Consider the following 60,948-nt stretch of genomic DNA (forward strand, 5'->3'; position numbering starts at 1 on the left):
AGTCTGTATCATGCGTTCCTCCACTGATCCGGAAGGAATGACTGTACCTGCTGACTCCATTTGAGGTGCGTGTTTCTGTCAGGCGTCAGTGTGTTGCGGTAGGACGGAGTCAGGCGCAGGACACAGAGCTAGTAGACAACGTACTTTACTCGTGAAAATAAATGAACATAATCTCCACGCAGGGAGGACAAATACCGCTCACCAGTCGATGACACCAAACATAGAACAAACACGCACACAACACAGTGGGAGCCAGAGGGTTAAATAGGAAAAGAAATCATGAACATAATGGGAACCAGGTGTGTACAATAAAGACAAAACAAGTAGGACACAGAAACATAGATCGGTGGCAGCTAGTACTCCGGTAACGACGAACGCCGAAGCCTGCCCGAGCAAGGAGGGGCAGCCTTGGCTGAATCCGTGACAGGCGGTTTTGGAGCAGTGGCTTCTTCCTTGCTGAGCGGCCTTTCAGGTTATGTCGATGTAGGACTAGTTTTACTGTGGATATAGATACTTTGTACCTTTCTTCCAGCATCTTCACAAGGTCCTTTGCTGTTGTTCTGGGATTGATTTGCACTTTTCGCACCAAAGTATGTTCATCTCTAGGAGACAGAACGCGTCTCCTTCCTGAGCGGTATGACGGCTGCGTGGTCCCATGGTGTTTATACTTGCGTACTATTGTTTGTACAGATGAACGTGGTACCTTCAGGCGTTTGGAAATTGCTCCCAAGGATGAACCAGACTTGTGGAGGTCTACAATTTTTTTTCTGAGGTCTTGGCTGATTTCTTTTGATTTTCCCATGATGTCAAGCAAAGAGGCACTGAGTTTGATGGTATGCCTTGAAATACATCCACAGGTACACCTCCAATTGACTCAAATTATGTCAATTATCCTATCAGAAGCTTCTAAAGCCATGACATAATTTTCTGGAATTTTCCAAGCTGTTTAAAGGCACAGTCAACTTAGTGTATGTAAACTTCTGACCCACTGGAATTGTGATACAGTGAATCATAAGTGAAATAATCTGTCTGTAAATAATTGTTGGAAAAAGTAGATGTCCTAACCGACTTGCCAAAACTATAGTTTGTTAACAAGGCATTTGTGGAGTAGTTGAAAAACAAGTTTTAATGACTCCAACCTAAGTGTATGTAAACTTCCGACTTCAACTGTATTGTAGCAAGGTGTATGTGAGTGTTACATTTTTACATTTTAGTCAAACTCTTATCCAGAGCGACTTACAGTTAGTGAGTGCATACATTATTTTATTTTTATTTTTTCATACTGGCCCCCTGTGGGAATCAAACCCACAACCCTGGCATAGCAAACACTATGCTCTACCAACTGAGCTACATCCCTGCCGGCCATTCCCTCCCCTACCCTGGGCCAATTCTGCACCGCCCCATGGGTCTCCCGGTCGTGGCCGGCTACGACAGAGCCTGGATTCGAACCAGGATCTCTAGTGGCACAGCTAGCACTGCAATGCAGTGCCTTAGACCACTGCAGGGAGTAGGGCAGGATCCATGGATCGTGCCCAATGATCATGCCCCATCACTTTCTCCACATCGACCTGTTTCATTGGTGGCAGCACTGGGATGGCCTTTGGAGGAGCTTACCTGTTGGCATTTAGGGCTTGGTTCAAATGGGAGGAAACTTTGAGAGAGAGGGGTAATTCTGTAGCATGGTGTATGTGAGAATACTACTGCCTCTGCCCGAGGCGCAGGGTAGTGCTCTCACCTTTGCATCGCAGGATCCATAGATCCCCCTTACAGCTCACTCTCTCTCCATTTTGACCTGTTAAAAATTTGTATTTTGTCATTTAGCAGACACTCTTATCCATTATTTTTTCATACTGGGAATCGAACCCACAACCCTGGCGTTGCAAACGCCATGCTCTACCAACTGAGCTACATACATTATACCATAGACATTGGTCAGTATAGGGGCATCTTCCAGTACTGGGCGATGGAGACCACCCCACCTAATTAATCTACAATGTAGCGGAAACACTGGAAATGGTAGCTCAATAAAATAATGAAAAACCATTTGTATACAAGTTCAAAAAGTACATAAGCTGTCAGATATACAAAACTGCCCAAACATATGTAACTTCATATAGTTTATTAATTGTTTTGTCCTGCAGTCCTTACCAAATCAATGTTAATGGTAACCATTTTAAGACAACATTGAATGATTTAATGTTTCCTTGAGCATATAAAAGGAATATCAAGTTAACGTCTTGGGGCCTTAAGAGTCCTCTAATACTTCACTGTTTAACACAGATTACATCTGTCATGTGATGTCAGTCAACTATAGTGAATCTTTACAGACAACCGCAGCAGTTCAATTCAACATTCCTACATGCATATATTATCCACATCATTCCTTTATACTGAAGGCAAAAGCATGCTAAAATTCAATACACAGCCAACCTTTTTCTTTGTAGATTTAAAAAAGAATTCCATAACAAGGCATGTCAGCTAATGGGTTAATTAAGCAATAAGGTACGGGGGGTGTGGTATATGGCCAATATACCACGGCTAAGGGCTGTTCTTAGGCACGACGCAATGCCATATACCACAAAACCCTGAGGTGCCTTATTGCTATTATAACGTTATTAGAGCAGTAACAATAAATGTTTTGTCAGCCAATCAGCATTCAGGGCTCGAACCACCCAGTTTATAATGAGAAATAAATATTTGCACGAAGAGAACACCCTCTTCAATTGTATATGACAGAGGTGGGATATTATCAAATAAAGCAGCAGCCTCAACCAATTTTGGCACTGAATATCTAAATAAAATAAAATTGTATCTACTCATCCATCATTTCCCTGCAAATTGTGTATTTGGCAATAAAAAACTGGGGTGCCTTTTCAGTTGTACACAACATATTTTGCTATACAAAAGTGAAAAGTTCTTAATGCTAAAACAACTCTGCACTACGAAATAACCTAATGTTCCTTGAAAGTCCGTTTGAATACAATCATTGTGCTATTGATTGTTTTTAACATGTTTCTAATCTAATTCTTAACAAGATATGAAATATTTCTTACAAAGGGAGTGTAAAATCCAGTTAATAAGATACAATAATAAGGCATTCTCCTTAGAAGTTGTAATAAAGGTTAAGTTTATGACCATCTGGAAAATGTGTCAAACCCGTTCTTCAAACAGATACTGTAGGCTTACTCAACCAGTATTGAAAATCAACCTAGATCGATTCTATATTCTGCCACCAAAGCATCATGATGATTACCAGAACACATAATGACCTACTATCCTTATTCTGCCAATTGTTATGAATTCATTTACAAACTGGCAAATTAATACTGGGAACACTTGGAGACCATTTTGCAGTTATAACATTGTATTATGGAAGAGCTAAACCATCCAGTGAAGCTACTTGTTGTGTGAGTTATGAAATGGGAATGCGCAGTCGTAAACTCTGATTTCACATGTACTTTAAATACTTGTAGGCATGTTGTTCCAATGTGCCGAGTCAATATGGTTGTACACCGTTTCATAAATCAGTCACATGCAATAAAGCCAAGCAGAGTATCGCCAGTACAGATGGTAATACCACATAGCTCCTCTCAGCAACTTCAGTCTAGCAGGAGGGTTGAATGCCTTCACAGGGTGACAACGACAGAGGAGATCCACAGTTAGGATCCCTCCTGGATCTGTGACTGGTCGTTCCGTGGCTGCTCCTCTTGTGCCTCTTTTTGATTGGCGGAGTTGTTGCAGTTGCTGTTCTTGCTGTTGTCAGCGTTGCCGTGACTGCTAGCGCTGCCCAATCGTGATGAAGCCACCACGGCCTTTACGGCAGCCTGTCAACAAACACACAGTACACAGTATATCATTAATTGACACAGTTTAGGATTCATGTGTAGGCCCAATGTGACTATGCTGATAAATCAAGGTATTATAGCAATCATATATGTTTGTCTATGCTTGCCTTCCAAATACATTCAAAGGATCTTGACACAACTACACAATCATGAGTTTAAAATGTCCTGACATCAATAAATTAGACATGGTACTACTTGCCCTCAACTACGGTACAAAATCCTATTGAGAAACGTTGTTTTGTACCTACCTTGAGTTTTCGGCGTGCATTGAACTCCTGCAGTTTCTTCTGAGCAGTGTCCATATGGGCTGAGTTAACTGCCTTCCCAGTCACCCAGGGGTGCTGCAGCGCTTGCAAGGTCGTCAGCCGCTTCTTTGGATCCTGGACAATCAGCTTTCTCACCTACAGGACAGCAGCACGTATATATGGTTAGTAACTGGGTCACTGAGACTGAATTCATCATTTTCTTGGATGCTGTTTCTGCAGGTTTCTGTCCACATAACAAGTCAGCCCAGTTCATAATTTGGAGATAAAATTCAGAATGAACAGTAAGAGATGGATGTAGCCTGTTTGCCCTGGATTTCTAGTTACCCTCCTTTTTTATATTATTTGATAATCAGACACACCTATATGGACACACTCACACTGACCATTCACCTGGGAAACATTTCACCTGACCCAATGCTACAATCACAGATGATCCAATATATTGACCGCTCTAACAATTAAAATAAATGTCTTAAAAAATGGAAGGCAATCAGGAGGAGGCAAGATCAGGTGGGACCATTCTAGTCAATGGCACAACTCTGATATAACGTTTTTTTTTTCCAAAGTTGCTGGGATGTCACGTGCAATATTTATATCAGTACACTCATAACAACCTAAGCATTACGAAACTTCTATTCGATCAAATAAGCCACACATAGCAAATAACCCTTTTTTCTGGGGGGGTGACCAAATTCGACACTATCATTGACCACCATACAAAACTCCTTGCCTGGTGAGCCAAAAAATTGAGAAAGCACCACTTGCTGGAGAAGACAGATTTTGGGCCCAGTTCTCCCTCTCACTTTGCCTCTTCCTCTCTTCTACAATGCAGCCAGCAACCATATGTCTAACCAATTGTCTAACCAATCGGATGCTAAAGCGCAGGCCTAGAAGTTTGCAGGGCATTACAGAAGTACAGTACAGTATGTTCTTTCAGAAGCCAAGCCAGTAGTGTACAGGACGAGAAGGGAACCCTCATGCTGGTTAGGGGAAGTAGGTTTTCATTCTCCACCAATTACTGATTTATTAATTACGCGTAAGTACCAGGGGGAAATGTCAGCCAGCGTGACTGTGGTAACCTCGGGACCCCAGGGGTGTCTTAACTAGGAACCAAACAGAACCAAACGGAAGCAAACAGAACAAAACGGGATGGGACCTACCTGAATTTGTCCAATAGAAACTCTAGTTTTCAATGAAAAACATTTTGCAACAGACAAAATGTTTTGCGACAGAATTGGCGTAATGAATACACCCATGGTAACAGTAAATATCGTGTAGTCCCGTGTAGCTCAGTTGGTAGAGCATGGCGTTTGCAACGCCAGGGTTGTGGGTTCGTTTCCCACGGGGGACCAGTATGAAAAAAATAAATAAAAAATATATGCACTCACTAAGTCGCTCTGGATAAGATCGTCTGCTAAAATGTAAATAAAACTCACCAGGTCCTTGGCATTGAGGGACACATTGTCCCACCAGGGGGAGACAAACTCATATTCACAGTTGAGGATCCTCTTGAACATGTACTGGTCCCCTCTGTCATCGAAGAACGGTTCAAAGCCACATAGCCTTTGAGAGAGGATGAAATACGAGGCATACATCAACCACAGACAGTTCCGGTCTATTGATTCAATAGCTGGCTACAGTCTGACAGGATCTGATAGCCACAGGGGCCTAACCTACAACTCTATTAGAGGTGCAATCCTCCTCGCACTAAGGTTTGCTAGTCACACACTCTCTTATTCTCCCAGATTGATGTGCCTTCAAAATATGTTATTTGTACAGTTTAATATTCATTAACTGGTAGTGAGTCTGTATACCAGCGATTCTTCTGAATGCTGTTGCTAGCAGTTGCACTACCATTACCTGGCTTGCTGTATAATGGGGAACTCACACCCACATACTATGTATACCAATCAGTATGTGAAAGAAACAAAATCACTCAGAAGCTATACAACAGGAATGCACCAACACCCTTGATTCAGAAACCAACTTTTGAGTGTCTGGTGTCACTTACAAGATATACGTGATAACTCCCACCGACCACACGTCAACCTCAGGTCCATAAGCACTTCCTCGCAGAATCTCTGGGGCTGGAGAGAGGGGAGGAAGGATAGATAGGGGAGAGATGAAAAAGAGAAGAGCAAGATGGAGGGAGGGAGGGAGGGAGAGTGGGGAGGGCGGGGAGGGAGGGCGGGAGGGAGGGTGGGGAGGGAGGGAGGGAGGGAGGTCGAGGAGGGCGGGGAGGGAGGGCGGGTGGGGAGGGAGGGAGTGAGGGAGGGAGGGAGGGCAGGCGGGGAGGGAGGGAGGGAGGGAGGGAGGGAGGGAGGGAGGGAGGGAGGGAGGGAGGGAGGGAGGGAGGGGCAGCATAACGGGGAAGGAGAGAGACAGAGGTTAAAACACAGTAGGGAATTCTTACTCAGTAACGATTTATCCAAGGATGTACTATGTAGAATGTGGATAAATATTACAACATACACCCTGTCCTCATGGTAACTGTCTCTGCTCAAGTCTTTGCAAGTTAAGCATGCAACCAAAACAACAAAAATCTGCTAGGTCTGAAATGGCAATCTCTAGTCTAGCAGCTAGCAAATATTATGTTCCAAGTGAATGAAAAATCATCACAGTAATGGGTTATAGCTCACCACAGTATCCTGGTGTACCACAAACAGTCTTCATTGTGACCTGATCATCGATGATCTTCGACAGACCAAAATCAGCTGCAAAATGAAAGACAGAGACAGAGATATATTAAAGATTATGCCTCTTTCTGGAAGTCCTCATATCTGGTATTAGAATAAAATAGTAGAATAAAATACCGGTAGAATAGAATACAATAGAAAATAGATCATTCCAATAATAGAATATAATCGTTGGCATTGATTCCCCAATTATGTCTGATCAAGTCAGCTCTGTCTCTGATAGCACAACAGAGTCAATGGATGTTGTTTGGGATAATGGTAGTGAATCCCACAGGGTATTGAGTAACCCCACCAACCTATTTTGAGGGGAGCGTCTGGTGCTGCGGTGGCGTACAGGAGGTTCTCAGGTTTCAGGTCTCGATGCACCACGCCGTTCTCATGCAGGTACTGGACAAATACAAAGACACAAGACAACACCATAGCACCCAGGTGGCTGTCTGACTCCTACACACGTTGTGTGCTATTGATCTGTCTGCTGGGGTATGGGGCTGGACTGTTTGGGGATTTTGGGATTCAGCACCGCCGAATGAATCGGCGCCCGCTCCCACAATTCATTTTCTACACAGAACCATAACATTCCTGCTTTATAGTGCACTGTTGAAAATGCTCTATGGGTAAACAAAATACAAAGTTGAACTATCTTTCACAACCTCTATCTTATCGTTGTCTATTCTGAACTGTGTATTACACTGTGTGTGTGTGTGTGTGTGTGTGTGTGTATGTGTGTGTATGTGTGTATCAGTCACCAGATGTCAACCCAATTGAACACTTTTGGAGCGACACCTGAGTAAGCGTTTTCCACCACCATCAACAATTTGTTTTGCCGGAAGAATGGAGTCGCATCCCTCCAATAGAGTTCCAGAGACTTGTAGAACATATGCCAAGGTGCATTGAAGCTGTTCTGGCTGCTCAACACCCTATTAAGACACCTTATGTTAGTGTTTCCTTTATTTTGGCAGCTACCTGTACACTGTGCTATGATACTGTGTACTGGACGTAAACATGATTTAAAGTATGTTTTAAACTATTCTTGGGTTCAGTGAGTACTTTCACCCGTGTTAACACGGTAACTCATCAAACAAGGCAATGTGAGCCATACAAGTCTGCCCAGTTACAGAAAACAGCAGCACAAGGCAGCTACCTTGATAAGCTGGCCATTGAAAAGACGAGGTGGGATTCAAGTGAGGGAAAGCAATACGTTCAAAGACTTTGTGGTGTCATGGATAAGGTATAGAGTATAGACCTACTCTATGGCTCACTGTCTTGATAATGATATTTGTTTGTAAAGCAACCTTCTTGTATAACTTATCTTCTGCACACTGTGGGTGGGTTGGTGGTTATGCAAATCCCTAGTTTCTTATGTAACATTAAGCTGTTAAAGAACCACATTATATTCCACTGGCATGAAAATTCTAAGCATCAAGGTTAGTACCGAATGAGCTACCCTTATTATGCAACAAAAACAGTCATCTTTTCTAATTGGGAATGGCTAGGTTGAATAGATCTCGTTCACAGTGAATGAAGGCATAATTTTCTCCCCACACTATGTATTGTGACAACCCCTCGGTGTAATGGCTCTGATGTCAGAGGGGAATTCTCCTCTCCTGCACAAAGCTCGATGGAGCTGACACAGATAAGGTGTCCTCTCGACAAGTAGAGTGTGGGATGGTGGGATGAAGGGATGAAGAGAAGGTGGGACGCACACGCACACACCACCACAGATATCTCAGGTCTCCCACGGCTGCCATAGCACCACTCAAAATAAGCTATTCTGGCCAATAGGCCAACGACACAGCTCTGTGTTCTCATTGACAGTGGATCTCTTCTGATAGAGAAAGTAAAGTACCTGAGAGGTGGGCTAGCCAATGTATTTGGCCAATGAGGAAAATATTAGCTCTCAATGGTAAGTCTCAACATCAAGAACATTAGCTAGCCTAATACCGTCTTTTGACAGTAAAGAACTTAACAACGGATCTAAAACGTGGTTCCAGATTCTCCATGTCCAAAATAATCAACACATTGTGATGATAAGATAACACCAAATGAGGTGCCTATAATAAAGGACTCAAATCTGTCACAAACAGAGTGGGGACTTAAGTGTAGACGTGCCAGTGAGATTGGCGGGACATGAGGCTACCAAGATGCTCCACTGGGACGTTAGCTAGATATCCAGATGGCTTTGATCATGTAACAGACAGACCGCAGAACCTCTCTGCCGTTTCCGAAGTGGCCGTGTATACTGTAAATAAATCACTCCCAATCAACACGGAACAAAGTCTTCCTCGACGCTTGCTCAACAACATAAGGAAACTTCAAAAAGACCTGGAGGCTTCAGAAATCCCGTTTTTCTCTCCTCAGTAAACCCGTTGGGAAAACAGCAGCTGTTTCAGACTGACTACACCACCAAGCCCTGAGCTGATTTAAATAGACCCCTCTGTGTTTGCAAACACTGCCGCACGAGGGCGATGTGCACAAGATGGTGGCAGAACAAGGGGGAGTTCTTATAGAACGCCAGCAAAAACAATCCTCTATTTACATGTTGCTTATGAGTGCATTTCACACTACTTTTGGATTATAATAGGATGTTAAGGCTCGTCTGAATGTCCTACTTAATATAATGTTCATGTCATCATCGCAAATCAACTGCATTATACTTTAAAAAAACACTTCAACTTCAACCAGTAAAATGGCTCTTTGGCTAGCTTTTGCTACATCAATGAGCTTCAGCATTCTAGCTAACAACTGCTGAATCCAAAATATTTATTTTGCAAAGACCACAACCAAATATAATCTTAGCGACTGTTCAAGCAAGAATCAAAACCTAACTGTAAGCCTATGAGAACCCCCAAAAAGTATTTTGTTTAGAAGTAATAAAAACATAAATCTAGGCTATGTTGCAGTTGGCGATGGTTTTCTTACCATGGGCGCATGTGTGTGTGACGTCAGTATGTCGTGTACTGGAAAAGGATCTATGTGTTAAAAAAATCCCGGTTTTACTATTTCATCTCCTTAGCAACAGCAATCTAACAGAGGATCATGGAAGACACTAACAGGACTCCTAACATGAGGAAGAAGACATATGCCTTGGTCCATGTTGATGACATTTCAAAGATAGCTCAGTGAGAGACAGACACATTTTGTTCTTTACAATGTATAGATAAGGGGCAGGCGGTGTGAATGTGTGATGGTGCCTCCCAGCTATGCAGGTCAAAAGCATTACAGTATGTCAGAGTTTGCTAGACATTTTTTAGCCTACTTTCTGACAGGTGTCAGAGAAAGGAAGTCAGCTTACTGCAACAGCTTCTAATACTTGTATGACAGCATCAGCAGCATCCCGCTCAGTGTAGAAGCCCTTCTCCACAACCCTGAGAGAAAAACATGTTGTGATTGTTGTAACAGAGGAATGGCACAGAGTGTGTGAGTGTGCGTGTGCGTGTGACCATTAGGGCAGTTAACTAACCTATCAAATAGCTCTCCTCCAGTCACAAGCTCCAAGACCAGACTGATCTCTGATGGGGTCTCAAAGATCTCTTTTAGTTTGATCTGAAATAAATAAAACAAAACAACATAAATTCAGTATCAATAAAAAACATAATAACAATCGTTAATTCTAGGCAAAGACAGCACAAAAGTGTGTAGAACCCTCACAATGTTAGGGTGAGAGAGTCGAAGTAGAACACCTATCTCTGTCCTAACTATCTTCTTATCCACCTGCAGGAACAAAATAGAACTGGGTTAAGGAAGAAAAATTAGCCTGTTGTACTCTCTGGGTAAAAAATTACACTAAGACCATGATGAACATCCAGTGAGAACTTACTGTTTTCTTCAGTGTTTTCACTGCGTACGGCTTCTGTGTTCCCTTCTGTCGACATCTGCACACCACCGACGTCGCTCCCCTAAATGCAGAGGGAAAACACAGTTAAGCTACAAGAACAACTGTCAAGTGGGTAGGGAGTAGCAACACATTGTGCACAGCGCCCAAGACACTGACTCCCGGGAAATGGTGAATAGGCTTTGATGTGGTTATTTTGTACTTCCATTATGGCTGGGCAGCCTACAGTGCCTACACTCTTAGAAAAAAGGGTTCCAAAAGGGTACTTCGGCTGTCCCCATAGGAGAACCCTTTTTGGTTCCAGGTAGAACCCTTTTTGGTTACAGGTAGAACGCTTTTGGGTTCCATGTAGAACCCTCTGTGGAAAGGGTTCCACATGGAACCGAAAAGGGTTCTACATGGAACCAAAAAGAGTTGTTCAAAGGGTTCTCCTATGGGGACAGCCGAATAACCATTTTAGGTTGTCTGAATTGTACTTCCATTATGGCTGGTTAGCCTACAGTACTTAGAGTGTTTGTCTGAATTGTAAGTGGGGCAATTCTCCAAAATAAAGTAGACAAATTCCACCACAATCCCATAGACTTATACAGTACAACAGTAGTAGGCAGATACGGAGATTAGGCCTATATTCCTTCAGGTTTAAACATCAGTTGAAATGGGTTAGCAGTTTGTTCACCTCTTTAATTAAAATCCCTGGGCCTCTCAGAGTAGGAGTGCTGATCTAGGATCTGTTTGGCCTTTTAGATCATAATGAATATGATTATATGGACAGGGGGGACCTGATCCTAGATCAGCACTCCTACCCTAAGACAAAACTAACTAAGATCTACTTTAAATGTATTCAAACATAAAAAGTAGTACTGTTAGATCTGAATATAATTCCACTTTGCATTTAGCATCTTTCACATGTACAACCTGACCCTGCTAGTGTCAGAGGAGTTGAGATGAGAGTTTAAAGAGAAGATTGCTATAATGGGTCCAAGAAAGCAAGAGGAATCCACACTGTGTTGCAGTACAGCAGTACATAAAAAGGTAGGCTAAATTCCAATGCGCAAATACATCTAATTTGTTTGCACAGCTTACAATTAGCAGGGAGAGGGAAGAGGGAGAAAGGGAGAGAGAGAGAGATAGGCAGCTTTTGTGTTCAGAGGAAAGCATATGGGCTCCCATTAGGTGTCCAGACCCCAATACTCACCATTACTACAGAACACTCTCTCTCCCCCTCTCTTTGTCTCTTGCCCCCTCTCTTTCTCTCTCTTACTCCCACACACCTCCTCTCTATCTCTCTCCCTCTCTCTTTCTCTCCCACACATTCTCTCTCTCTCCTTGTCCTGCCTCTCTCCCACACATTCTCTCTCTCTTTCAATATATACCATTCAGCAGACGCTTTGTTCCAAAGCGACTTAACAGTCATGCGTGCACAAATTTTACGTATGTGTGGTCCCGGGAATGAAACCCATTATACTGGCTTTGCAAGCGCCATGCTCTACCAACTGAACACTCTCTCTCTCTCCCTCTCTCTCTCTCTCTGTCTTCCCCTCTCTCTCTCTCTCTCTCTCTCTCTCTCTCTGTCTCTCTCTCTCTCTCTCTCTCTCTCTCTCTCTCTCTCTCTCTGTCTCTCTCTGTCTCTCTGTCTGTCTCTCTCTCTCTCTCTCTCTCTCTCTCTCTCTCTCTCTCTCTCTCTCTCTCTCTCTCTCTCTCTCGTGGGGAAGACCATCACGGCTGGTCCATGTGAACAGACATAAGGCAGGCATGACAGCCAGATCACAGCTTCAATCTAAGCACAACAACATCCAAGAGTCTGAGGAGAGAGAGTTCAGATGAAAAGCTACACTTGGATTGTACTCTATTATTGTGCAATGGATCTCAGGGGCAAAGGCGTAGGCCTATCTGAGCAAATGACGCAAATCAAATAAACACTAATAGCTAAATATCATCAAATTGTTATCAGGCTGATTAGATTACCTCATCCTAGCGTACCCTCCTCCCTCCTTGGATCTCTCCCTGTAATGTCTACAATGCCTAATTTCATTAAATCATTAAATGTTAATGTTGTACAGAACAATTCAACTTCTTCCTGCATTGTTTCTGTCATACTTATTCCATGATTTTCATGAATTATTTAGCATTGTGTTGAACCTCTCAACCCAAGCAGAGATAAACATTATTTCATCCTGAAGTCATTGTACAGACAGCAGATGAGTGAAGATGCTGGTTCATTTAGCTTGGAAGGATGACACCCTGAGAATGAAGGTTATTGTTGCTGTCAGTTCTAGTGCTAAACTGTGCAGAGACTGGCAAAAGAGATCTACATCTACAGATCTAGCCACTAAACTGAACAGAGGTCTACACACACACACACACACACACACACACACACACACACACACACACACACACACACACACACACACACACACACACACAGAGAGAGAGAAAATTAGCTATTAATATAATCAGATTCAGAAAGGCTTTTCTCTGATAAGGGATTCAATTGTGGGATCATTTAACTAACAAATTGGTCTTCTACATCAAGGCCAGAGAGCTCCATCCAAGATCATCAGTGATGAGTTCCAGTAATTGACTAATGGATCATATTCATAATTCTGGAATGGCCATATCCATCCACAGCACTAAGATAATATCAGAATGGGCTTATTGGGCGGAAATCTGCAAAAGTAAGTCACACTGAAAGTAGGACATTTAGTACCAATGAACAAGACAAGCTCATATAGCTAATCCCATCAACAAACTCCTATAGCTAATCCCATAAACAAGTTCATATAGCTAATCCCATAAACAAGCTCATATAGCTAATCCCATAAACAAGTTCATATAGCTAATCCCATAAACAAGCTCATATACCTAATCCCATAAACAAGCTCATATAGCTAATCCCATAAACAAGCTCATATAGCTAATCCCATAAACAAGCTCATATAGCTAATCCCATAAACAAGCTCATATAGCTAATCCCATAAACAAGCTCATATACCTAATCCCATAAACAAGCTCATATACCTAATCCCATAAACAAACTCCTATAGCTAATCCCATAAACAAGTTGATATAGCTAATCCCATAAACAAGCTCATATACCTAATCCCATAAACAAGCTCATATAGCTAATCCCATAAACAAGCTCATATAGCTAATCCCATAAACAAACTCATATAGCTAATCCCATAAACAAGCTCATATAGCTAATCCCATAAACAAGTTGATATACCTAATCCCATAAGCAAACTCATATTTGTGTTTGTGTGTATTATGGATCCCCATTAAAAACATTATAATACATTCACAACAGATTTCACAAAATATTAAGTGTGTGCCCTCAGGCCCCTACTCTACTACCACATATCTACAACACAAAATCTATGTGTACGTGTGTGTATAGTGTGTATGTTATCGTGTGTTTGTATGCATGTGTCTGTGCCTATGTTTGTGTTGCATCACAGTCCCCACTGTTTCATAAGGTGTGTCAAATCGGAGGGCCTGTTGTCTGGACTGGCAGTCTCTATGGGGGTGCCACAGGGTTCAATTCTCGGGCCGACTCTATTCTCTGTGTATATCAATGATGTCGCTCTTGCTGCTGGTGACTCTCAGATCCACCTCTACGCAGATGACACCATTTTGTATACATCTGGCCCTTCATTGGACACTGTGTTAACAAACCTCCAAACGAGCTTCAATGCCATACAACACTCCTTCCGTAGCCTCCAATTGCTCTTAAACGCTAGTAAAACTAAATGCATGCTCTTCAATCGAACGCTGCTTGCACCCGCCCGCCCGACTAGAATCACTACTCTCGGCGGGTCTGACATAGAATATGTGGACAACTACAAATACCTAGGTGTCTGGTTAGACCGTAAACTCTCATTCCAGACTCACATTAAGCATCTCCAATCAAAAGTTATATCTAGAATCGGCTTCTTATTTCGCAACAAAGCCTCCTTCACTCATGCTGCCAAACATGCCATCGTTAAACTGACTATCCTACCGATCCTTGACTTCGGCGATGTCATTTACAAAATAGCCTCCAACACTCTACTCAGCAAATTGGATGTAGTCTATCACAGTGCCATCCGTTTTGTCACCAAAGCCCCATATACTACCCACCATTGTGACCTGTACGCTCTCGTTGGCTGGCCCTCACTACATATTCGTCGCCAAACCCACTGGCTCCAGGTCATCTATAAATCACTGCTAGGCAAATCCCTGCCTTATCTTAGCTCATTGGTCACCATAGCAACACCCACCTGTAGTATGCGCTCCAGCAGGTATATCTCACTGGTCATCCCCAAAGCCAACACCTCCTTTGGCCGCCATTCCTTCCAGTTCTCTGCTGCCAATGACTGGAACGAACTGCAAAAATCTCTGAAGCTGGAGACTCTTATCTCCCTCAATAACTTTAAGCATCAGTTGTCAGAGCAGCTTACCGATCACTGCACCTGTACACAGCCCATCTGTAATTAGCCCACCCAACTACCTCATCCCCATATTGTTATTTATTTTGCTCATTTGCACCCCAGCATCTCTATTTGCACATCATCTTCTGCACATATATCACTCCAGTGTTAATACTAAATCGTAATTATTTTGCACTATGGCCTATTTATTGCCTTACCTCCATAACTTACTACATTTGCACACACTGTATATAGATTTCCTATTGTGTTATTGACTGTACATTTATTCCATATGTAACTCTGTGTTGTTGTTGTTTTTATCGCACTGCTTTGCTTTATCTTGGCCAGGTCGCAGTTATAAATGAGAACTTGTTCTCAACTGGCCTAACTGGTTAAATAAAGGGGAAATAAAAAATAAAAAATAAAATAAAAGGTGTATTTGTATCTGTTTTTTAAATGTAATTTTACTGCTTGCATGAGTTACTTGATGTGGAATACAGTTCCATGTAGTCATGACTCTATGTAGTACTGTGTGCCTCCCATAGTCTTTTCTGGACTTGGGGACTGTGAAGAGACCTCTGGGGGCATGTCTTGTGGGTTATGCATGGGTGTCCGAGCTGTGTGCCAGTAGTTCAAACAGACAGCTCGGTGCATTCAACATGTCAATGCCTCTCCCAAATACAAGCAGTGATGAAGTCAATCTCTCCTCCACTTTGAGCCAGGAGAGATTGACATGCATATTATTAATGCTAGCCCTCTGTGTACATCCAAGGGCCAGCCGGGCTGCCCTGTTCTAAGCCAATTGCAATTTTCCTAAGTCCCTCTTTGTGGCACCTGACCACACGACTGAACAGTAGTCCAGGTGCGACAAAACTAGGGCCTGTATGTAGGACCTGCCTTGTTGATAGTGCTGTTAAGAATGCAGAGCAGAGTTTTATTATGGACAGACTTCTCCCCATCCTAGCTACTGTTGTATCAATATGTTTTGACCATGACAGTTTACAATCCTGGGTTACTCCAAGCAGTTCAGTCTCCTCAACTTGCTCAATTTCCACATTATTCATTACAAGATTTAGTTGAGGTTTAGGGTTTAGTGAATGATTTGTCTCAAATACAATGCTTTTAGTTTTTGAAATATTTAGGACTAACTTATTCCTTGCCACCTATTCTGAAACTAACTGGAGCTCTTTCTTAAGTGTTGCAGTCATTTCAGTCGCTGTGGTAGCTGACGTGTATAGTGTTGAGTCATCTGCATACATAGACACACTGGCTTTACTCAAAGCCAGTGGCATGTCGTTAGTAAAGATTGAAAAAAGTAAGGGGCCTAGACAGCTGCCCTGGGAAATTCCTGATTCTACCTGGATTTTGTTGGAGAGGCTTCCATTAAATAACACCCTCTGTGTTCTGTTAGACAGGTAACTCTTTATCCACAATATAGCAGGGGGTGTAAAGCCACAACACATACATTTTTCCAGCAACAGACTATGATCAATAATGTCAAAAGTATAACAAAACAGCCCCCACAATATTTTTGTGTAAGTGCTGTGCTTGTTGAATGTCCTTCCCTATAAGCATGCTGAAAGTCTGTGGTCAATTTGTTTACTGAAAAATTGCATTGTATCTGGTCAAACACAATTTTTTCCAAAAGTTTACTAAGGGTTGGTAACAGGCTGATTGGTCGGCTATTTGAGTCGGGCTTTACTATTCTTAGGTAGGGGAATAACTTTTTATTCCCTCCAGGCCTGAGGGCACACACTTTCTAATTGGCTTAAATTGAAGATATGGCAAATAGGAGCTGCAATATCGTCCACTATTATCCTCAATTGTCAGACCCCGTGGCTTGTCATTGTTGATAGACAACACTACTTTTTTCACCTCTTCCACACTTACTTTACGGATTTCAAAATTACAACACTTGTCTTTCATAATTTGGTCAGATATACTTGGATGTGTAGTGTCAGCGTTTAGCTAATCCCATAAACTCTAAATGCAACACTAGTTTAGGTGAGACAATATTGCATTTAGGAGGGAATAAAAGAAAACCCGACCCTGGGCAAAAACAGTGACATTGATACATTGTGGGAGGCAACAAGTATGCCTATGCAAATTAGATTCATTAAGATAAGAACTGTCTATGAAGAGGATGACACAGACAACAGGATAATAATAATAATAATAATAATAATAATAATAATAATAATAATAATAATCTGCAATCTGAATGGCATAATACGATTCCCCCCTGGAAACCACACTGACCTCACCCTCTTTTAGTTAATAAGTGTCACATTTATATCACCAGCATGAAGTGGGACAAATGTAGGACAAGTGGAATATGATGACTGCAAATGTCACTCACAATTTAGGATGCCCATTGTTTAAAATAAATGTCTCATTAATCTTTTACACAACTGATGGTTGTCGTCCTCAACAGGACTGTACAGGATTAGTGCCTGTCATGTGGCTTTACACAGCATGAATGAAAATAACAAATGAACTTCAATTTAAAAACGTCTGGTTCTTTTCAATCATAGTCATTTGAATTTAACTCATGTAGAGCTTTCACAAAATGAATTTGTCGTATTACAGTGCATTACAGTAAACTGGGCCTAAACCCCCAAAATAGATGTATATTATTTATACTACTCAACAATATGACTATGTAACTACAACTGTAGAAGTTCTACCGATTGAATGAAACTCAAATAAACCCTCAAGCTTTTCTAAACCAACAAAACAAGTAATCTGAATGAAGGCATATCTTTGCTGTTGCAGCTCATTGCTGCCTGCCTTTATATTACACAAGCTGCTCCTGTTTCAGTGTTGTACTCACACAGCATTATGTAATCCCAGCAGAGATGCTGCTGCTCCTGTTTCAGTGTTGTACTCACACAGCATTATGTAATCCCAGCAGAGATGCTGCTGCTCCTGTTTCAGTGTTGTACTCACACAGCATTATGTAATCCCAGCAGAGATGCTGCTGCTCCTGTTTCAGTGTTGTACTCACACAGCATTATGTAATCCCAGCAGAGATGCTGCTGCTCCTGTTTCAGTGTTGTACTCACACAGCATTATGTAATCCCAGCAGAGATGCTGCTGCTCCTGTTTCAGTGTTGTACTCACACAGCATTATGTAATCCCAGCAGAGATGCTGCTGCTCCTGTTTCAGTGTTGTACTCACACAGCATTATGTAATCCCAGCAGAGATGCTGCTGCTCCTGTTTCAGTGTTGTACTCACACAGCATTATGTAATCCCAGCAGAGATGCTGCTGCTCCTGTTTCAGTGTTGTACTCACACAGCATTATGTAATCCCAGCAGAGATGCTGCTGCTCCTGTTTCAGTGTTGTACTCACACAGCATTATGTAATCCCAGCAGAGATGCTGCTGCTCCTGTTTCAGTGTTGTACTCACACAGCATTATGTAATCCCAGCAGAGATGCTGCTGCTCCTGTTTCAGTGTTGTACTCACACAGCATTATGTAATCCCAGCAGAGATGCTGCTGCTCCTGTTTCAGTGTTGTACTCACACAGCATTATGTAATCCCAGCAGAGATGCTGCTGCTCCTCTCAGGAGAAAGATGAGCTACATTCATGCATTCAGCTGGGGCCACTGCCTGTCTGCTTGGACGCAGAGACGCATAGCTTCCCTCTGGACTCCGATTGAGAATGCTCAAAGTCCAAAGCTTTAACTGTGTGTGATGGTATAACTGGGGCTAGGAGTTATTCCAGACCATGTGAATTGAGCATGAAAAGCACGAGCCCTAGGTAGGTAGCCCATAATTATTCCTGATCAGGGTAAACGCCTGGCCCTAGTGATGGTATAAGTGCTATACCCAAAGCCATGTAAAGCTATATGTTCAACATTCAACTTGCCAACGCTAAGAGATATTTTGTCACTTGTCAACCTTGCAGACGTATGATCATATCGGCCTCACCTTACAAGGTGTAAGACCCCCTATAGTAACAATCAGGTGTTTGGTACTGTAAACTCCTGTGGACTAAGCCCACCTGAGCCAACAAAGATAGCCTATATTCAACCCTAAGTATAATGCAATGGGCTCTATTCTCGGCTGGCGTTAAGGCGGCGCTAGTGTCACATGCACTTTACTTTGCAATTTCGTCATGTAAAAACTGGCGCACTAGCATTTTCCAGCCCTAACGCCAGTTCGGCAATTTACTGAGGCATGGACATTTCTGAGGCGTGTCCTTAAAAACATGATCCAAAGTGCTAATTTCAGGCAGCGCTGGTAGGGATATTTAAGACCAACCAAAAGCTGGTTTTAGCGGTAACACAGTTAGTTATGGCATGAATTTTGACAGCGGAAACACAGCCTATCCAGCCGTGATGCACACTGCCCATATGCGCATGGAACAATATGTGATTTGGTGCCTGTATACTTCGTATTTAGAAACATAAAACACTCATGTTTCTTCCCCATTTCATTGTATTTGATTAAAAACAAAGCATAGCCTCCCCTACTCTCAGTTGTTTATTAATTTTTTATTTAACCTTTATTTAAGTAGGCAAGTCAGTTAACCTCTACAGGATCGGTGTCCCGTATAGGGGACGGTTGAGCTAACGTGCGCTAATGTGATTAGCATGACTGTTGTAAGTAACAGCAAAATGTCCAGGACATAGACATGTCTTATATGGGCAGAAAGCTTAAATTCTTGTTAATCTAACTTCACTGTCCAATTTACAGTAGCTATTACAGTGAAAAGGACCAAGCTATTGTTTGAGGAGAGTGCACAAAAACAAAATACTTATCACGGCAACTGGTTTGATACATTCACCTCTGAAGGTAAATAATGTACGTACATTCAGTATTCTTGCTCTGATTTGTCATCCTAAGGGTCCCAGAGATAAAATGTAGCATAGTTTTGTTTGATAAAATCTATTTTTATATTCAAATGTAGGAACTGGATTCTACAGTTTGAACCCCTGCTGTCTCTGGCTCCACACCCACCCCGCCCGGCCATCTTGATGTGTGAAAGTTAGTATTTAAGCTAATGAACCATCATGTATGACATTCCTGGGAGTGTTCAACCTTACATTTTGTATTACCATATGATTTTTGTATGTTCTCTATAGTTATGTACTTGAAAAAAAATGTATCAATTGACCAATTTGGCACATTTGGGCAGACTTAGTCCAGTATTGCAATACGTCACTGGATCAATCTGAAACTTTGCACACACACTGCTGCCATCTAGTGGCCAAAATCTAAACTGCGCCAAAAACTGCAATATTATATTGTGGCCTTTCTCTTGCATTTCAAAGATGATGGAACAAAAAAATATATATATAGAAAACACATGTTTTTTTGTTTGTATTATCTTTTACCAGATCTAATGTGTTATATTCTCCTACATTAATTTCACATTTCCACAAACTTCAAAGTGTTTCCTTTCAAATGGTATCAAGAATATGCATATCCTTGCTTCAGGTCCTGAGCTACAGGCAGTTAGATTTGGGTATGTCATTTTAGGCGAAAATTGAAAAAAAGGGTCCGATCCTTAAGAACAAATTCTTATTTACAATGATGTCCCTACCCCAGACGCCGCTGGGCCAATTGTGCGCAGCTCTATGGGACTGCCAATCACGGCCCGATTGGGATACAGCCTGGAATTAAACCAGGGACTGTACTGATGCCTCTAGCACTGAAATGAACTGATATGCAGTGCCTTAGACCGCTGCGCCACTCGGGAGCCCAAATACACAACTTGAAGCAACCACATATTTAGTCAATGAAGTCTATTTTCTTTTTGTCCTGCCCAATGTAATCAAGTAGGCTAGTCAAGACCGTCAATAAAGTGTATGCTTGTGAGACCACTTGGAAATAAATCTTAATCACCAAAGCTTTATTAAAATATCAAGTTTGAGAAACAAAACAATGAGCTGACATTCCCTTTTTATCTACTGTATGTATTGTAGGCAGGCCTACATTATTTTAGCAACGCTTTGGAGCTGCTTAAAACCCCCTATATGTGTCCATGCCATCATGAAAGGAGAGATGAGAACCTCGGTGAATACCAGTGAACCTGGTATTTAGAAGTGATTTTCCTGTAACAATTGTTTGTTTTCGTTTCATATTTTGTAAACCCAAGCCCTCTGTAGGCTACCCTTCCCCTATAGGCCTACTATAACGAAGGCTGGTTCAACAGCAATGCATGTCTTTTTTTATGCTTTTTTTATGATATCATTACATTTTACATGTATTTATTGTTGTTGAAAAAACGAACAGATTTCTTGTTTTTCGTTAAATTTGATTAAAACCAAACTTATTAGAATTATTCACTGTCCCTGTGGTATTAGGTATGCCTTGGTTAGCACTCCACAACCCCACATTCTCATGGCCGCAGAGGGTTCTCACGGGGTGGTCGCGAGAGTGTCAGGGTAGGTGTCTAGGTGTTTCCGTTGGTGCAACCACAGTGGAAACTCCAGACAGTACCTCCAACGTGCGCATTCCCCCCAACTACCTCGATTTGGCGCACGCGTTTTCCAAAATGCAGGCGACTAAGTTACCACCTCATCGGGCGAAGGATTGCACGATAAACCTCCGGGTAGACGCTGTGCCTCCCAGTAGTCATGTGTATAACCTCCCGAGTGGCGCAGTGGTCTAAGGCGCCGCATCGCAGCGCTAACTGTGCCACTAGAGATCCTGGTTCGAATCCAGGCTCTGTCGCAGCCGGCCGCGACCGGGAGACCCATGAGGCGTCGCACAATTGGCCCAGCGTCGTCCAGGGTAGGGGAGGGAATGGCCGGCAGGGGATGTAGCTCAGTTGATAGAGCATGGCGTTTGCAACGCCAGGGTTGTGGGTTCGATTCCCACGGGGGGGCCAGTATAAAAAAAATATAATAATAAAAAAAAAAAATATTCACTAACTGTAAGTCGCTCTGGATAAGAGTGTCTGCTAAATGACTAAAAATGTAAAAATGTAAATGTGTATCCCCTGTCACAGGCTGAAACGGAGGCTATGGAAACATACGTCACCGAGTCCCTGGGCCCGGGGTTTATACGTCCCTCCACTTTGCCCGCCTCCTCAAGTTTATTTTTTTAAAAGGAGAAAGACGGCGGTCTGCACCCTTGCATTGATTATCGATCACTGAACAAGGAGACGATACGATTAAGTTATCCTCTCCCCCTCATTCCTTCAGTGATCGAGTCAATGCATGGGGCGCGCTTCTTCACCAAATTAGATCTCCAGAGTGCGTACAACCTGGTGCGTATCCGAGAGGGAGATGAGTGGAAGACAGCATTCAGCACAACCACGGGGCATTATGAATACCTGGTGATGCCCTACGGTTTGATGAATGCTCCATCCGTCTTTCAGTCCTTTGTGAACGAGGTGTTTTGGGACATGCTTGGTCGCGGTGTAGTGGTCTACATCGATGACATTCTGGTGTATTCCACTACGCGCGCCGAGCATGTGTCCCTGGTTCGCAAAGTGCTGGCCCGACTGTTGGAAAATGACCTTTATGCCAAGGCAGAGAAGTGTCTGTTTTTCCAGCAGTCCGTCTCCTTCCTCGGATACCGCATTACCACCTCAGGTGTGGAGATGGAGGGAGATCGCATTTCAGCCGTGCGTAATTGGCCGACTCCAACCACGGTTAAGGAGGTGCAGCGCTGTCTTGGCTTCGCCAACTACTATCGGAGGTTTATCCGGGGCTTTGGCAAGGTCGCAGCTCCCATTACATCTCTGTTGAAGGGTGGGCCGTCCCGGCTCCGCTGGTCTGCTGAGGCTGACAGGGCCTTCAGTAACCTGAGGGGTCTGTTCACCTCAGCTCCGGTACTGGCCCACCCCGATCCATCACTACCGTTCGTAGTGGAGGTGGATGTGTCCGAGGTAGGGATAGGCGCTGTCCTATCTCAACGCTCGGGCACGCCACCCAAGCTCCGCCCCTGTGCCTTCTTCTCTAAGAAGCTCAGCCCGGCGGAGCAGAACTATGACGTTGGTGATCGGGAGCTGTTGGCTGTGGCCGAGCCCTGACCATGTGGAGGCATTGGCTCGAAGGGGCGAAACACCCTTTCCTCGTCTGGACGGACAACCGTAACCTGGAGTACACCCAGGCAGCGAGGAGGCTGAATCCGCGCCAGGCCAGGTAGGCCCTATTCTTCACCCGGTTTGATTTCACACTATCATACATCCCGGGTACGAAGAACGTGAAGGCAGACTCATTGTCACAGCTGTATGACACAGAGGAGAGGCCCAGAGACAACACCCCCATACTCCCGGCCTCCTGCATTGTGGCGCCGGTAATATGGGCTGCAGTACGTGCCTGCTCTTATCCGTGACCGTCTGATCTACTGGGCACACACGTCACCCTCCTCTGGTCACCCAGGTATCGGTTGTACAGTGCGCTGCCTGACCGGAAAGTACTGGTGGCCTACCTTGGCTAAGGACGTGAGGGTGTCTCCTCCTGCTCGGTGTGCACCCAGAGTAAGCCACCTAGGCACCTCCCAGCGGGTAAGTTACAACCTTTACCAGTTCCACAAAGACCATGGTCTCACCTGAGTGTTGATTTCCTGACTGATCTTCCCCTCTCCCAAGGTAACACCACCATCCTGGTCGTTGTGGACCGCTTTTCCAAGGCCTGCCGCCTCCTTCCTCTGCCCGGTCTCCCCACGGCCCTGCAAACTGCGGAGGCCCTGTTTACACACGTCTTCCGGCACTACGGGGTACCAGAGGATATAGTGTCTGACCGGGGTCCCCAGTTCACATTCAAGGTCTGGAAGGCGTTCATGGAACGTCTGGGGGTCTCAGTCAGCCTGACCTCTGGTTTCCACCCCGAGTCTAATGGGCAGGTGGAATGGGTAAATCAGGATGTGGGTAGGTTCCTGCAGTCCTACTGCCAGGACAGGCCTGGGGAGTGGTCTGTGTTCTTGCCATGGGCCGAATATGCCCAGAACTCTCTCCGTCACTCCTCCACTAACCTAACGCCATTCCAATGTCTTTTAGACCAACTGGTTCTGGCACCGTAGCACCAGAGCCAGACCGAGGCTCCTGCGGTGGATGACTGGTTTCGGCGCGCGGAGGAGACGTGGGACGCTGCCCACGTCCACCTTCAACGCGCCGTGCGTCGTCAGAAGGCCAACGCTGACCGCCACCGCAGTGAGGCCCCGGTCTTCGTACCGGGTGATCGGGTCTGGCTCTCGACCCGGAATCTGCCCCTCCGCCTGCCCTGCCGGAAGCTGAGCCCGTAGTTTGTGGGGCCATTCAAAGTCCTGAGGAGAATCAATGAGGTTACCTATAGGTTATTACTCCCCCATGATTACCGTATTAACCCCTCGTTTCATGTGTCTCTCCTCAGGCCGGTGGTGGCTGGTCCGCTCCAGGAGTCTGAGGTGCGGGAGGTCCCTCCGTCTCCTCTGGACATTGAGGGGGCCCCGGCGTACTCCGTCCGTTCCATCCTGGATTCGAGGCGTCGGGTGGGGGGCCTTCAGTACCTCGTGGAGTGGGAGGGGTACGGTCCGGTGGAACGGTGCTGGGTCCCGGTGAGGGATATCCTCGATCCCTCCCTGTTGCGGGATTTCCACCGTCGCCATCCGGCTCACCCTGCTCCGCATCCTCCTGGCTGTCTCCGAGGCTGGGGTCGGCGCGCTGCTGGATCTGCGCGTCAAGGGGGGGGTACTGTCATGACTTCCTCCGAAGCTGCCTCCTCTCCTTGTTCGGGCAGGCTTCGGCGTTCGTCGTCACCGGCCTTCTATCCACTGCCGCTCCATATCTCATCATTCCATTTGTCTTGTCTTGTCAATTACACACACCTGGTTCATATTCCCCTCATTAGTATGTGTTTACGTGTTCCTTCTGCCCCCTTGTCCTTGTGGGTGATTGTTGCATGTGAGATGAGTGTAGCTCGGTGGAGCTACCTGTACTTTTATTGCCGGGGTATATTTTCCCTGTGTGCCTGTATTTGTTCCAGTGCGCCTGTTTTGCGCACTGAACTGTTGACGCTATCTAGCGTAAACGTGTACCATGGAATAAACTCTGTATTCTGTGATTTACCCTCCTGCGCCTGACTCCTTCAAATCACACTCAGGAAGAAATGATGGTGCCTGTAAGTGTATTTAGACATAGGCTATTTAAAACAAGTTGTTGTTTTGTTTAGAATTTGATTCAAATTATTTGCTCTCTTTTTAGGCCTTAGCAATAATGTATTTAATCTTGCTTATTGACAACATTTGGCATGTCCTTTCCCCTGCCATAATGCAATTTACAGTAGGCCTAGCCCCTATATCAGTGCGAATGCTATACATCTATTTCCATGTTGAAGGCCATGCAATTACTTAGAACAATGTGGACTGCAAACATATTCAAATTAACATATTTAGCAAAGATGGGATATGTCTACATTTTGTTATTTTGTTTATGTAAGCTGTTTAACAAACTATAAAGGACTAACATTGGAAATGGAGTTGATTCCAAGGCAATACATAAAAGACTGTAAATACACAACTTGAAGCAACCACATATTTAGCCATGGAGCACGTTCTGATTGGCCAGTGAGGGGCCAAGCCTCGACACACCCATAACTTGTTTATTCATCAAAACCCAGCCATTCCGCGCTGCCAGCAACTGTGGTGATAATTCTGCTTGTGAAAATAGCAACAACAAAAAAAAGTGACACTACCACAAGTGCTTAAATTTACCATTGCATCAGGCTTGTTAAAATATTTCCTGTCACCTAAATTAATTACCAACTTGAATTAATTCAAACTCCACAGGGCACCATCTCTCTGCTCACAACAGACAGCAGACGGCTTCATCCCATTTCAACAGCATGGGAAGCAGCAGCAGCTCCATATGGGTATTCTGTAGATGGCTCTAATGATCCTATGCATTAGATTCCCTCTCTCTCCATTCCATATCCCTGATTAGGGCTCAGTGGCAGATCCTTAAGCGCAGCTGTTGTCCCGATGCTATCAGACTGCCTTGTATAATGCAATTCATTATGAATACGGAGTGGGGCTCTTATAGATCCTGCAGCAGAGACAGAGTCGTATAAAGCAGTGCAGGTGAATTTTCAATACTGCACCTTTAATACTTTAGCCTGTAGGCCAAAACCTCATGCAGTACACCTCATATTCACATGTCATTTTAATATGATTAAAATATAATTTGTGGATTTTACGATACTGTATGATAATATTGAATGTACTTAATTGAAACACAGCCTGCCCTATTGTATGTTTCTATATCTCACCCTCCCTCAGAGGTTTAGAGCTAAACAAAAACAAATAAAAATAACACATGCACCAAAATCAATCTGTTATGATCTGCTATGAAATCGTAAACATGTGTTGCTGCTGGTGTCTCACAGTGTCATTGCCTAGAGACAGTTTCGGTAGTAGGTGACATCAACATTGCTCTTATGAAATCCACAGAGTATCTCAAATGAGGACAATACATTAAATAGTACCCGCAAAACACCAGTCTCAACATCAACAGTGAAGAGGCAACTCCGGGATGCTGACCTTCTAGGCAGAGTTGCAAAGAAAAAGCCATTCTCAGACTGGCCAATAAAAAGAAAAGATTAAGATGGGCAGTCTGAGATATGGCTTTTTCTTTGCAACTCTGCTAGAAGGTCAGCATCCCGGAGTCGCCTCTTCACTGTTGACGTTGAGACTGGTGTTTTGCGGGTACTATTTAATGAAGCTGCCAGTTGAGGACCTGTTTCTCAAACTAGACACTCTAATGTATTTGTCCTCTTGCTCAGTTGTACACCGGGGCCTCCCACTCCTCTTTCTATTCTGGTTAGAGCCAGTTTGCGCTGTTCTGTGAAGGGAGTAGTACACGGCGTTGTACGAGATCTTCAGTTTCTTGGCAATTTCTCGCATGGAATAGCCTTCATTTCTCAGAACAAGAATAGACTGACGAGTTTCAGAAGAAAGTTATTTGTTTCTGGCCATTTTGAGCCTGTAATCGAACCCACAATTGCTGATGCTCCAGATACTCAACTAGTCTCAAGAAGGCCACTTTTATTGCTTCTTTAATCAGCACAACAGTTTTCAGCTGTGCTAACATAATTGCAAAAGGGTTTTCTAATGATCAATTAGCCTTTTAAAATGATAAACTTGGATTAGCAAACACAACGTGCCATTGGAACACAGGACTGATGGTTGCTGATAATGGGCCTCTGTACGCCTATGTAGATATTCCATTAGAAATCAGCCGCTTCCAGCTACAATAGCCATTTACAACATTAACAATGTCTACACTGTATTTCTGATCAATTTGATGTTATTTTAATGGACACATTTTTTTATTTTATTTTGAAAACAAGGACATTTCTAAGTGACCCCAAACCTTTGAACGGTAGTGTATCTTGATTACGTAATTATTCAACCCCCTGAGTCAATACGTGTTAGAATCACCTTTGGCAGTGATTACAGCTGTGTGTCTTTCTGGGTAAATCTCTAAGCGCTTTACACACCTGAATTGTACAATATTTGCACATTATTCTTTAAAAAAATATTCAAGCTCTGTCGGTTGTTGATCATTGCTAGACAGCCATTTGCAAGTCTTTCCATCGATTGTCAAGCCGATTTAAGTCCAAACTGACACTAGGCACAGGAACATTCAATGTCGTCTTGGTAAGCAACTCCAGTGTGTATTTGGCCTTGTGTTTTAGGTTTGATATTTGGTATTTTATTAGGATCCCTATTAGCTGTTGTGAAAGCAGGAGCTACTCTTCCTGGGGTCCACATAAAACATGAAACATGACATAATACAGAACATTAATAGACAAGAACAGAACTACATCAATTTTAAAAAGGCACACGTAGCCTACATATCAATACATACACACAAACTATCTAGGTCAAATAGGGGAGAGGCATTGTGCCGTGAGGTGTTGCTTCATCAGTTTTCTTTAAACCAGGTTTGCTGTTAATTTGAGCAATATGAGATGGAAGGGAGTTCCATGCAATAAGTCCTCTATATTGAGGAGAGACGCAGTCAGTCTCTCCTCAACTCTTAGCCAAGAGAGACTGCATGCATAATATTTATATTAGCCCTCTGATTACAATGAAGAGCAAGACGTGCCGGTCTGTTCTGGGCCCGCTGCAGCTTAACTAGGTCTTTCCTTGCAGCACTCGACCACACGACTGGACAATAATCAAGATAAGACAAAACTAGAGCCTGCAGGACTTGCTTTTTGGAGTGTGGTGTCAAAAAAGCAGAGCATCTCTTTATTACGGACATACCTCTCTCCATCTTTACAACCACTGAATCTATATGTTTTGACCATGACAGTTTACAATCTAAGGTAACACCAGGTAATTTAGTCTCCTCAACTTGTTCAACAGCCACACCATTCATTACCAGATTCAGCTGAGGTCTAGAACTTAGGGAATGATTTGTACCAAATACAATGCTCTTAGTTTTAGAGATGTTCAGGGCCAGTTTATTACTGGCCACCCATTCCAAAACAGACTGCAACTCTTTGTTAAGGGTTTCAGTGACTTCATTAGCTGTGGTTTCTGATGCCTATATGGTTGAATCATCAGCATACATCGACACACATGCTTTGTTTAATGCCAGTGGCAGGTCATTGGTAAAAATAGAAAAGAGTAGAGGGCCTAGAGAGCTGCCCTGCAGTACACCACACTTTACATGTTTGACATTAGAGAAGCTTCCATTAAATAAAACCCTCTGAGTTCTATTAGATAGATAGCTCTGAATCCACGATATGGCAGAGGTTGAAAAGTCATAACACATACGTTTTCTCAACAACAGGTTATGGTCAATAATATCAAAGGTTGCACTGAAATCTAACAGTACAGTCCCACAATCTTCTTATTATCAATTTCTTTCAACCAATCATCAGTCATTTGTGTCAGTGCAGTACATGTTGAGTGCCCTTCTCTATAAGCATGCTGAAAGTCTGTTGTTAATTGACATTTACATTTTAGTCATTTAGCAGACGCTCTTATCCAGAGCGACTTACAGTTAGTGAGTGCATACATTTTCATACTGGCCCCCCGTGGGAAACGAACCCACAACCCTGGCGTTGTAAGTGCCATGCTCTACCAACTGAGCTACAGGGGACAGCTAATTTGTTTACAGAGAAATAGCATTGTATTTGGTCAAACACAATTTTTTCCAACATTTTGCTAAGAGCTGGCAGCAAGTCTGCTGTTAGAACCAGTAAAGGCCGCTTTACCACTCTTGGGTAGCGGAATGACTTTGGCTTCCCAAAGACTTTCCTCTAGGCTCAGATTAAAGATATGACAGTTGGAGTGGCTATAGAGTCAGCTACCATCCTCAGTAACTTTCCATCTAAGTTGTCAATGCCAGGAGGTTTGTCATTAACAATCATTTTTCCACCTCTCCCACACCAACTTTACAAAATTCTAACTAGCAATGCTTTTCTTTCATTATTTGTTTTTTTATGCATGAGTACGACGACTCACTGTTTGTTTTTGCCATTTCCTGCCTAAGTTTGCCCACTTTGCCAAAGAAGTAATCATTAAAATAATTGGCAACATCAAATGGTTTTGTGATTAATAAGCCATCTGAGTAAATGAAAGATGGGTTTGAATTTGTCTTTCTGACCATAATTTAATTTAAAGTACTCCAAAGTTTTTTTTCCATCATTCTTTATATCATTGATCTTGGCTTCATAATACAGTTTATTGTTCTATTTATTGACTTTAATCACATAATTTCTCAATTTGCAGTAAGTCAGCCAGTCAGATGTGCAGCCAGACTTATTAGCCACTCCTTTTGCCCCATCTCTTTCAACCATACTGTTCTTCAATTCCTCATAAATCCATGGAGCCTTAACAGTTCTAACAGTCAGTTTCTTAACAATGTTTATCAATAATTGGAAGAAGCAATTTCATAAATTCATCAAGTGCAGCATCTGGATGCTCCTTATTAATTACATCAGATGAACAAATATTTTTAACATCCACACATCATCCACATAAGAGTCACAGCAAAATATTTTGTATTATCTCTTATTCACTATTTTAGGCCCAGCTTTTGGAACTTTGGCTTTCCTGGATATAGCCACTGCATCCAATGGGTACGGATACAGCTTTAGAACAAAGTTCTACAGTATTAGTAAAAATGTGATCAATACATGTGGATTATCTTGTTCCTGTACTGTTTGTAAACACCCTGGTAGGTTGATTAATAACCTGAACCAGATAACAAGCACTGGTTACTGTGAGAAGCTTCCTCTTGAGTGGACAGCTTGATGAAAATCAGTCAATATTCAGGTCCCCAAGAAAGTAGACCTCTCTGTTTACATCAAATACACTATCAAGCATTTCACAGATATTATTTAGATACTGACTGTTAGCGCTTAGTGGCCTATAGCAACACACCAAAAGAAAATGCTTTAGATGTGCCAAGTGAACCTGCAACCACAACACTTCAATAACACTTGACATAATATCTTCTCTAAGCATTACAGGGATATGGCTCTGAATATATACAGCAACACCTCCCCCATAAGCATTCCTGTCTCTTCTATAGATGTTATATCCCTGTATTGCTACTACTGTATAAGCAAATGAATTATCTAAGTGAGTCTCAGAAATTGATCATATATGAATGTTATCTGATGTTAGCAAGTTATTGATTTCATGAACTTTATTTCTAAGGCTACATAAACTCAGCAAAAAAAGAAACGTCCTCTCACAGTCAACTGCGTTTATATTCAGCAAACTTAACGTGTAAATATTTGTATGAACATAACAAGATTCAACAACTGAGACATAAACTGAACAAGTTCCACAGACATGTGACTAACAGAAATGGAATAATGTGTCCCTGAACAAAGGGGGGGTCAAAATCTAAAGTAACAGTCAGTATCTGGTGTGGCCACCAGCTGCATTAAGTACTGCAGTGCATCTCCTCCTCATGGACTGCACCAGATTTGCCAGTTCTTGCTGTGAGATGTTACCCCACTCTTCCACCAAGGCACCTGCAAGTTCCCGGACATTTCTGGGGGGGAATGGCCCTAGCCCTCACCCTCCGATCCAACATGTCCCAGACGTGCTCAATGGGTTGAGATCCGGGCTCTTCGCTGGCCATGGCAGAACACTGACATTCCTGTCTTGCAGGAATCACGCACAGAATGAGCGGTATGGCTGGTGGCAGTGATTTATAGATGACCTGGAGCCAGTGGGTTTGGCGACGAATATGTAGTGAGTGCCAGCCAACAAGAGCGTACAGGTCACAATGGTGGGTAGTATATGGGGCTTTGGTGACAAAACGGATGGCACTGTGATAGACTACATCCAATTTGCTGAGTAGAGTGTTGGAGGCTATTTTGTAAATGACATCGCCAAAGTCAAGGATCGGTAGGATAGTCAGTTTTACGAGGGCATGTTTGGCAGCATGAGTGAAGGATGCTTTGTTGTGAAATAGGAAGCCGATTCTAGATTTAACTTTTGATTGGAGATGCTTAATGTGAGTCTGGAAGGAGAGTTTACAGTCTAACCAGACACCTAGGTATTTGTAGTTGTCCACATACTCTAGGTCAGACCCGCCGAGAGTAGTGATTCTAGTCGGGTGGGCAGGTGCAAGCAGCGTTTGGTTGAAGAGCATGCATTTAGTTTTACTAGTGTTTAAGAGCAGTTGGAGGCTACGGAAGGATGGCGTTGAAGCTCGTTTGGAGGTTTGTTAACACAGTGTCCAATGAAGGGCCAGATGTATACAAAATGGTGTCGTCCGCATAGAGGTGGATCCGAGCGTCACCAGCAGCAAGAGCGACATCATTGATATACACAGAGAATAGAGTCTGCCCGAGAATTGAAACCTGTGGCACCCCCATAGAGACGGCCAGAGGTCCAGACAACAGGCCCTCCGATTTGACACATTGAACTCTATCTGAGAAGTAGTTGGTGAACCAGGCGAGGCAGTCATTAGAGAAACCAAGGCTATTTAGTCTGCCAATAAGAATGCGGTGGTTGACAGAGTCGAAAGCCTTGGCCAGAGCGATGAAGACGGCTGCGCAGTACTGTCTTTTATCGATCGTGTTTATAATATCGTTTAGGACCTTGAGCGTGGCTGAGGTGCACCCATGACCAGCTCGGAAACCGGATTACATAGCGGAGAAGGTACGGTGATCTGTTTGTTAACTTGGCTTTCAAATACTTTCGAAAGGCAGGGCAGGATGGATATAGGTCTATAACAGTTTGGATCTAGAGTGTCACCCCCTTTGAAGAGGGGGATGACCGCGGCAGCTTTCCAATCTCTGGGGATCTCAGACTTTACGAAAGAGAGGATGAACAGGCTAGTAATAGGGGTTGCGACAATTTCGGCGGCTAATTTTAGAAAAAAAGGGTCCAGATTGTCTAGCCCAGCTGATTTGTAGGAGTCCAGATTTTTCAGCTCTTTCAGAACATTAGCTGTCTGAATTTGTGTGAAGGAGAAGCCGGGGGGGGGGGGGGGGGGGGGGGCATGGGCAAGTAGCAGCGGAGGGTGCAGAGCTGGTGGCCGGGGTATTGGTAGCCAGGTGGAGAGCATGGCCAGCCGTAGCAAAATGCTTGTTGAAATTCTCGATTATTGTAGATTTATCGGTGGTGACAGTGTTTCCTAGCCTCAGTGCAGTGGGCAGTTGGGAGGAGGTGCTCTTATTTTCCATGGACTTTACAGTGTCCCAAAACTTTTTGGAGTTAGTGCTACAGGATGCTAATTTATGTTTGAACAAGCTAGCGTTTGCTTTCCTAACTGATTGTGTATATTGGTTCCTGACTTCCCTAAAAAGTTGCATATCGCGGGGTCTGTTCGATACTAATGCAGTACGCCACAGGATGTTTTTGTGCTGGTCAAGGGCAGTCAAGTCTGAGGAGAACCAGGGGCTATATCTGTTCTTAGTTCTGAATTTTTTGAATGGGGCATGCTTATTTAAGATTGAGAGGAAAGCACTTTTAAAGAACAACCAGGCATCCTCTACTGACGGAATGAGGTCAATATCCATCCAGGATACCCGGGCCAGGTCAATTAGAAAGGCCTGCTCGCTAAAGTGTTTTAGGGAGCGTTTGACAGTGATGAGGGGTGGTCGTTTGACCGCGGACCCATTACGGACGCAGGCAATAAGGCAGTGATCGCTGAGATCCTGGTTGAAGACAGCGGAGGTGTATTTAGAGGGTAAATTTGTCAGGATGATATCTATGAGGGTGCCCATGTTTACAGATTTAGGATTGTACCTGGTAGGTTCGTTGATAATTTGTGTGAGATTGAGGGCATCTAGTTTAGATTGTAGGTTGGACGGGGTGTTAAGCATATCCCCAGTTTAGGTCACCAAGCAGTACGAACGCTGAGGATAGATGGGGGGCAATCAGTTCACATATGGTGTCTAGGGCACAGCTCGGGGCTGAGGGGGGTCTGTAGCAAGCGGCAACAGAGAGAGACTTACTTCTGGAAAGGTGGAATTTTAGAAGTAGAAGGTCAAACTGTTTGGGCACAGATCTGGATAGTACAATAGAGCTCTGCAGGCTATCTCTACAGTAGATTGCAACCCCACCCCCTTTGGCAGTTCTATCGAGACGGAAAATGTTGTAGTTGGGGATGGAAATCTCTGAATTTTTGGTGGCCTTCCTAAGCCAGGATTCAGACACTGCTAGAACATCAGGGTTGTCGGAGTGTGCTAACGCAGTGAATAACTCAAACTTAGGGAGGAGGCTTCGGATGTTAACGTGCAAGAAACCAAGGCTTTTACGATTACAGAAGTCAACAAATGATAACGCCTGGGGAGTAGGAGTGATACTGGGGGCTACAGGGCCTGGGTTAACCTCTACATCACCAGAGGAACAGAGGAGGAGTAGAATAAGGATACGGCTAAAGGCTTTAAGTACTGGTCTTCTAGTGCGTTGGGTACAGAGAAAAAAAGGGGCAGGTTTGGTTTGGCTGGTAGGTAGTGCAGGCCACGGACAATGGTGAAGACCGCTAACGGTGGCTAATAGCAAGTAGCTAGTTAGCTGGCTAGTTTCAGCCAGAGGTTCTGGATAAAAATGTATGAAGAAACAACAGAATCCGTTCCACATTGGGTGAGGCGGGTTGCAGGAAAGTATATTTAGTTAAAGGATGGAAAGTGAGATTGAGAAATATATACGAAAAAGACAAAAAAACAAAAAACAGGCTATTTACATGAGGACACTACAGAAAACACGACCGCACTGCTATGCACTCCATCTCAATCTTCCTGTGATCCATCTTCAGTTTCTCAGAGATCATTTCCCTCACTTTGTCCACAGACTCCATCCAGGTCTCATGTGGAGATTCTGCAATTCCGTCCACAACCATGTTGTTTCACCTTGATTGTCCCTCGAGATAATCTGATTTCTCCGTCATTGTTATCATGGATTCACATACAGAACTGATGTTCTCTCTCAATGACTTGCAGATTGCTGTCATCTTGCCGTTCTCCTGTTTGAACTCGAGCTGACCCTGGGAGAATTGCAAACAGTTCTTCAGGTCCTGGACCTCTCTGGTCATGTCGTCCATTCTTTTATTAGTTGACTCCATCAGTATTTGGACAAAACACTTGGAAGCAATTTTCTTGTTTTTGTAACAATTGCTTGTAGAACTATTTTAGAGATAGAGAGACACACCACTGTCCTCAACGGTACTACCTCAACGGTACTCCCAGCCACAATGGCTAACCGCATCGCGGGCTGGTTTCAAGCCCTCAACAAAACCCTGCTAGCTTGATAGGCAGCTAGCTAGCAGCTAGGCTAGCTGCTAAGCCAAACAACTCCTCAGACCCGGCCTTGGTTGGCAGGATTCACTGGACAGATAGTAGCAGTCCCAGAAACTGATGCCAACCGCATCGCAGGATCTAAACTCAAAAGGTAGCTAGCAACTAAGAAACTTTTCAATAAAGTTTAAAAACTTTCCAAAACAACAAACCGAGCTCTCCCTCGTCCTGTATAAAAGGTGAATTTGTTTAAAGGTTATTGTCCTGCTGGAAGGTGAATTTGTCTCGCAGTGTCTGTTGGAAAGCAGACTGAACCAAGTTTTCCTCTAGGATTTTGCCTGTGCTTAGCTCTTTTCCGTTTCTTTTTATCCTAAAAAACTCCCTAGTCCTTGCAAATGACAAGCATACCCATACCATGATGCAGCCACCACTATGATTGAAAATATGAAGAGTGGTACTTACTGATGTGTTGGATTTTCCTCAAACATAACTCTTTGTAATCAGGACATAAAGTTAATTTCTTTGCCACATATTTTGCAGTTTTACTTTAGTGCCTTATTGCAAACAGGATGCATGTTTTGGAATATTGTTATTCTGTACAGGCTTCATTCTTTTCACTCTGTCACCATTGGCCTTATGGTGAAATCCCTGAGCGGTTTCCTTCCTCTCCGGCAACTGAGTTAGGAAGAACGCCTGTATCTTTGTAGTGACTGGGTGTATTGATACACCATCCAAAGTGTAATTAATAACTTCACCATGCTCAAAGGGATATTCAATGTCTGCTTTTTAAAAATAATCTACCAATAGGTGCTCTTCTTTGTGAGGCATTGGAAAACCTCCCTGATCATTGTGGTTAAATCTGTGTTTGAAATTCACTGCTCGACTGAGGGACCTTACAGATCATTGTATGTGTGGGGTACAGAGACGAGGTAGTCGTTAAAAAATCATTTTAAACACTATTATTGCACAGAGTGAGTCCATGCAACTTATGTGACTTGTTAAGCACATTTTTACTGCTGAACGTATTTAGGCTTGCCATAACAAAGGGGTTGACTACTTATTCACTCAAGACATTTTAGATTTTAATTTTTAATTAATTTGTACAAATGTCTAAAATCATAATTCCACTTTGACATTATGGGGTATGAATACTTTCTGAAGGCACTGTATAAACATTACATACCTTTTATAACCTTGTCAATCAATTATTTAGATGACAATTACATGCACTGTTAGATTGTTGCTGTAGAATAATAGTTTCATTTAGCCAAAGCATCAGGGGATAGGCAGGAAATTGTGGTAACCCATTGCACTCTCTTTCTCTGGTGTGTGTGTGTGAGAGAGAGAGAGAGAGAGAGAGAGAGAGAGAGAGAGAGAGAGAGAGAGAGAGAGAGAGAGAGAGAGAGAGAGAGAGAGAGAGAGAGAGAGAGATGAGTCAGTGTGTAGATGTTATTTCCATTGAAAACAACAAAATAGTGGTCATACAATAGATGCAATACCATTTACTGTCCTTCGATCACATGATTAATAAGTAGCCCAATACATTTTTAGAACTATAGATTAGATCAGCCCATAAGACACTACATAGATCATCATGCAACTCCTGTCCTGGCGATATCAAGGCAGTCAAAACATGAGAACCCTGAGTACAGTACCGTGTACAGAGATATGCTCACCGTCCCAATTCGGACTCCAACTCATAGTAGTCAGCCAGGGTCTCCTTCTTCGATCCATCTATCCAGTAGTCTGGAGCTGGGGATGCCCCTGCTCTGGACGAGGGTATAGTGACTTTACGCATCACCAGCTAGCCAGACGGATTCAAGTATCTTGACAGCTCCTCTCCCCTGCTGCGATTCAAGGCTTGACTCAGTTACAGTGGTGTGAAGAAAAGCGTCTTTGATACCTTCCAAGGTGTGATAGACTTGCGCAAGACCGTTATCTTCTCCAAAGCAGCACAAAACGAAGACGTTTGGAAGAACATAAATATCAGTTAGACGACCATTTGAAGGCCTGGGTAACGTACTGAATGAAATTGATCCTAAATGCATATTATTCACAGCCGCCAGCCCGCTTCGTTACCATAATGCGAGTATACTGGAAAGGCAAGTGTACAGAGAGAGGAGTCTGCGTTTGAGAATGTTTCCACCGGGTCTTACTGTCGCCGGTTTAACATCCAAAAACAATTGAGTTACCTTCACCTGAGGTCACAATCAAGCACGTCATGTTTGTTACCATAATCATTGTGGTGATTTTTATGACATTTAAATACCATTTGAACTATGTAATTATGCCGTAATTATTCCCACAAAGATTTGTATATTGTGAGAGAGGCCCACAGAATAAAAAAAAAAGAAGACATTTTCCAGCCCTACAATTACATTTTACATTTTAGTCATTTAGCAGACGCTCTTATCCAGAGCGACTTACAGGAGCAATTAGGGTTAAGTGCCTTGCTCAAGGGCACATCGACAGATTTTTCACCTAGTTGGCTCGGGGATTAGAACCAGCGACCTTTCGGTTACTGGCACAACGCTCTTAACCACTAAGCTACCTACAATAAACTGGAAATAATATAATCTGTCTTTTTTTGTCTTTTTTAAATAATGAATACCGACAAATCACAGAAATGCAATTGATGCTCAGTAAATAACATTCTTATCGTTCAATGATAACACTTTCATATTTGTCGAAGATGCAAGACATCTGAGTAAGATGTACAGTGCCTTCAGAAAGTATTCATACCCCTCGACTTATTCCACATTTTGTTGTTACAGCCGGGATTTAAGATAGTTAAAAAAAAAAAAAAATAACATCTCACCCATCTACACACAATATCCCATAATGACAATGTGAAAACATGTTTTTAGAAATGTTTGCACATTTATTGAAAATGAAATAGAGAAATATCTAATTTACATAAGTATTTACACCCCTGAGTCAATACATGTTGGAATCAACTACAAATGTGTCTTTCTGGGCAAGTCTCTAAGATCCTTGCACATCTGGATTGTGCAATATTTGCACATTATTATTTTTAAAATTCTTCAACCTCTCAAGTTGGTTGTTGATCGTTGCTAGACAAACATTTTGAGTCTTGCCATAGATTTTCAAGCCAATTTAAGTCCAAACTGTAACTAGGCCACTTTGGAACATTTAATTTAGTCTTGGTAAGCAACTATTTGGCCTTGTGTTTTAGGTTATTGTCCTGCTGAAAGGTGAATGTCTCTCATTGTCTTTTGGAAAGCAAGCAGAACCAACCTCTTCTAGGATTTTGCCTGTGCTTCCCTCTATTCCGTTTGTTTTTATCCTAAAAAAAACTCCCTAGTCCTTGCCAATGACATGCATACCCAAAACATGATGCAGCCACCAAATATGAAGAGTGGTAATCAGTGATGTGTTGGATTTGCCCCAAATATAACACTTTCTATTCAGGACATTAAGTTCATTTCTTTGCCACATTTTTTGCAGCTTTACTTCAGTGCCTTACTGCAAACAGGATGCATGTTTTGGAATATTGTTACTCTGTACAGGCTTACTTCTTTTCACTCTGTCATTTTGGTTAGTATTGTAGAGTAACTACAATGTTGTTAATCCATCCTCAGTTTTCTCCTATCACAGCAATTAAACTCTGTAACTGTTTTAAAGTCACCATTGGCCTCATGGTGAAATTGCTGAGCGGTTTCCTTTCTCTCCGGCAACTGTGTTTGGAAGGACGCCTGTATCTTTGTAGTGACTGGGTGTATGGATACCACAGGAGGTTGGTGGTACCTTAATTGGGGAGGATGGGCTTGTGGTAATGACTGGAGCGGAATCAGTGGAATGGTATCAAATACAGTTCCCAGGTGTTTGATGTCATTTCATTTGCTCTGTTCCGGCCATTATTAATGAATACTTTCTTTATTTTTACCTATCTGCCAATAGGTGCCCTTCCTTGCGAGGCATTGGAAAACCTTGCTGGTCTTGGTGGTTGAATCTGTGTTTGAAATTCACTGCTCGACTGAGGGACCTTACAGATAATTATGTGGGGGGGGGGGGGGGGGGTACAGAGATGAGGTAGTCATTCAAAAAATCATGGTAAAACACCATTCTTGCAAACAGAGTGAGTCCATGCAACTTGTGACTTTTTAATGACATTTTTACTCCTGAACTTATTTAAGCTTGCCATAACAAAGGGGTTGGATACTTATTGACTCAAGACATTACAGCTTTTCATTTTAAATTAATTTGTAAAAGATTCTAAAAACATAATTTCACATTATGGGGTATTGTGCGTAGGGCAGTGACACAAAATTCAGGCTGTAACAAAACAACATGTGAAAAATGTCATTTCTGTAATACATAAAATAATAGTTAACTGTTTAATCTTCCTTACCATCGAAACACATTCAAATGAAGGGCTTGTCTAACCCTCTGTCCCAAGCCCAAACCCACACCCTGCATAGCTGGTCATCCTCAAGGACTCCAGCAGAGCCTGGCTACAGAGGGGAACACACAGACACCATCTGCTCCACTACCTGCTCTGTCGTCGTGAGACAAAACTATCATCCCCAACAGGACTGAATACTGAAAATATATCGATGTATCCGATTTGTCTATGGAGTACAGAACATGTACACATCTATTTTGTCCTCTGTATAATCCTCATTTGTATGCTGTGTACCACCGAGACAGCAGGGAACATCTCAAAATGTGATAACTCATGCTGAACCAATGAACATCAAATTGTATTAGGGTAAGAACGTAAAGTGAAAACATAATGTGGAGTAATATAATGATGACAATCATGTCGTCTATTTTAAAAAGGTAGTTACATCAGGTTTTGGTCAATCACAGTTTCATTCAACTTCATATTTTGTTAAACCATTACAAAAGCATTAGAGCACATAATATATAATATAAATGTGGCCAACTTCTCTTGCATCAAGTGTGAAACTAGAGTCTACAATGCTGTATAGAGATGTATACAAAGATCGGTGTGAAAAACCACATGAATAAAACAAAAATAAATGGCATGGGGTTGGTTGGGAGAGGCACACCTCAAAGCAGTGCACTCTTGGTGTATGACAGCAAACACAGGCTCTGATTGAAAAGTGTCTGCATGGATGTCCACGTCTCCTCCAGTTTCTCAGATACTCTAGACGCCTCCTCCATGAGCTCTGGTTCCTGGGTGATCAGTCTGAGATGTAGCTAGAGAGAGAGAGCGCGAGAGAGAGAAACTACACTGAGTTAGTGAAGGAACCTCAGAAGTAAGACAAACCATACAGGAAATACACACGTTATGAACCTTCTGAAACAAAATGTGTCTGTGGTGCTGTGAAGTCAAAAACACATTGTTCATGTTCTGTAAAGATACAATTTGAATTCAAGTACTCAACAAAACTGAGCTTAGTTTAAGAGTGAAACAACAGAACTACATATCAAGTCAAACATGTTTTCTTAATAAATGTTTCATTTTCATTTGACTTCTACTGGAGATGTAGCATTTGGTTTTGATTGAATAGGGTGTTGTGTATCACAGTATATATATATTGTAATTTTGTTGTTTTCTTTCACAGTTCTGTACCGTTTAAAAAAAATCTTCAATCATAATGTTCTGACTCCATCTGCTGGTGTCAGATGTAAGTGGATGACAGTCAATGCAACAGAAAACAGCTTTCCCTTTTCATCTAGTGACATCTTTGATATCATTTAACATTAAGCTGCCGAATGGCGCAGTGGTCTAAGGCACTGCATCTCAGTGCTAGAGGCGTCACTACAGACCCTGGTTCGATTCCAGGCTGTATCACAACCGGCCGTGATTGGGAGTCCCATAGGGTGGCGCACAATTGGCCCAGCGTCGTCCGGGTTTGGCCGTCATTGTAAATTAGAATTTGTTCTTAACTGACTTGCCTAGTTAAATAAAGGTAAAATAAAAATAAAAATATACCCATGTAGCGATGCTATAATTACTGGGGTAATAACATTGTTGAACTCACATGCAACAATAAAAACTCAACATGTCAATTAAATCAATAATAACAGTGTTATAACACAGATATAACAGCAGCTTATTAACGCAGCTACAGTGTTGGTGACTAGAATATTGATGTGGTTACCTTTAGGAAGAGTGCCAGGTAGGCCTGTGCCAGATCAAAGTCCCTCTTGGAGTTCAGCATGCTGGCCACCATCTTCAGGAAGCCTTGTAAGACGGAGACATCTCCACCCATATCAGGGGCCAGCCCTCGGAGCTCAGCATCAATCCCAGACGGACCCATCTCTTTCAGCATCCCCACAGGGCCATCATCTAGAAGAAACAATGATGATGGATTATGACTCATTGTATTTGTATTGACCGGAGGTATCAGCAATGTAAAAGTGTGCCAAAACATCCTCTAGTTACTACACATGCTAATAACTTGACTTCAGATTTAGCAGTAGGTTCAAGTATTGTGATTCTTTATTTTATTTATTTTATTTCACCTTTATTTAACCAGGTAAGCCAGTTGAGAACAAGTTCTCATTTACAACTGCGACCTGGCCAAGATAAAGCAAAGCAGTGCGATAAAAACAACAACACAGAGTTACATATGGGGTAAAACAAAACAAAGTCAAAAATACAACAGAAAAAATATATATACAGTGTGTGCAAATGTAGCAAGTTATGGAGGTAAGGCAATAAATAGGCTATAGTGCAAAATAATTACAATTAGTATTAACACTGGAATGATAGATGTGCAAGAGATGATGTGCAAATAGAGATACTGGGGTACAAATGAGCAAAATAAATAACAATATAGGGATGAGGTAGTTGGGCGGGCTAATTTCAGTGTTACAGGTGCAGTGATCGGTAAGGTGCTCTGACAACTGATGCTTAAAGTTAGTGAGGGAGATAAGTGTCTCCAGCTTCAGAGATTTTTGCAATTTGTTCCAGTCATTGGCAGCAGAGAACTGGAAGGAATGGCGGCCAAAGGAGGTGTTGGCTTTGGGGATGACCAGTGAGATATACCTGCTGGAGCGCATACTACGGGTGGGTGTTGCTATGGTGACCAATGAGCTAAGATAAGGCAGGGATTTGCCTAGCAGTGATTTATAGATGGCCTGGAGCCAGTGGGTTTGGCGACGAATATGTAGTGAGGACCAGCCAACAAGAGCGTACAGGTCACAGTGGTGGGTAGTATATGGGGCTTTGGAGACAAAACGGATGGCACTGTGATAGACTACATCCAATTTGCTGAGTAGAGTGTTGGAGGCTATTTTGTAAATGACATCGCCGAAGTCAAGGATCGGTAGGATAGTCAGTTTTACGAGGGCATGTTTGGCAGCATGAGTGAAGGAGGCTTTGTTGCGAAATAGGAAACCGATTCTAGATTTAACTTTGGATTGGAGATTCTTAATGTGAGTCTGGAAGGAGAGTTTACAGTCTAACCAGACACCTAGGTATTTGTAGTTGTCCACATACTCTAGGTCAGACCCGTCGAGAGTAGTGATTCTAGTCAGGTGGGCGGGTGCAAGCAGCGTTCGGTTGAAGAGCATGCATTTAGTTTTACTAGTGTTTAAGAGCAGTTGGAGGCTACTGAAGGAGTGTTGTATGGCATTGAAGCTCGTTTGGAGGTTTGTTAACACAGTGTCCAATGAAGGGCCAGATGTATACAAAATGGTGTCGTCTGCGTAGAGGTGGATCCGAGCGTCACCAGCAGCAAGAGCAACATCATTGATATACACAGAGAAAAGAGTCGGCCCAAGAATTGAACCCTGTGGCACCCCCATAGAGACTGCCATAGGTCCAGACAACAGGCCCTCCGATTTGACACATTGAACTCTATCTGAGAAGTAGTTGGTGAACCAGGCGAGGTAGTCATTTGAGAAACCAAGGCTATTTAGTCTGCCAATAAGAATGCGGTGGTTGACAGAGTCGAAAGCCTTGGCCAGGTCAATGAAAACGGCTGCACAGTACTGTCTATTATCGATCGCGGTTATAATATCGTTTAGGACCTTGAGCGTGGCTGAAGTGCACCCATGACCAGCTCGGAAACCGGATTGCATAGCGGAGAAGGTACGGTGGGATTCGAAATGGTCGGTGATCTGTTTGTTAACTTGGCTTTCAAAAACTTTTGAAAGGCAGGGCAGGATGGATATGGGTCTGTAACAGTTTGGATCTAGAGTGTCACCCCCTTTGAAGAGGGGGATGACCGCGGCAGCTTTCCAATCTCTGGGGATCTCAGACTTTACGAAAGAGAGGTTGAACAGGCTAGTAATAGGGGTTGCGACAATTTCGGCGGCTAATTTTAGAAAGAAAGGGTCCAGATTGTCTAGCCCAGATTATTTGTAGGGGTCCAGATTTTGCAGCTCTTTCAGAACATCAGCTGTCTGGATTTGTGTGAAGGAGAAGCGGGGGGGGCATGGGCAAGTTGCAGCGGAGGGTGCAGAGCTGGTGGCCGGGGTAGTGGTAGCCAGGTGGAAAGCATGGCCAGCCGTAGCAAAATGCTTGTTGAAATTCTCGATTATTGTAGATTTATCGGTGGTGATAGTGTTTCCTAGCCTCAGTGCAGTGGGCAGCTGGGAGGAAGTGCTCTTATTCTCCATGGACTTTACAGTGTCCCAAAACTTTTTGGAGTTAGTGCTACAGGATGCACATTTCTGTTTGAAAAAGTTAGCCTTTGCTTTCCTAACTGCTTGTGTATATTGGTTCCTAACTTCCCTGAAAAGTTGCATATCGCGGGGGCTATTTGATGCTAATGCAGTACGCCACAGGATGTTTTTGTGCTGGTCAAGGGCAGTCAAGTCTGAGGAGAACCAGGGGCTATATCTGTTCTTAGTTCTGTATTTTTTGAATGGGGCATGTTTATTTAAGATTGAGAGGAAATTACTTTTAAAGAACAACCAGGCATCCTCTACTGACGGAATGAGATCTATATCCATCCAGGATACCTGGGCCAGGTCAATTAGGAAAGCCTGCTCGCTGAAGTGTTTTTGGGAGCGTTTGACAGTGATGAGGGGTGGTCGTTTGACCGCGGACCCGTTACGGACGCAGGCAATAAGGCAGTGATCGCTGAGATCCTGGTTGAAGACAGCGGAGGTGTATTTAGAGGGTAAGTTAGTCAGGATGATATCTATGAGGGTACCCATGTTTACGGATTTAGGGTTGTACCTGGTAGGTTCGTTGATAATTTGTGTGAGATTGAGGGCATCTAGTTTAGATTGTAGGATGGCCGGGGTGTTAAGCATATCCCAATTTAGGTCACCAAGCAGTACGAACTCTGAGGATAGATGGGGGGCAATCAATTCACAAAGAATTCTAAAGACATTCTTCCGTTTTTAGGGCCTCAGAAGTGATTTGGGGTTAGAGGAATTTCTATTTGCAAGAGGTGCTGTGAATAATTGCTCGCGAAGTGAGATTCAGACTTGCAAGAGGTTTGATTGATTGATTTTATTAGTCAGTAAAAATATATATATATATATACATATACACACAGATTTTTGTTAAACGTGTCCGGGATTGCACAAATGGACATTATGGACATATTTCCATTGTGGTCCCCATTTGTTTTACATAAATACATATACAATTACTGTCAATAATTGCTAGCTAAGTGAGACTCAGACTTACATTTGTTGCTGAGTGTGGCAGATTCTAGCTGTTGGTAGAAATGGGACTTCTGTGCCAGGACTCCAAAATTGACAATCTTTGACTGTGGAAAAAGTAAACAAAATACACATTATTTAAACCAAATAACATACAGTAATTATCAGATAATATGAAAAGCAAACAATCTTAACTTATACAATATTATAATATTTGATTTACATATACAGTATTATGATTTTAGGGTATTTTCAGAGTTCTGTTTATTATCAGCAGCCAACTTCTCTCACCTGTTCTTCCTGGTTGGAGCCTTCAGAGGGGGCAAACTGTGGTATCAGTCCTGGAATGGTGTGCATGAAGAAGGGGGCAGCCTTCGGAACCTTGGGGGGCTCCTTGGGTTTGTTCCGTTTCTATATATGAACAGGGAAAACAACAATCACATTTTAGTCAGACAAAACAAACAAAAGAGAAGAGTGGTGAGATGACAACGACGTTACAGAACAATTGCTACACGTGTTGTCTGTCATTGTGGATGTGTAAGGAGACGATGCCTTGGATTTAGCTCAGAGGGCTAAGAGAGTCAAGAGTCGCACAGACAAAAAGGGCTTAATACCCTGTCGGTGACACTTTTTTCTCCAAAGACAACCACCAGTGTCAGAGGAGCAAGACAGTCTTACATTTTGTGGACCACCAGGGTTTGAAACCGTCAGTCAGTCACACGTTTTTCTCCACAGACAACCACCAGTGACATGCTCACCTTGATGATGTCGAGGTGCAGCAGGTTCTTCCAGCGAGAGTCGGGCAGCAAAGAGAGGGTAACCAGCTGCTGGTCCAGTTGCTCTGGAGACTCATACTCTATCATCTCAGAGTTGAGATCATCATCTTCCTCTCCCTCTTCATCTGCAGAATGTAATAGTGCTCAAGTTCTTGAGAGGTAATTTCAAGAATTGTGTTTGAATGTACTTTGGCACACATTATGGCACAGTACTAACCTGTACCCCCGCATATTGACTCGGTACCAGTACCCCCTGTATATAGCCTCGTTATTGTTATTTTATTGTGTTACTTTTTAATTTTTAAACATTTTATTTTACTTTAGTTTATTTAGTAAATATTTTCTTAACTCTTTCATGAACTGCATTGTTGGTTAAGGGCTTGTAAGTAAGCATTGTATTACCTGTTGTATTCGGCGCATGTGACAAATAACATTTGATTTGACTTTGATTTGAGTATTGTTTTCCTCCATAAATATCTAGTCAATATTCAAAAGGACCGTTACAAGTATCTATAAAATCAAGGACACACTTACTTCCTCCATATCGAATATCTTTCAATATCAATGCATGAATAATTGGCTGATACCACTGTTACATATGCCAGTCCAGATGGTGTGGGGGCTTTCTGGCCCCTGTGCTGGGTACAGAGTAAGTGCTGCATGGGTTCACAGTGGCTGTTCAGTAGGTACCTTGGTTTGGACAGGTTCCTGGCAGCATGATCACAGTGGGGACGTAGTCTGAAGGCAGGGGGCGCAGTGACACCATATTGCACAGCGTGTTGTTGGACCTGGAAACACACAACACGGGATAGTCACTCAACATGGAATACTCACTCAAGAATAATAGTAAATATTACTATCCTACTTAATAACACTGAATTCTACTACTGAATTCTACCAATAACTGCTCATAATGCTACAGCACGTATTCCAACACATATCTTTTGAGATATCAAATTGACAATATTAATACTAATTTGTTGAGTCACATTAGTTCAAAAGACTTATTAGCTAATCAAGATTTTTCCTTTATCAGCTAATTCTTGTTTGCAGTTTAAATAAGTTGAGATGTGATAAGATGAATGTCTATGACATAACCTGAGAATGATTTTGACTCCTACACCCAGGCTTTCCTTGATGTGGTGGTGACTCTTACCATAAGTATATCCCCAAGCAGTCGACATGTGAGGAGGCCAGAAAGTCCCCAGTTGGTGACATGGTCAGACTGACTGCAGCAGAGTCTACCAAGAAGCAGTCCACCAGGCTAAGAACAAAAAGAGAGGAGAAATCAAGAATGACTGAAGGCTGAGAGGGGATTTCCACTGGAAAGCACTTTAAAGCGATTACATTAATTGATAGACTCAATTTATGATAAAGTGAAACAAAGATGGTCTTCGAAATCTCTGGACAAAGGTCATCTCATCGATCTCAGTTTGTGGGGAGAGGAAATGACAAGGCAGGGCTGGTGACGTCACAGGTGTGAGAATGGTCACGGACTGAGAAACATCAGTAAAGTATGAGGGCCCGGTCCAGAAACAAACCCTATCCCCTCCCCCAGTTGGCGACCTGCTAAACTACTCCATCAGTGACAGGGATGGTCTTACCAGCCGGAGGGGAGGTCCCATGTCCTGATGGTACAGTCCATGGCTGATGTTATCAACCAGCGCCCGTCTGGGCTGAAAGCCTGAGGTGAATCATCAGACAACAAAAATAATATTTGAGGGAACGAGAGAGAGCGAGTTCAAATTGAGAGAGATAAGTGCCAAACAGAGAAAGGGAAAGAGATGTGGAGATAACGACTCACCATGTCATTGACCTGTCCTCGATGGCCAGGGAACTTACGGACAATCCTCTTGGTCTCCATGTCCAGAACATTCAGCGTGAAGTCGTCCAGAGCGATGGCCAGCATACCACTTTACCAGGGCAAGAAGAGACTGCAATCAGACACTAGTCTACTGCTATGTAATAACCAAGTGAAAAAAATCAGTGTATAAAGTTAAAGGAATAGTGCAAAATTGTCAACTAAGCCCTTTATCTACTTACCCAGCAACAGATGGATACCATTTTTCTGTCTCTGCGTCCAGTATGAAGGAAGTTCGATGTAGTTTCGTGAGCCAACGCTAACTAGTCATTGCGCTAACACTAGTTAGCAAAGGCTCGCAAAACTACCGCTAACTTCCTTCATACAGGACGCACAGACAAAGTATCCATGAGTTTCATCTGACTCTGGGTAATTAGAAAATGGGCGTCATTTCCAAAATCCCGCACTATCCCTTTAAGTTGGAAAAAGTGCAGTCATGTGGTGTTATCTGACCCTTACCTGTCCCGGTGCAGGTGTGTGGTGGCGGGTGAGGTGCCCAGGTCAATGGAGTGGACCAGCTTCCTAGATTTGAACTTCCAGATCTTGACCAGTTTGTCAGCTCCGGCACTGATGGTCAGCTGGTTGAGTCCATCCACGGACACGCCGCGCACCGGCCCCTTGTGAGCTACAGAGTCAGAGATGGGACAAATTAAAGATGAATCTATAACAGAAATCATGAGCTAAATATACACAAGCAATTGTCTTTATGGGGGTACTTACCTTTGTCCTCTCCATATTGACCTCTATGCATGCCGGACTGCATGTTGTAAACGTCAATGTGTCCAGATGAGAGTCCTACCACTACAAAGTTACCACATGATGTGATATCTACTGCCTGAGGAGAGAAAACACAGGTTTAATCAACATAAATAGTATGTATATTATTTCTGTGTAATAAACTTTTTAAAAGGTAGATGTCTTATTGATCGAACTTTATCAAATGATTTGGGTTCATTTTACACTAAAACAATAAACTGTACATGACCAGTAATGTATTTAGCTACCGTAGCGTGGACGTTGAGAGCACGGTTCTTGTTGAAGCGTTCGGGTTCCAGCCTGTGTGCTCCCATGCTGCCCTTTTGATAGTTCCAGGTGGTCGTCATGAGATACCCTCGGTGACACGCCACTATACTGTCCCAATCACTCTGACGGGCACTCTCTACATCACATACAGAATCAGAGAAAACATCAACGTTTCATTTTTTAAAATCACATTCAATGATAAAAGGTTCCACATAAAAACAGAGACTTGTTTTGAGTAATTTTACCTCATGAAGGTAATTACATTTTTTGCTAAACATACCTGAGGCGAAAGTTGTGATGGCAGGAAGCTTCAGTTCGTCATACCTCAAGCTTTTCTTTTTGGATTTCTTCTTGTTGATGGAACCTAGTTACCAATTTGTTTATTTTCATGAAGAATACAGGAAAGAAGGATTTATGCAAGTAAAAAAACAGTACTAAAATCAACATCTCGTTGTCCATAACAGCCATCTTTCCACGAAAGAGAAAATAAATCGTACCATGTCCTAAACTCCTGTTGAATCTCTCATGAACAGTGGAGAACGACTGCAGAGTACCATCTTGACCTTAGAAAAAGAAAAAGTACAGCGGATTAGAGAGAAATCTAATAACAATTTTACTAGAAACTCATAGATGCCTTATACAACTGCCTGATACATTTACATTTGAGTCATTTAGCAGACGCTCTTATCCAGAGCGACTTACAGTAGTGAGTATATACATTTTCATACTTTGTTCTGTACTGGTCCCCCGTGGGAAACGAACCCACAACCCTGACGTTGCAAGTGCCATGCTCTACCAACTGAGCCACACGAGACAGCAAGTCACACATACCAGCACTGAGAATGTGATGTCCGTTCAGGCCGTGGTGCTGGACCTTAGTGGGCGGGGCGCTGTGTCCCAGACGACTCCTGAGTAGACGGCCTCCTCCGCCCGCCGTGTCAAAGATCCACACCTGAGGAATAGGACTTTGATCATTCAAAACTCAATGGTCAAATATATTAATTCTTCATGGTATTTTGGTACTGGATTGTGTTAGCAGTGCTGAATTTGCAACTAGAGATGTGCTAATAAAAGCTTTAAGATCTGTAGGTAAAAACGGTATATTGAGACATGACTGAAAGAATGACAATTATTTACAGCAATTTTACACTGATGCCCTCTAGTGAATGAGGCAATCTAAGTAACACTAACCCGAATGCCGTTATCAGCCCCATTGGTGATGAGAAGAGGCTCGCCATGGAGGAATGTTAGTCCAGCGATAGCTGTGTTATGGGCATCTCTCATCTGACACACAAGCTTTTTCTCTTCTAGATCCCACAGTCCAATATGTCCGACAGGACTACCAGCCGCCATTACTGGATGACTATCTAGAAAACAATCATATCAGTGTGAAGAGGTAAGTAAATATTTGTTTTAAGCATATCAAGGACGATTATTATAATAATTTTTTTACGCAAAGCAGTGACACCACATCATTATAACCATAATAAATACAACACTACGTTCTAATGGTGATGTCACCTGTTCTGAAGGACAATGAAGTGACTGGGCCCCAGTCTTGCTGGAACTTCATCAGTGACTCATCAAACTTGATGTTGTGGATGATGATCTGACCCGATGATAGGCCAACGCCCACAACGTCCACAGCTGGGGTCTGAGGGGAAGGTTTGGAGGAAAAGAGTGGGAGAGGGTTTCCACAAGTTACCACAGCCACAAAGTAGAAATTGGCTATATCTTCAAAATGCATAAAAACAAAAATGTGCTTTTTGGTCTTAATTTAAAGTTATGGTTAGGCATAAGGTTAGCAATGTTGTTAAGATTGAGGTTAGTTTTAAAATCAGATTTTAAGAAGAGAAATTGGCAGGGTTTATGACTTTGTGACTCTAGTAACTAGTGACGACCGCAAGAGAAAGATAAGCTGGGCAGGAAACACTTTACATTTCTGATTGAACAGAGTGTACAAAACATTAAGAACACCTTCCTAATATTGAGTTGCTCACCATTGCTCGGTCTCCATCATTCTTAAACCAAAACTCTTCATAGAGCTGAGCAATCGGGGGAGAAGGGCCTTGGTCAGGGAGGTGACCAAGAACCACATGGTCACTGACAGAGCTCCAGAGTTCCTCTGCAGCACTCCACCAATCAGGCCTTTATGGTAGTGGCCAGACGGAAGCCACTCCTCAGTAAAAGGCCCATGACAGCCCGCTTGGAGTTTGCCAAAAGGCACCTAAAGGACTCTCAGACCATGAGAAACAAGATTCTCTGGTCTGATGAAACCAAGATTGAACTCTTTGGCCTGAATGCCAAGCGTCAGGTCTGGAAAAACCAGGCACCGCTCATCACCTGGCCAATACCATCCCTACAGTGAAGCATGGTTCTGGCAGCATCATGCTGTGGGGCTGTTTTTCAGCGGCAGGGACTGGGAGACTAGTCAGGATCGAGGGAAAGATGAACAGAGCAAAGTACAGAGAGATCCTTGATGAAAACCGCTCAGGACCTCAGACTGGGACGAAGGTTCACCTTCCAATAGGACAACAACCCTAAGCACACAGCCAAGACAACGCAAGAGTGGCTTCGGGACAAGTCTCTGAATGTCCTTGATTGGCCCAGCCAGAGCCCGGACTTGAACCCGATCAAACATCTCTGGAGAGACCTGAAAATAGCTGTGCAGCGACGCTCCCCATTCATCCTGACAGAGCTTGAGAGGATCTGCAGAGAAGAATGGGAGAAACTCCCCAAATACAGGTGTGCCAAGCTTGTAGCGTCATACCCAAGAAGATTAGAGGCTGTAATCGCTGCCAAAGGTGCTTCAACAAAGTACTGAGTAAAGGGTCTGAATACTTATGTAAATGTGATATTTCCGTTTTTATTTTTTAATACATTTGCTAAAATTTCTAAAAACCTGCATTTGCTTTGTCATTATGGGGAATTGTGTGTAGATTTAATCCATTTTAGAATAAGTCTGTAACATAACATTTGGAAAAAGTGAAGGGGTCTGAATAGTTTCCAAATGCACTGTATGTCCCCCTTAGATATACAACGGAGATGTATGTCTTCCTAAGCCCTACATGCTTAGAAGAAAAGGTTCTGATTGAACCATAAACTGTTTTATTTCTTGCTTCATATATGGCACCCCTAACGGTTCTATATAGAACCCTTTTGTAGGGTTCTTTGATCAGAACCCCAGGGGTTCTTCTTCAATGAACCAACATTGGTTCCATATAGAACCTTAAGGGGTGCCATATATGAAGCAACATAGTACCTTAACCTTTCTATACAGTACGTGAAAGGAGTTGAACATATGTTTGGCTGACAATTCCTCAAAAAAACCTTTTATTAATTCACTTTCAGCTTTGAGAATAAATATACTTCAACCAACCTGCTGAAGCACTGTGATTCCCGATGCCCATCCAGGGAAGGTGTGCAGGAGTTTGCTAAAATAAAAAAGGAATGCACTTAATGAGTACAGAGAATGTCAAGTTGTCCTAAATTTAAGACCAAACTTTGATAAAGCACACTATAACAAATTCAGGTGCATTACAGATCTTTGGTTGTGCTGTCCCATCAGTTTTAGGATTTCATAACCAAATTATAATTCTACATGAATGACCTTACTTGGATTTGACATTCCAGAGCTGGAGACCTCCTTGGCTACTCCCAAACAGGATCTTGTTCAGGTAAGTGCTTGGGTGCATTACAGCAGACACTTCAAATGACACTTTGTCAAATGTTATCTGCAGGTACTCCTCTGTGGGAAAAACACTATTTCATGCACTTCACAAGAACTGGTTAAACTGGAAAACTAAAAAAGTACTACTGATAATTATTTTAACCAAAACATTTTCTACTCAAGGTTAATTGGAACAGATTTTCCAAATGTTATGTTATGCATTCTTTTGCAACACCAACCCTCTGACTCCACGTCCCAGACAATGACAACATTGTCCCTGTCCACAGAAATGATGTGATCCCCGAAAGGCAGCAGGAGGTGAACATCAGCTCCATGGCCGGTGTATGTGTGAACAACCTGGATAGATGCAACGTCTCACAGTCAGTTTACTAGAACCAAGATCATTCATAATCATCAACATTACATTTGGGTTAAAGCCAGTGTGTGAGCTCAGCTAGCGCTATGTCTACTATATTGATTTTATATACACTACCGTTCAAAAGTTTGGGGTCACTTAGAAATGTCCTTGTTTTTGAAAGAAAAGCAATTTTTTTGTCCATTAAAATAACATCAAATTGATCAGAAATACAGTGTAGACATTGTTAATGTTGAAAATGGCTATTGTAGCTGGAAACTGCTGATTTTTAATTGAATATCTACATAGGTGTAGAGAGGCCCATTATCAGCAACCATCAGTCCTGTCTTCCAATGGCACGTTGTGTTTGCTAATCCAAGTTTATCATTTTAAAAGGCTAATCGATCATTAGAAAACCCTTTTGCAATTATGTTAGCACAGCTGAAAACTGTTGTGCTAATTAAAGAAGAAATACAAGTGGCCTTCTTGAGACTAGTTGAGTATCTGGAGCATCAGCAATTGTGGGTTTGATTACAGGCTCAAAATGGCCAGAAACAAATAACTTCCTTCTGAAACTTGCCAAGAAACTGAAGATCTCGTACAATGCTGTGTACTACTCCCTTCACAGAACAGCGCAAACTGAATCTAACCAGAATAGAAAGAGGAATGGGAGGCCCCAGTGCACAACTGAGCAAGAGGACAAATACATTAAAGTGTCTAGTTTGAGAAACAGGCGCCTCACAGGTCCTCAACTGGCAGCTTCATTAAATAGTAACCGCAAAACGTCAACAGTGAAGAGGCGACTCCGGGATGCTTACCTTCTAGGCAGAGTTGCAAAGAAAAAGCCATATCTCAGACTGCCCACCTTAATCTTTTCTTTTTATTGGCCAGTCTGAGATATGGCTTTTTCTTTGCAACTCTGCCTAGAAGTTCAGCATCCCGGAGTCGCCTCTTCCCTGTTGACGTTGAGACTGGCGTGTGTGTGTGTGAGATATAGATATATACACACACACACCCTCAAATTAGTGGATTCGGCTATTTCAGCCACACCCGTTACTGACAGGTGTATAAAATCGAACACACTGCCATGCAATCTCCATAGACAAACATTGGCAGTAGAACGCCTTACTGAAGAGCTCAGTGACTTTCAACGTGGCACCGTCCATATTAATGCCCATGATTTTGGAATGAGATGTTCGACGAGCGGGTGTCCACAAACCTTTGGTCATGTAGCGTATATTCATCATAAGTGAAGGAATGGCTACTTTACCTCTTTGTTCCTAGCAAATGCTGTTACTTTTCTCCCATTTGCAACATAGACCAGCATGCGATCAGCTGCTAGGTATGATATGTCCTCTGGAACTGCATTACCTTTAGAAAATATCATACATTACATAAATCTACTGTCAAATGGTAACATTGATAGCTATATATTAGAAACTGTAACAACGCTGAATTAATAAAGGTAGCTAGACTCAGTGATATGACATACAGTGGAGAAACTTTCTGACATACATAAACCAAATCAAATCTTTCCAATGTATGCCCTTCCTTGACACATGCCCACATTGGGAAGAGCAAACACTGACAGTTGGCAGATAGCTATGTATTTTGTTGTTGATTTCTGTAGGCAGGAAGTCCTGCTGTGAATGGTAATGTCATATCACGAAATGTGCGTGCGTCCTACTTACTGACAGCAACGATTCCAAGTTTCTTGACCTGCAATATTACAAATACATGACAACATCACTAAACAAAACAATGGAATGGACATTACCAAACAAAACAATAGAATGGCCAATGAATTGTGCAAACAGGTGAACTGATAACTTTCTCTTTTTAGTCACTGCTATGGTTACTTATAACTATGCCCAATGTTGATCACCACTAGGACCACTAAATAACCACTTCGATTAAAATATTAGAATTAGCAGACTGGTCGCAGACTAGACATAACATCGTTTTTATTTATTTTATTTTATTTAATCCTTATTTTAATAAATATAATAAAAATATTCCGTATTTTACCAGGTAAGTTGACTGAGAACACATTCTCATTGTAAAAGTAAATCTGGGACACTCAAATTAATACGATATGTTACATTTGGAATGGTTACATAAGATAAGGCAAAAAACGCGAACTTCTAGCAACCCAAAGGTTGTGTGTTCGAATCTCATCACGGACAACTTTAGCATTATAGCAACTACTTAGTACTTTTTAGCTACTTTGAAACTACTTAGCACGTTAGCTAACCCATCCCCTAACCCTAATTATTTAACCTAACTCCTAACCTTAATCCCTTATTTGACCATGCTTGTCACTTATGAACATTTTTGAACATCTTGGCATGGTTCTGTTATAATCTCCACCCGGCACAGCCAGAAGAGGACTGGCCACCCCTCATAGCCTGGTTCCTCTCTAGGTTTCTTCCTAGGTTTTCGCCTTTCTAGGGAGTTTTTCCTAGCCACCGTGCTTCTACACCTGCATTACTAGCTGTTTGGGGTTTTAGGCTGGGTTTCTGTACAGCACTTCGAGATATTAGCTGATGTAAGAAGGGCTATATAAAATAAAATTGATTGATTGATTGATTGATAGAGCTAGCTAACGTTAACCACAGCAAATTGTAATTGGTAACACATCATATATTTTGCAAATTCATAACATACTGCACAAATTGCAATTCGTAACATATTGTACAAATTTAAATTCGTATAGGGCTGACCCCATTTAGTCGACTGGTCGATTGTTTGGTCGATATGCTGTTGGGTGAACCAGATTTCTTTAGTCCAGCAGTAGCAAAAAATCAAAATTAAATATTCATGGTGTACAAGACACCTGTCTGATTCACGCCTCTCTGAGTGGACTAATCCATTGTGGAGGCCATGGAGATGGCACAATCTATCAAGAACACCATCCCAACCGTGAAGCATGGAGGTGGAAACATCATTCTTTGGGGATGCTTTTCTGCAAAGGGGACAGGATGACTGCACCGTATTGAGGGGAGGATGGATGGGGCCATGTATCGCGAGATCTTGGCCAACTACCTCCTTCCCTCAGTAAGAGCATTGAAGATGGGTCGTGGCTGGGTCTTCCAGCATGACAACGACCGGAAACACACAGCCAGGGCAACTAAGGAGTGGCTCCGTAAGAAGCATCTCAAGGTCCTGGAGTGGCCTAGCCAGTCTCCAGACCTGAACCCAATAGAAAATCTTTGGAGGGCGCTGAAAGTCCGTATTGCCCAGCGACAGCCCCCGAAACCTGAAGGATCTGGATAAAATGCAAATTAATTACTTAAAAATCATACAATGTGATTTTCTGGATTTCACAGTTGAAGTGTACCTATGATAAAAATTACAGACCTCTACATGCTTTGTAAGTAGGAAAACCTGCAAAATCAGAAATGTATCAAATAATTGTTCTCCCCACTGTATATAAGATCCCACAGTTGAGAGTGAGGTCGGAAGAATTGTCTGTAGAGCTCCGAGACAGGATTGTGTCGAGGCACAGATCTGGGGAAGGGTACCAAAACATTTCTGCAGCATTGAAGGTCCCCAAGGACACAGTGATCTCCATCATTCTTAAATGGAAGAAGTTTGGAACCACCAAGACTCTTCCTAGAGCTGGCCGCCCGGCCAAACTGAGCAATGGGGGGAGAAGGGCCTTCGTCAGGGAGGTGACCAAGAACCCGATTGGAGCTCTGTCAGAGCTCCAGAGTTCCTCTGTGGAGATGGGAGAACCTTCCAGAAGGACAACCAGCACTCCACCAATCAGGCCTTTATGGTAGAGTGGCCAGATGGAAGCCACTTCTCAGTAAAAGACACGACAGCCCGCTTGGAGTTCTCCAAAAGGCACCTAAAGACTCTTAGACCATGAGAAACAAGATTATCTGGTCTGATGAAACCAAGATTGAACTCTTTGGCCTGAATGCCAAGCGTCACGTCTGGAGGAAACCTGGCACCATCCCTACGGTGAAGCATGGTGGTGGCAGCATCATGCTGTGGGGATGTTTTTCAGCGGCAGGGACTGGGAGACTAGTCAGGATCGAGGCAAATATGAACGGAACAAAGTACAGTGAGATCCTTGATGAAAACCTGTTCCAGAGCGCTCAGGACCTCAGACTGGGGCGAAGGTTCACCTTCCAACAGGACAACAACCCTAAGCACACAGCCAAGACAACGCAGGAGTGGCTTCGGGACAAGTCTCTGAATGTCCTTGAGTGGCCCAGCCAGAGCTCGGACTTGAACCCGATTAAACATCTCTGGAGAGACCTAAAAATAGCTGTGGAGCAACGCTCCCCATCCAACCTGACAGAGCTTGAGAGAACCTGCAGATAAGAATGGGAGAAACTCCCCAAATACAGGTGTGCCAAGCTTGTAGCGTCATACCCAAGAAGACTCGATGCTGTAATCACTGCAAAAGGTGCTTCAACAAAATACTGAGTAAAGGGTCTGAATACTTACGTAAACGTATTTTTATTGGATAAATTAGCAAACATTTATAGAAACCTGTTTTTGCTTTGCCATTATGGGGTATTGTGTGTAGATTGATGAGGGGAAAAAAACATTTAATAAATTTCAGAATAAGGCTGTAACGTAACAAAATGTGGAAAAAGTCAAGAGGTCTGAATACTTTCCGAAGGCACTGTATATTTCAATAGGCTACGGTATCAATCATTCATTTGTTCATGTCATCACACAGCGGTCGGGTAGGCTGTTTGGGGTGTTTATCCGACTGGATATAAAAATAAATAATAATAATAGTCCCCCCCACTTCTAAAACCAAAGTTACGCCCGTTGTAATCTAACAGTACCTGTTTGGCACACATAATATGCATGCATTGCTCCTTCTTTTTCTGGATCTCCAGTATTTTAAACAACTAGTCAAATTTATTCCACACATCTGACTTACCCTTTACCGCCTGAGCAACCATTAAAAATTATGATATGCTATAGGTCTGGCCCTATTGGTCACGTGCATGTGATGCATACATGTGTCACGTAAAGAGAGCAAGGGTTGAGGGAATATTTTTCCTAAACAAATTAGGGATTTCGGTAACAGAACAGGTGGACTCCAATCAAGTTGTAGAAACATCAAGTATGAGCAGACATGACTCTCGTTCGACCAAGAATATTTTTTGTCGGGGACAGCCCTAAATTCGTAACATATCCGAATTGTAATTCGTAACATATCATACGAAATGGATGATGGACATCCACAAATTAATACACACCATACCAAACGTAACATATCATACTAAATGGAGAATCTCAGATTTACATAAAGAATAATACGAAATGCTCTGAGACAACGTTGGAATTAGCTATCAAGTAACTAAATGTAACTATTGTATTAAAGTCTGCATTCGTGCATGGCACTTTCTCTATGTTGTTTCACTGATCCAGTGAGTTGGACGGGCCTTTGATTTCCAAAGGCGGGCACAGTTTTTCAAGGGACCTCCTGTGTGTGCATACGCTTGCACTTTCACCTTTTTTTTTTTATGGGTGTTATAGTAAAGACCATTGGCAGCTCATGAGTTTCAAGGTTGGGGAAGCTTACAACTTATCCTACCATTTCTACTGATCTGTGTGCCAGTTATGATTATTTTTATATGCGCATTTTCGTGGAACAGTATCATTTCAATAATAACGTTTTTGTTTCTCAAAATCATTGTCACGTGGTTAATTATCCAAATCTGAAGTAAAATGATACAAATCTAAAAGTAAAAATGTAACTAAGGGACAGCACCAGCCTCTGCCATATGCACACATTGATACACTTGTGATTTGAAACAATCCACGGCTATTAATGACCCTCTGTGGCTAAGTCATGCTCCCTGGAGAAGTATTTTGAATGATTTTATTTAGACGGGCGTAATTATAATTTTGGCAAAACAATTTACTTTAAGGAATCCTGAATCCAGCACCCGCCAACTTTCCTTTCCAATTCGCAAGAGGTTGAAACTAGAGACCTGTATATAATTTTTTATTTATTGTTATTTTACCTTTATTTAACTAGGCAAGTCAGTTGAGAACTTATTTACAATGACAGCCTACACCGGCCAAACCCGGACGACGCTGGGCCAATTGTGCGCCGCCCTTTGCGACTCCCAACCACGGCCGAATCAGGGGGTCTGTAGTAACACCTCAAGCACTGAGATGCAGTGCATTAGACCGCTGCGCCACTCGGGACAAGATGCTCATGTCTCAGCACCCGCTGCTCGTTGAGAAGAGTAAGAACGATACGTGCTTTCACGTCATAGTCTCCAATAACACCAGAAAAAGTCGCTAGATTTGTCGCTAGTCGCTTTTTTGAAAATGTGTCGCTAGAGGGGTCTGAAAACTCGCTAAATATATTGACAAAGTCGCTAAATTGGCAACACTGCACTGACTTTGCCTCTTCCTCTCTGCAGAAACTACGTCACCGGAGAAAGCAATCCGGGCGAGCGAAACAGCGCCCCTCTAAATGTATCCCAAGGAGCTGTTGCTGTCTGGCCAGAAATAGTATGACATGCAATACTCTTTTGGTCCAGACAGCGTCACATACATGGTCTAAATATAATGAGACAGAGGAACGCTGTTTCGCTCGCTCTGGTGCTTTAACTGAGATTGATGCGTCTTTCTGTCGGCGAGCGTCTCGGTCAAATAAATGATCAATATTTAAATATTTTATTTCAAAGGGCAAGAAGGAGGTGTGGTAGGACGGACCAGGCCCACTAAGACCCGCCCATAATGACGAACCTGCATCATGCAAAGGCAGTGCATTGTGAGTGCCACTGACGTGATCATTTTTGTGAAGTATATGTGACAAGTAAATAGCTAGCTTTCCAACAACATAATACGGACTTACATTGTACGTGTGGAAACAGTTTCCAACGGCTGTCACAACGTAGAATTCTCTGTGTTTCTTATGGTACCGTACCACGTGTGGGAGGTGATTCGAATACAGTCCCAATGCTCTAAAGCCTGAAAATATAACACTTCCCTTTTTACTGCACACGGGCATGTTTTAGATTATGATGTACATCAAGTAATGCTTTCTATAAAATCTAGAGACCCTTATCGTAGACTGAATTTGAAACGAGAGGCAGAATATTCCTGTGGCATGTCCTTCAATGTTTTCAAAGCATGAACATATATTGTGTTACACTGCAATATGTCCGATAGACCGGAAATAAGGGAATTGTGTTAGTTCCGTGTGATTATAGTTCCCCGAGATAATTACTTATCTCAATATAGTTACCCCTCTCAGTCTCTATTTTATTGCAAATAAATGAATCAACGAATTATTGAAAAATGTCTGATAAATGATTGGTATAGTTTAAAAAAATATGGCCTTATGTGTCAATTGGGAATACATATTTTCTGGTGTAGCTAAATCAAGACTGTTTTACAGTGTTTGTCAAATACACGTTTATTATAAAAGTGTTTAAAAAAACCCATAAATAATACATTTAAAAGCACAATTAAAGGACAAAGGGAATCTGAAAAATGATATCTGAAAGTAAGCAATCACAAAGAATACTTCAATTTCACCAAAGAAGGCTGACATGTCGTTTTACAGAACATACATGATAATCAATCAGTGTTGATTAATATTTTATTTAAAAACAATATCAAACACCTCTTCTGCAGTTGGTTTTAAATATAGCCATAAAACAAATCACTAAATTAGGTTTGCAGATACAAAACTTTGCCAGCATTGCAAGAACTTGCACAGATCTGTGGCATTTTTATGTGGAATGTTCTTCATATGCTCACAATCTGGAACCTGTGAAAATCAAACACATAATCAAACACTATTTGTACCTTTGATATCAGAGAAACTTAATCTGACAGCAAACACCTTACTATTACTGTCTGTCATAATAACAACAATGATAGACACATGGAAAATATGACAGATAGAAGGATGTTCAAAATACTTGCCTTTGCAGAAGATGCCAATCTACATTGTATCTCCCTCAATTTCCCAACATATTCGTCATCGCTCGGGCAACGAGACCATTTGAAAATGCACTTAGGCTAGATTCGTTTGTTGAGTGAAATGAAATGTAAAATATGGTGCTGTTAATCAATGAAAAAACAACAATATTTAGTCTAAATCAAGTCAAATAGAATGTATTAAGAGCTTACCTTGTTATTTACCATCGGTTTCCAACTTCTACAGTTATGTTCCCACATTGCCTGTGAAAGAGAGCACTTAAGTGTTTCAAACCTCAGGGTGCATGCAGTGTGCAAACCCAATATCAACAAGAGAATTAATAAAATCTAAGAAATAATATTTTTGAAATCTGACTTACATCCATGACATATTCTGATCTGATAACATTCAATGCCACATGCTGCATTTTTTGGAGACATCCCTTATCCCTTGCCGAAATGCTCTGAACAAGGTGTACCGCAAAAGCCAGTGTGACATAACCTGCAAAGAAAGAAATCAAAGAAGGAAATCAATACACAGACCAATATCTCAAACTGGATCAGTAACCAATCAACTGTCAATTACCAATCAATTGTCAAATCAGATCAGTAACCAATCAATTGTCAAATTGGATCAATTACCAATCAATTGTGAAATCAGATCAGTAACCAATCAATTGTCAAATCAGATCAGCAAACAATCAATTGTGAAATCAGATCAGTTACCAATCAAATGTGCCTTGCTCATCTTTGTGTTAATTTGAGACCTTTGAACCTTTCGGTGATCAGGCTTATTTTATACTCTCTCAGATACTTGACCCGTAACCCTTAAGTTCACATCACAAAAAAGGGAATAATACATTAACCAAATAAACTCTGACTCACAGTATAAATCACAGTTGCATATACTGTGAATCACAGTTGCATATACTGTAAACTAATGGTAACATCTAACATAGTAGACTACATCAAACAAATAAGAAATCTCTTAGCTCACTCACCCCATTTCATGGAATCTCAGAGTAACCACATTAAAGTCTGCACTGTCCACAATGGTGATTCAAGTGTA

General features: G+C 42.5%; 2 protein-coding genes across 2 annotated transcripts; both read right to left on the reverse strand.

The window, feature by feature from the left end:
* Positions 1 to 2,105: 2,105 nt before the first annotated feature.
* On the reverse strand, positions 2,106 to 36,804 carry LOC311135716 (calcium/calmodulin-dependent protein kinase type IV-like). The gene is made up of 11 exons (XM_084169738.1): positions 36,390 to 36,804; positions 10,625 to 10,703; positions 10,456 to 10,518; positions 10,268 to 10,350; positions 10,100 to 10,172; positions 7,104 to 7,194; positions 6,751 to 6,825; positions 6,123 to 6,198; positions 5,548 to 5,674; positions 4,094 to 4,246; positions 2,106 to 3,824 (listed from the first exon to the last, which is right to left on the reverse strand). Exons 1-11 carry the CDS (start codon positions 36,509 to 36,511, stop codon positions 3,660 to 3,662), a joined length of 1,107 nt encoding a protein of 368 aa, XP_084025864.1. The 5' UTR covers positions 36,512 to 36,804; the 3' UTR covers positions 2,106 to 3,659.
* Positions 36,805 to 38,812: 2,008 nt separating this feature from the next.
* On the reverse strand, positions 38,813 to 59,118 carry LOC311135715 (WD repeat-containing protein 36-like). The gene is made up of 23 exons (XM_084169737.1): positions 58,807 to 59,118; positions 53,651 to 53,678; positions 53,230 to 53,330; positions 51,844 to 51,961; positions 51,550 to 51,682; positions 51,314 to 51,368; positions 49,456 to 49,588; positions 49,126 to 49,301; positions 48,766 to 48,886; positions 48,432 to 48,497; positions 48,215 to 48,298; positions 47,916 to 48,070; positions 47,632 to 47,746; positions 47,371 to 47,536; positions 46,855 to 46,963; positions 46,655 to 46,734; positions 46,207 to 46,314; positions 45,741 to 45,838; positions 45,033 to 45,175; positions 44,566 to 44,685; positions 44,300 to 44,381; positions 40,809 to 40,996; positions 38,813 to 39,900 (listed from the first exon to the last, which is right to left on the reverse strand). The coding sequence occupies exons 1-23, from the start codon at positions 58,960 to 58,962 to the stop codon at positions 39,751 to 39,753; spliced, it is 2,685 nt and encodes an 894-aa protein (XP_084025863.1). The 5' UTR covers positions 58,963 to 59,118; the 3' UTR covers positions 38,813 to 39,750.
* Between the last annotated feature and the right edge of the window lie 1,830 nt (positions 59,119 to 60,948).

The sequence above is a fragment of the Coregonus lavaretus genome (genome assembly GCF_964263955.1).
Source record: "Coregonus lavaretus genome assembly, chromosome: 10".
Lineage (NCBI taxonomy): Eukaryota > Metazoa > Chordata > Actinopteri > Salmoniformes > Salmonidae > Coregonus > Coregonus lavaretus.

Bases quoted from the DNA above. Each gene is read 5' to 3' on its own strand.
- LOC311135716 (XM_084169738.1), bottom strand. From the start codon at position 36,511: ATGCGTAAAGTCACTATACCCTCGTCCAGAGCAGGGGCATCCCCAGCT. The intron at 10,351-10,455 runs GTGAGGGTTCTA...TATTTATTTCAG, and splicing joins GACTCTCTCACCCTAACATT to ATCAAACTAAAAGAGATCTT. The intron at 10,173-10,267 runs GTTAGTTAACTG...TTTTTCTCTCAG, and splicing joins GGAGGAGAGCTATTTGATAG to GGTTGTGGAGAAGGGCTTCT.
- LOC311135715 (XM_084169737.1), bottom strand. From the start codon at position 58,962: ATGCCCGTGTGCAGTAAAAAGGGAAGTGTTATATTTTCAGGCTTTAGA. The intron at 53,331-53,650 runs GTAAGTAGGACG...TATTTTCTAAAG, and splicing joins ACTTGGAATCGTTGCTGTCA to GTAATGCAGTTCCAGAGGAC. The intron at 45,839-46,206 runs GTAAGAGTCACC...GTGTGTTTCCAG, and splicing joins TGCTTGGGGATATACTTATG to GTCCAACAACACGCTGTGCA.